Consider the following 72089-nt stretch of genomic DNA (forward strand, 5'->3'; position numbering starts at 1 on the left):
CCATTTATATAAAAGTTGGGTAAGATAATGATCTATCATGTTCTACCTGGTTGGTCATTGAGAATATTAGTTATTGGTTATTGAGAATATTAGTTAAAACCGAACAAAATTCATATTAATTTATATAAAACTCACATTGTAATTACATGCGGAAGATATAAAGGGTTAATCTGGTCGTGCATGAAAATAGGCATAAGTTTATGTAATCTATCCAATATATATATATATCTGAACCATGTCCATATCAACCCATTTTGTGTGGATGTGGATGAAGACTGACTCCAATCGATCCATATCCGGCCTGCTTTCATCCTTAGATGTGAACCTTAAATTATTTTTCTCAGCCAATAATATTATAAATCGATTTAAAACCAATAAAGCATTTGATAGATGGGTTCAATCCGGATCTGGGTTGCAAATGGATGTATACAGTTGGATATCCGGTCCGAGCCGGGCATATTGATTCTGGATTCGAATCCTTACTACAAGATCGGAATGTGAATTCAGATTTAGTAACTTGGAATTTTCAGATTCAGGTCAGTACTTAGGTCGGAACTTATTCAAAGCTGGATCAAAATCCAATAGAGCTTAATTCATATTTGTATTTTTCAGATCCAATATTACCACATGAGTTTCTTACACGGATTAAACACTACCATATTGGATCTTTTTTGGACGCGGATGCAGATTTCGATGTACATTGTACATTTTGAATTCGGATCTAACAAGACCCGACCCGTACCATTTTGCATCCAATTGCTCTCTCTCTCTCTCTCTCTCTTTGTTCCGTTGGTTGTAATTCTCTTTCCATGGCGCCTCCGAATCCCTGCTTTTTGTGTTGTTCGCGATTTGCATCTACTTTAATAATGTTGGTACCATGAATTCATGGGTAAGTCCCTTGTTTCCTTCTGGGTATTAAATATTCTTCCAAATGGGTGCGTAAATTTGTCGATTCTTATATACAGTGGTGTTCTAGGGAAAAGTTTGTGAATTTACTGCGTTTAATATTGTGTCCTTTTTTTTTATGCGATCTGAGTTTTTTTTTCAATTATTTTCATAATTGGGTATGGGGTTTGGGGGGGTGGGGGTGGGGTTCGGATTTTCAAATTGGTCATTGTTATATAATGATCAATGGATTATGTGGGTATGAAATTTATAGATGTAGATGATATGGTATGATGGTTTATTCCATAGGCTAGGACGGAGGACGTAAATTATGTGATAGAACAACTTTTTTCCTTTTTCCTGATAACCGATGAAATTGGAAAATTGTAACTCGCGAACGTGTTGCATGAAACGATGGTTTGAGGTATCTGGATCACCATTATTGATTATGCTCTTGTCATATGATGCCTGGGTGAATTTGGTCATTTTTTTTGCAGAATTTGCCATGGAATTTTCTGATGCCGTTATCTTTTCAGATTTTATTGAGGGGGATATGCTGTTTTCAATAGCTCAATGTTCTATATCGCTTCGAAACTCGGCTGTTTGATTTCAGAGCAATCCTGAATTGCATGCGTGTTTAGTAAATATCCTGCGCATTATCTCGTGCCCGTGCTTCTTTATCACAATGCACTATCCAACAAAAACAAGGTCAGCAAAAACATCTCATCAAGTGCTTGGTGATGTGAAGAAATTTCCATACATCCCTTTAACAGAAAAATAACTTTGGAACCATTCAAAGGCAATTTGCTCGAATATAAATTCATTCAAATGGTTGTTATGATCATAAATGGCGAGTTCTGAGAATAATTTTTTATTTTGTTTACATCCACTTATTCCTTTTATGCAGTCGTGTTTTATTGTGAGGTTTGGGTTGCAAAGCAGGCTTTTGTCAATGTATAGATAAATTCATCTACCGTGACAAATGAAAAAAAAGACTAGGATTCCTCGTATGTGGCTCAAGTGTGATTTCTTCTCCTTTTCCCACTACCAAGTTGTGTAGGAAGAGCAGAATAATGTCATTGAGTGACTCTTTGGCTTAGGATTAGACAACTCTAATTCTTAATGGGGCTAGGGAAGTGATGTAACTCAGGTAGAGTATCACCTTGACACGGTGGAAATTCAAGCTTAATGTAGTTCATATTAACTTGCAAACAAAATAGTATGGTTATAGCTCACTACACTTGTTGCTGCATAACACCCTTCTATGCATGCGTACTTTTCATGAGTATTCTGATTGCAACTAGTCTGCAGTAATCTTAACATGGTGATTGACTTTTGTTATGATTTATAAATTGTTGTTTGTAATCTATATGTTTCATGTATTTTTAGTTCATCTTAACTTCAAGTTTTTATTGGCAAACCATGCAGTTTCAAAGCTCATGTAATCTGCTTTGTCCTCTAAGGAACTCAGCAGCTCCATCTTTTGGATCCTCTTAGCCTAATAAAGTTTATTCATATGGGAAGACCCTTGTAAATAAAATACCCACTACATATTCTATGCTGTAACATGATGGAGGCTGTGGAAAATCATGAAATGGAGAAGAGAAAAAATGTTGAAGAAATGGAAGCAGAATCTCTTCCTCCTGTGAAACCAGTGGACAGATTTGGCTTTGTTAAGCAAGGTCAAACTACAGAAACCTTGAATAGAAGCAAGTCAACCATTGAACACGAGAGGTATGTCCTTATATCCATATTCGGTATAATCTTCATGTTGGTATGTTAGTCCTGTACTCCTGCATGTAGAATAGCCAAAACTGACTTATTTTGATAATATTCGTGATTTTCTCTCTTTCTTTATTGCATAAGCTCTACCGCTTATCATAGTATTCTGGATAAGCGTTGAACCCTTGAGGAAATAGGTAACCAACACTTTGTCATAGGGGCAGTTGAAGTACCATCAAAAGTGATAAAAGTTGTTTCAGTTCACTAGTTCAGGTTGTTAACTACTGCTCAAATACCATCATTTTAACATAACCCTATAGCAGCTAAGATCTTGAATTCAAACATGGACTATCAACCTAAGTTGCCAGACTAGGAAGCGAAAGAGGGAAACAATATGGGAAATGAAAGTGAGAAGTGAGTCATATTAAAATTTATAGGAAGCGAGAAGCGAGGAATAACAAAGAAAGTGATATAAGAATTGAATGAGAATCAAAATGGAACACAAATAAAAACTAAAATAAAAAGGACTATTCTTAAATTTTATGATTTTTTAATATAAATTTTTTTTGTCGAAATCTAAAATAGATGACTACCAATTAGAAAGCACATACGAAGTGAGTGAAAAGCGTGAGAAAAAGCACATAAAAAATGAAAAGAAACATGAGAGAACACAGAAGAACTGAAGAAGCATGTGAAAAACATAGGAGAAGTGTGGGAGAATCGAGATTCCCATCAAGTTTCAAAAGTGATGAGTATCACGCTTCCAAAGTGAGTTTTTTTGGGAAGCGTGCTTTTCACCCAAGTAAGAAGCTTCTGGTAACTATGCTATCAAAATTGTATCAAGTGAACAATTAACTAAAAACTACAGAATTCTAATATGCAAAAGTAGAGCATACAAAGGTTATGATGTATCACAAATTTTAAGTAAAACCATTTGTGGAGAAGCTCTCATGGATCAAGAAGTTCCATATCTGTCGACTAGTTCATTGAAGTACAATGTGATTTACCCGTAAACGTACTTTATACAAGTGGATGTATCCAGAATCCAGACACCCCAAATGTGTTTAGTTCAAGGTCTTACACTGTTTCTTGCCTTGCTTGCTTTGTAATTAGTTTACCACTGGATAAGTTTTCAACTTTCTTTTTTCTATTTATAACGTACTCTCAATTTTGGGCATTCACTATGCTTTGAAGTTCTTCTCAGGGAGGAAAAGAAGGTTAGAAAATGGAGGAAAATGATTGGAGTGGGTGGAAGTGATTGGAAGCGTTATGTCAAAAGAAAACCTATTGTAATTAAAAGGCGTGTAAGAAAGGGGATCCCTGATTGCTTAAGAGGTCTTGTATGGCAGTTGTTGTCAGGCAGTCGAGATCTCTTGCTAATGAATCCAGGCGTTTATGAGGTAATCATTTGTGATTTTCATTTTGTCATTGTAATTTATGTCTATGTCATAAAGGATATAAGTTGCTCAGGATTCTAACATTTTCTATCTCTTGTGATATCTACCATAAAAAGTTTATGTTGCATAGAGTTACATTTCTTATTAAGTTCTTCAGGCATGGATTGTTTGATTTAGCAGTTTCTTTATTCCTAAACCTTTTATGACACAAATTGATGTTGCATTCAATTTCCTACTTTCTATATGAAAAAATGTGTATACAATATGTGTACTTGTGGCAACACCAAGTACTTACAAGTACCTATTACCAGCAATTTGAAGTGCTAGCATGACATTTTGAAGCATCCACAACACATGCGTTTCAATGCTCAGAGTTCCAAACTATCAAGGAATTCAATCTCTAATTCAGCTTGAGGCTGCCCCTTTACAAAGCATGAAGAGAAACAGAGAATAAGATTCCCTTTAGCTAATGCCTGTTGACATCATCAATTAAGGGTCAAGGATTACACTGAACAGGATAAGCATAAATGGTCACCAATGCAATCTGTTCACTTTAAACTTGCCACTATGATATAATCAGGGATATTCCACTTATTTTGTATTATATCACTTAAATAGGTCGTTTCTGTTTTTCTTTATTCTTTTGAATTCTCATTAATTCTTCCATTTCATTATCCATAGCCATACTTCTTGTTTTCTCTTATTTCACTCTTTATTTTCTTCCAACTAGAAAAACGGCCCATCCTAACGGACAGGTCACAAATTTCAAGTACAAATTGCCACATTTGAAAAACTAATCAGATTGATAATCAAAGATGAACCATAGGTCCTTGCAGAAGTCAATTCCCTACATATTGAATGTGAAAATACATGTTTCACAAGTTTTCAATGTATCCAGTACCACAAGATCTCATATATTAACTGGATCTCGTACTCTATTGGAAGGTTAACTTAGATAAAACACACGAGTGAAATAGATTTGGATTAGGATCCAAATTTTATTTAGCACTCTCATATCTTTTGAAAACAGGTCGATACATGTAAAAGTACAAATAGATATTATTTGATTCAAATCTGACAAAAGATCAGTAATTGGAGCTCCAGTCTGAAAGTTTACATTACTGCCCATGCAAGTCCTTGGCATAGAGATTGATTATGAGCCAAACCGGTATGACTGGATTGCTTCTAATTGACTGTAGAACTGCTTGCAATTTCATGTGTGAAGACGAGAAATCTCAGCATTCCATCCATTGGAGAAGCATGCTACATATGGAATGGAAGATCATCTCAGGTGAATGAGATCTCTGCAAACAGTAAAACAAAATTTCAGCTGAAAGTGATCCAATGTGGGAAATGTGAAGTGTAGTAAAAAAGAGAAAAACAATATAAGTGTGCCTCTTATGGGCTTACAAGAACACAAGAGCATAAACACAAAGACCACTTATGGGTCAATAGGAAAATACAAGCACAAGGGCCTCTTAGGGGCCAAAAACACAAGTAAAAATAATGTCCTTTACTGGAGCAAATATGCTTGAGAAAGCATAAAAGAATAGGGACAAGCTGTCCCTTTATATAGAGTACAAGAGGCCAAGGGAGCTCCCAATGGAATCGTTGGGAGCTCCCAACAGATATAAATGTGACCATTGGGGACTCCCGACGACTCTATGGTCTAATGACCATAGAGCCCCTAGCCTATATAAAAAGGAAAAAAAATAATAAAAATGAGAAAATTACAAAAATGTCCCTAGAGGGCAGGGCCTATTACAATTAGGAAAAAAGACCAAAATGCCCTTAGAGGGAATTACCTATTACAATACAAAAAAATATAGTATATATACATATAAATGTATATGTATACTCATACATAATAAACAATATATATAACTATAACTATAACTATATATATATATATATATATTGAACACACACACACACACACACATATATATATATATATATATATATAGTTATATATATACAACTTTAACAAAAAGGACTATCCAACATCGTTTTGTTTCACAAGGAAAGAATATGATGATGACAGCTCAAAATTTTCAAATTTTTGAGTCACTACTCAGTAGCCAATATTAAGCAGCCAACTTGGAGAGACATTCAGAAACCTGCCAAATTTTGTTAGGTACACAACTGAGGTTCCTCTCAGCAGCAAGACATAAAGAAAATGATCATTGTGGACATTTTATAGGTAAAATCTTTGTTCTCAGCCTTTTTGGTGTTAGCATCCAAATATAGGAACCAGATTTAATTACACTACACTGGATCTAAAAGTTTAGATTCAGATCAGATTTGGACTTGCTGCACAATAGATTTGGGTCTACCATGATCTAGCCTGTATAAGATCCACTTGCACACTAAATGTATATCTCAATTTTAGCCAAGATTGCAATTATATTTTTGTGAATCACATACACATACAACCATACACACATGCACACATAAAAATTGAGACAGAAAGATGAAAAGAATTCTTATTACAAATTATTTTTTTTCGTATATAGATATTTAACATGAAATATAGAAGCAATGACTAAAAATTTCACCTCATAATGATACAAAGCCACACACATTGAGCTAGAAAGATGAAAGGAATATCATATTTAAAATTAATTTTCATATATAGATATTTAACATTTAGCATGCAAGGACTAAAAAATTTACCTCATAGTGGTACAAACATAATCATGCATGCGTTAGCACCAGTGGAGGATGATGAGTTGAAGACCACTGTAAGACCAACATTGCATGTTAAAGTTCTTAACTTGGCATTGAGATATCAGCTAACATCTTGGCCAGCCTCTTGGACCAGCACTTCAATTCCTTTAGAAGGAGCACTTGGGATTTCCACTGTCACCTGGAGGGGCTCTAAGGAGTAAAAAATATCCCTCATTAGCAGCCACGCCCATCGGGTTCTGATTCAAACAATGGTAGGCCAGCATTGCTGCCTTATGCATGCCTCTAACTGGATAGTCCCCTTCCAATCCTGGTCTATGATGCTAAGTAGACACCTTTCCTCTTTCAAGAGAGGCTGGGCCCAATCAGCTAGATTTTGCTCTCAGTTGAGCCAGCTCTTATCGAGTGAATCTCAGTCAGTGAGCAGTTCCAACAGAACAACATTGAAGCTGTAAACATTGCTTCTGGGTATAAGGGGACCTGGACCAGCACTTCAATTCCTTTAGAAGGAGCACTTGGGATTTCCACTGTCACCTGGAGGGGCTCTAAGGAGTAAAAAATATCCCTCATTAGCAGCCACGCCCATCGGGTTCTGATTCAAACAATGGTAGGCCAGCATTGCTGCCTTATGCATGCCTCTAACTGGATAGTCCCCTTCCAATCCTGGTCTATGATGCTAAGTAGACACCTTTCCTCTTTCAAGAGAGGCTGGGCCCAATCAGCTAGATTTTGCTCTCAGTTGAGCCAGCTCTTATCGAGTGAATCTCAGTCAGTGAGCAGTTCCAACAGAACAACATTGAAGCTGTAAACATTGCTTCTGGGTATAAGGGGACCTATACAAGATATTCTAGGAAAAGTAAACCCAAGCATTAAGATCGCATGATAGCAATTCTGAAGTTAGAGAAGTATGCTGCCATGATGTCATCAAAAAAAGTTAATGAAAACGTAAAACCATTCCATCTGACCTCACTTAGGAAGATGGACTCAGGTTAACCATGAGTTGCTAATGGCTTGTCCTGAGTTATATAAGCATCTTAGTTTGTGGGAGCTGAAAGTCAAGATTCAATGTTCAGAACTAAGGAAAACTGTTATATGGATCTTGTAACATCGTGAAGTGGTACCTGCCATCATATACACAGGAGCAGCATAACCATAGATGCCCATCACTTGAGTAGAAACATGAGATTTATCTCCAACTGGTCCATCTTTTGCAAATCCAAAGTCTGATAGCTTTGCATTGTAATCCTGAAATACCAGCATCAATTTCCTAATGTTATTGCAACTCATGAGATGAAACAACATGAGCTTCCTTGTTGAAAATTTATTTCAAAGAAAAGTAAAAGATGCAAATCATTGAGCATGTCCAGCAAGATGTTGGATGTCTTAAAATCTTGATATATAACTGATTTTTCAGCTTCATGGAGAAAAGCAAGACTTCTTGCTGCCCCCAAGGCAATCTTCATTCTGACAGCCCAGGAAAGTGGAAGCAAAATCTTGTAAGTATTACAGAAACGATCAACCTAATGCAAAAGAATTGCCCATGGAAAATTCAGCAAGTCATGCATAGATACTTATTGATATCAGGCATAAAAAGTTTACCAAAGCAACTTTGCAGCTGAAGAAATGGTATGCTATAAGGGTCATAAAGGTAGACAAACACATTCTTTACATCCTCAGTCTTACTCATGCTCTGTAATGGAAGTGACCATGCAATAGTAATGAATACTTCAACTTAAGCTGATAGCTTTTTGTTCACTTGTGGAAGATAGCTGTTAAATTGTATATAATATAGGTAATATATATATGTATATATATATGTGTGTGTGTGTGTATACATACAATGTATGTATATGTATTATATACATATATACATATGTATATATAATTATATATTTTCATTGTAAATATTTTCTTTTTTCTTTTATTTATTTTTGTTCTTTTTCATTAGTCAACATAAAGTTGACTAGTTTGACGACTAGCTAGTCCAATGACTACAAATAGAGCTATTGGACTAGCTCCAACATCTATCTTTGGCTATCTATGATGTATATAAAAAAGGGGTGAAACCCCTTATTTAATGTAATGCTTCTTGCATTTTGAGTTATCAACAAAATCTATATTTTTTATATTTTGAGCCTTCTTGTGTGTGCCCTTTGTGTGTTTTGTGAGTGTGCCATTGGTGGCCACTTTTGTGCTTGTCTATTTGGATCTTTGGTGGACGCTTTGCTCGTAATCGAAGGCTCTTGATTCATTACATGTTATCAAAGCTTTGTTTCTCTTGAACCTTTGGAGATTGATCATCACAATTTTGTGCTTGTGGGAGCAAGAGGTGACTCTTGTTCATTGGTGATTCAAATGTTCGTGCATTTGAAGATTGACTTAGTTTGTTGGTTCGGGTGCTCTTTGATTCTACCCAAAGTTTGTGGTATGGTGCTCGTGCTTTTACTTCTCTACATTTTTTCTCCTCATCTCACATCTTTTCTCTTCTCTTTATCTCTCTCTCTCACCCTTTGTAAGAATGGATGACAAAAAAAGTGTCACCATCATGCCCATGAAACTTAATGATATAGACTATGTAATATGGTCTTCAATTATGGAACACCACATTTGAAAAAAAAGGGTTGTGGGGACTAGTGAATGAATCTGATCCTGAGCCTAAACTAGTTCTCACTAAGGTAGGGAACAAGAAGAAAGTGCCACTTACGAATGACGAGAAAACTAAGGCCTTAGTTACCTATGAGAAAAAATGGAAAGAGTGGAGAATGAGACATGTCAAGATTATGTCTTTACTTGCAAGACAAAGTTAGAACCATGACCCAAAAGTATTAGATAATATTATAATGAGTTGTCCAAACTTTAGAAAGAGTTGGCTCTTCTTGAATCTATGTGGCATTGCTTCGAAGATATTGAGCTCCGCCAAAAGCAAATTGATGCGAAACATTTCTATCAATTTATAAATGGTTTAAGACTGGAATTTGAGACCACCAAATCGACCCTCCTTCATAGAGGAAAAATTTCATTTATTATTGAGACTATCGAATAGTTAAGTATGGAGGAGAATAGGTTAAAGAGGCATACTACGAAAAATGAAGATGATTCAGTTATAGCCATCTCTAGGTTGAGAAATTACTCTTGATAAAAAAAACTAGGGTACTTACTCGGATTTCGCAAAACCTTTTTTAAAAGATGCGGGATGCCTGTTTCAAGCCTCAATCATCCTCCACGAGAAGGTAAAGCAAGGGCAGGTTTTTCGATCTCCGCAGTTCGAAGCTCATTGTCGAGAAGCCCGAATATGCAATAAAGATTAACTATGTATAAGTATCTAGTCAAGAATAATAAAAACAAAAAAAAATAAAAGAATAAACTAATTGATTGATTTGAAAAATTACCTTTTTCGGACTTAGGGTCCATATAACTTTTAGGCTCCGTTTTGGTCTGGCAACACCTTCGCGTGGTTACGAGGGTTGTTGTGATGATTCCAGCAACACCTTTGCGTAGGTATGGCAGCTTCAGGGATCAGACTCTGATAGCGTTAGAGTAAGGGCAAGGTTAAGGTAAGTGTTCTCTCTAGAGCAAGCACTCAGGCAAGGGATTTGTAGATGATTAGACTATAGGGGTGAACCCCTATTTATAGGATTTCATAATGAGATTCAGGTCATGGGGTATTTAGATTTAGATCCAATCCCAATGGATTTGAGTTTATCACAAATGGGGGATAAGACTCATTCAAGAAGAGTCCTGCTTGGGATAGGAGCACCCAAGAGGAGTCCTCCCTTCTTGAAAAGCGTGCAGGGCAGATCCAAAAGGATAGGGATAAGCCAAATGATTTATCTCCACTTTTGGGGTTTTGCTTGAAATCCTGATCTTTAAGCCCTGAGAACATGTTTTCCCAAACTAGGTTAGCATTTTGGACATCTTGGAAAAATTGGGTGTTTACAAATGCCCCTCTTTGTCATTAATTGAATGTGATTCGATTTATGACAAAGAAATAGACACCCTCAAATAAGATTAACCAAGTTTTGAAACAACTGGGTTGCCGAAACCGTGATGGGTTTCATCGAACGAGGTCGGGTTAGTTTTTGAAAATAACTGGGTTGTAGAGATCGTTTGGGTCCTACCAAACAAGGTCAGACCAGTGTTTTTTGGGAGAAACTGGGTTGTGGAGACTGTGTTTGGTTCCGTCGAACAAGGTCGGGTCAGTTTTGAAAACCATTGGGTTGTGGAGACCGTTTGGGTCTCGTCGAACGAGGTTGGGCCAGTGTTTGAAAAACCACTGGATTATGGAGACCGTTTGGTTCCTACTAAATGAGGTCAAGCTAGTGTTTTGGGAGAAACTAGGTTGTGGAGACCGTGCTTAATCTCGTTGAACGAGGTTAGGCGAATTTTTGAAAACCATTGGGTTGTGGAGACCGTTTGGGTCTCACCGAACGAGGTTGGGCCAATGTTTTTGGGAGAAACTAGGTTGTGGAGACCATGCTTGATCTCACTGAATAAGGTCAGGTCAGTTTTTGAAAACCACTGGGTTGTGGAGACCGTTTGGTTCTCACCGAATGAGGTCAAGCCATTGTTTTTTCGGAGAAAGTGGGTTGTGGATACCATGCTTGGTCTCGCCGAACGAGGTCGGACCAGTTTTTTAAAACCACTGAGTATTGATCCAGGCTTTTCTTAAGAGAAAGAGTTAGTGCCTATGAAGGTTGTTGTGCAAGCTGCACCATCTCATGAAGCATGATTTATCTGTATTGCTGACTTGGTATGAACCTGCTACTGCTCTTGGCTCCCATTGACAACTTTATTAATGTAGGAGAAGATAAAATGTTGGGCATCAGGCGAGGGTAGCATAAGAGGTATGTAGCTCCCTTTCATGCTTTTTAAGCCCATTTTGACTTTTGATGCTTTTTTTTTTCTTTCAGAATTTTGCAGAAAGCTCATGAGGATGAATACAAGGAGTACTACATCTCTATCCATGCACGTTTAGAAACAAGAAAGATGATGATAGACATGCAGACTGACTAGTGAGTTCATGAACAGGGTAGAGTTGCCCCGGTAGGAGAGTCGCACTTGGACCAGGTGGTTCATGATGCAAGAGGACAGAGTTCTCAATGTACTCTTCAGTTCTGGGACTCCTATGTATGCCTATGATGCATGATGTATGCCTTTATGATATGCAATAAAATTGATGTTTTTGTGAAAAATGGGTAGCCTGGGGTGGTTGACTTGCGATAACAATGAATAATTGATCATTTAAGGTCAAAGTTTTTTGCTCTTTTTTCTCTTCCCAAAATTTAGAACCTTCCTGTCAAGTTGATTCTTGTATTTGAGATTCCTACATTTTAGACTTTCTTCTTCTCAGGTTGGTCTAAGATAGTGACACTTGGCTTCACTGAGATTTTTATCCTTTAATTCCGACTTGGCTTCAAGTGACTAGTTATAGGAACATGTGATTAAGTCTCAAAGCATTCTTGTTAGTTCTAATGGTCTCCACTAAGACTTGAACTTTAAAGAGCTAGAGCTTGATGAGAATGCGTTCAAGTACACCTCTTGCCCCTAGGTAAGTTCTCTGAAGTTTTTTGTTTTTAACTCGAAATGGGGTTTATTCTTCACTTTTGCCATCCTCTGACCTGAGACCTGGCAACTATGACTCTCCAGGCTACCCAGTCCAGGAGGGATGCCCTTAGCTATCCAACCTTTACCTCCAAAAGCCATATGATTAGAGCCTATCACAATGCCATAGGTCTAGGGGTAAGTATGTGGCTTTCTCCTAGCACACGCTTTTCTATTCCAACCTCTACCCCTAGGATAATCTCATGACCGAAGTCTGCCAGCACGCCATAGACTCAGAGTAGATGTTAGCTTAAGTGCATTATTTTTTTTTGTGCATTTTTTTCTTTTTTTTCATATTTTTCAATGTTTTCCCTATTGAGATAAAAGAAAAAGGCCCCTCAGGGGACCGACCTATTTAACACCTAATTCTTTTTCTGGAGAGTTGGTTGCTTAGGTGGGTTTTCATAAGATCTACTTTTATGCATTGATAATAATCTCTTGCCCCTATAATTCATCATTATAGACTCATGGGCTAGAATTATTAGATTAAACTATCTTGGCCTCACCATTTCACTGCCTTATTTTCTCTTAAGATTTGAATGTCCTGTGTGATAGATTCTCGCATGCAGGGATATTGAACTCCGCCAAAACCAAATCAATGTGGAGCATTTTTTTCATTTTGCTAGTGGATTATGATCGGAATTTGAATCCACTAAGTATATTCTTCTCCATCATGGAAAAGTGTCGTCAATAGAAGATACAATAGAGGAGTTGAGTGTGGAAGAAAATAGACTAAAAAGTAGAATTTTTAAGAGCGATGATGACTCAGTTCTAGCCATCTCGAAACTTGAAAACTTTGTCAAAACTTACAAACCTCCCAACTATGAAAGAGGAAATGATGATTTTGAGAAAAAGAAAATTATTTACTACTATTGCCGTGAACCTGGACATGTGAAAACTCATTGTTCAAAATTAAAGAGACCTTATGAGAAAAAGGTTGCCTCCGTCGGACCACCACAAGAATCAAGTGAAACTTCCATTGGGAGTATGTCTCTTGCACAATTGGTGGAAGCACTCGGACCACTACTCAAGGGACCATCTTTATCTACGGGAGCTGTTGTCTCTTCTGTGAGTACCTCCAATTCAGGTAAAACTCTATGGCTTCTTGACTCAGGTGCTTCTTTTCATATGACTCCGAATGTTAAAATATTATGCGAATGTCATAACTCAAATGGATCTAATGTTTTTACTGCCGATGGAACATCACTAGAAATCAAAGCAATAGAAAATTTTGAAAAAAATTCTCAAAACTGAAAAGGATTTCATATTCCACAAATTAGATGCAACAAAACAACTACGCCTTCATCCCAAAACAATTGGGGTCGGCGATATGAACCAAAAAAAGAAAATCATGCTGGGTCTTCCATATGAATCCTTCTTCTCCAATCATTTCTAACCAATGCCATGTCCTCGGTGAGGTTCAAAGCATTCATATCCTTTCCTATCATCTCCATCCATGTCTTCCTAGGCCTACCCCGACCTCTTTTAACTAATATATTTTTCCATTTCTCCATCCTTCTAACTGGAGCATCATTAGGCCTTCATCGAATATGCCCAAACCACCGTAAACGATTCTCTCTCATCTTATTTTCAATGGGTGCAACGCCTACCTTCTTACGTATCTCCTCGTTCTGAATCTTATCTTTTATTGTATTTCCATACATCCATCTAAGCAAACGCATCTCAGCTAGACTCATTTTTTGAATATGATGTCTCTTGGCAGCCCAACATTCCGTACCATATAGTAAAGCGGGCCTAATAGTCGTCCTATAAAACTTTCCCTTCAACCGTAATGACATTCTACGATCGCACAACACTCCAGTTGCACTTTTCCATTTCATCCACCCAACCTTTATCCTATGATTTACATCTCCATCAATTTCTCCATACTTTTGAATGATAGATCCCAAATATTTGAAACAATCATCCACCGGTATTTCTTGCTCACCAAGCTTCACTGCACTCCCATCACTACTTCGTTGCTTACTAAACCGACATTCCACATATTTTGTCTTACTCTTACTCAACTTAAAACCTCTTGCTTTCAATGTTTGTCTCCATAATTCTAACTTAGCATTAACCCCAGCTCTAGACTCATCAATCAAAACAATATCATCAGCAAACAACATACACCACGGCACATTTTCTTGAATTGATCTCGTAAGCTCGTCCATCACTATAGCAAATAGGAAAGAGCTTAAAGCAGATCCTTGATGTAACCCAACCGTTATAGGAAAATTGGTTGTCACCCCTCCACAAGTGCGAACATTGGTTACTACTCCTTCATACATATCTTTAATTATACTAATGTACTTGAGAGAAACACCTTTCTTCATCATTGTCCACCAGAGAACGTCCCTAGGTACTCTATCGTATGCCTTCTCCAAATCAATAAAAACCATATGCAAATCTTTGTTCTTCTCTTTATTTCTTTCAATAAGTTGTCTAAGAAGATGTATAGCTTCCATAGTTGATCTTCCAGGCATAAAACCAAATTGATTCTCCGATATCATGACAACCTTCCTCAACCTAGACTCAATCACCCTCTCCCAAAGTTTCATAGTATGACTCATGAGTTTTATACCACGATAGTTTGTGCAATCTTGTATATCACCCTTATTCTTATATAGAGGCACCAAAGTACTCTTCCTCCACTCGTTAGTCATCTTATTTGTCCGCCAAATCTTGTTAAAAAGATTTGTCAACCATTCTAAACCTTTCTCTCCCAAGCATTTCCAAGCCTCGATAGGTATACCATCTGGGCCAACTGCCCTTCTTGATTTTATTTTCTTCAAAGCCTCTGCAATTTCTTTCTTTTGAATCTTGCGCATGAAGTCACGATTCATCTCATGAAAAGGAATGGAGAAGTTTCCAAGATCCTGAGCATGACTTCCATTAAATAATTTTGACTAAAACCCTTTGCGTTTCATCTTTGATACATCTAACCATACCCAGATCCATCGATTTCCTATCTCTCGTCTTTGCAAGCCTATAAATATCCTTCTCGCCCTCTTTGGTATCCAACTTGTCATAAACCTCCTTATATACCTTATCCCTTGCGTTTCAAACTACTTTTTTAGCTTCCTTCTTTGCTATCATATACTTCTCCAAATTCTCTTTATCACGACTCTTACTTAGATTTCTATAACACTCTTTTAACCTTAATAGCTAATTTGACATCCTCGTTCCACCATGATGTATCTTTACCTAGCGGTGCACCGCCTTTAGACTCACCCAATACCTCTTTAGCCACCTTTCTCATGCCACCCGCTATCTTATTCCACATTGATTTTGAATCATCCTCGAGACACCAATCAGCTTCCTTAACTACCTGCTCTACAAACATTCCTTGTTTAGCTCCTTTCAGTGCCCACCACTTAATTCTAGGATCTATCTTATGTCTATCCCTTTTGCGACATTGTCTAATTCTAAGATCTAAAATTAAGACTCTATGTTGTGTAGCTACACTTTCTCTCGGTATAACCTTATAATCGATGCAACAACCCCTATCTCTCTTTCTAAGTAGGAAAAAATCTATCTGACTCGTATTAACCTCACTTTTAAATGTTACTAGGTGAGACTCCCTCTTCCTAAACCAAGTGTTTGCTAAGATCATATCATAGGACAAACCAAAATCTAAAATCCTTTCTCCACTTTCGTTTCTTTCTCCTATACCATAGCCTCATTGGATACTCTCAAATCCATCCCTACTAATGCCTACATATCCATTAAGGTCACCGCCGATGAAAAGCTTTTCTCCATAAGATATCCCTTGTACTACTCCGTCTAAATCTTTCCAAAATTGACGCTTAATGGAATCATCTAAACCTACTTGAGGTGCATAAACACTAATAATATTAATAATATCCGTACCTAATACTAATTTAATAAGTAAAATCCTATCACCCTTCCTACGGACCTCAACCACATTATCTATAAACTCACGACTCATAACAATCCCTACTCCATCCATATTCCTATTTATTCCTGTATACCAAATCTTATATCCCCAAGGTTCTATCACTTTTGCCTTCTCACCTACTCATTTGGTCTCTTGTAGACATAAAATATCAATCTTTCTCCTACACATAACATCTACCAACTTACCAGTTAAAGACCCTATGTTCCAAGTGGCTAACCTAATTTTATGGTCTTGGACTAACTTCTTTACCCCCACCCATCCAACAAAGTGAGGGAACCCTTGCCTATTTGACACCACACCTGGGCGCCGGTGTGACGCATCGCTTCCGGGTGACGACCTAGCAACCCTTGACCATTTATCACTGCCTCCGGGCCTATAGAGTACAACGCGTCGCTCAGTAGGGAACGCCCCCGACGAAATTCTCATATTGGTTCATATTCATAGGGTATGACTAAGTTTTTATGCTGGCTGTCATTGGCCTACCGCAACCCTCCTCCTTTATCCGGGCTTGGGACTGACAGTGTATAACTAAGGCGGAGTTTTTCACAAATTAGATATATTCCCAAATTAAATCTCAATCTCTTGTCTATTTCTCAACTATCTGACCATGGATATAACATTTCCTTCTCTCGTGGTTGTTGAGTGCAAGATCATCAGTCAGGGAGGCTGATTGGGGAAGGCCATAGAGAAGGAGGCTTATACTACATAGTTTTTTTGGAAATTCTTAAGAATACACTTTGTTGTAATATTCAGAAAATGAACTTGAATTTATGGCACAAGAGACTTGGTCATCCTAGCATATCCAAGATTCAGTTTTTTTCAAATATGGAAAACTTTTGTAATTCTGAAACATTTAAATATGAAAAATGTATTTTGGGAAAAATGAAGATGTTACCCTTTCACGAAAGAAATTTTGTCTCCTGTCAGCCTTTTGAGTTAGTGCATTCGGATGTATGGGGTCTTGCACCTATTATGTCCGAAGGGTTTTTTTCATATTATGTCATTTTTGTAGATGATTTAACAAGACATACTTGGATTTATTTTCTCAAATATAAATTCAAAGTATTTTTTCATTTTCAAATATTTTATAAACTGGTTAAGAATCAATTTAAGAATGATATCTCCATTTTTCGTACTGATTTAGGAGGAAAGTTTTTGTTAAAAGAATTTAATGATTACTTAAATTTACATGATATTTCACATCAAAGATCATGTCCGTATACCCCACAACAAAATGGCCTAGCAGAAAGAAAACATACGCATATTATATAAACAACAAAAACCCTACTCGTCACTCATTTGGGTCGAGAACCCGGGATATATCTCATTAATAGAATGCCATCATTTGTGTTAAGCAATATTTCACCTGTTGAAAAACTCTTCAAACAAATCTCAGATTATTCAAGGTTAAGGGTATTTGGTTGTAAATGTTTTGTTTTCTTCAACAAAAATGACAAGCTCTCACCTCGTACTATTCCATATGTGTTTCTTGGTTATGCAAGCAATAAAAAAAGGTTATAGATGCCTTGATCTTGAAACTAGAAAGCTATATGTGTCACGAAATGTATCCTTCTTAGAAAATAAAAGTTTTTTTGAAATTAAAAACTCTACAGAAATCAATGATTATTCCTTTCTACTAGACTTAGTTCCAGAGATTGATAAGGAAGATGTTGATCAAGAAGATCAAAATGTGATAAGTATTGAATCATCTTATCCAGAATGCATTCAATACTTTAGACGAGGCAACCTTGTGCTCTAGAAAAATATACTAAAGCACAAGATCATATAGAAACAAGAAGATCATCTAGGGTGTCAAAAGTACCTTGAAAATTTGTATCTTATGAGTCTTTTTCGCCAAAGTATCAAGCGTATATTGCCCTGTTATATTCCTACGTAGAACTTTCTAATTATGATACTGTAAAAGAACATCCCGAATGGGTTGAAGCCATATCAACAGAGTTATGTGCTTTAGAAAAGACGAATACATGGACTATTCAAGATATTCCATCAGGAAAGAAACCTATAGGATGTCGTTGGGTATACAAAGTCAAAACCAAGAGTGATGACACTCTTGAACGTTTTAAGGCTCTACTAGTTGCTAAAGGCTATTTTCAGGAATATGGAATAGACTATGAGGAAAATTTTGTACCGGTCGCTAGAATGACCACTGTAAGAACTTTGATTGCTCTTGCCTCTGTAAAGAAATGATATATCTTTCAGATGGATGTCAAGAATGCGTTTCTCAATGGTAGTCTAACTGAAGAAGTTTATATTGAAATTGGAATCTCCACCTGGTATTAAGATTCCTCAAGGAAAAACTCTTCGTTTACATAAGGCCTTATATGGACTTAAACAAGTCCCAAAGGCTTGGTATGACAAATTTTGTCAAGTTATGCTTGCTTTTGGCTTTCAATTTTGTCTTACTGACACAACTTTGTTTATTAAGAAATCTAATGCATATATTATTATTATTCTCCTTTATGTGGACGACATGATCATCACAGGAAGTGATAAACAGGGAGTTAACAATATAAAAAAAAATTTCAAAAACAATTTTGAAATGACTGACTTGGGTTTCTTAAGACTTTTTCTTAGAATCGAAGTGGCCTATTCTTCTAGAAGTTATTTACTAACTCAATCGAAATTTGCTCTTGATATTATTAACAGGTCCAAAATCACAGATAAAAAACATGTTGACACTCCTGAAGTGGTCAATGCCAAAATGAAGATTGATGATGGAAAACCATTTGAGAACCCAACATTTTACAGACAGCTTGTTAGGGGTATTGTCTTACCTTTCCATCACACGATCGGACATCGCACATGCTGTCCACACAACAAGTCAATTCCAGCATGCTCCCACTACTGTTCATATGAGAGCAATATTACGAATTATCAGATATCTTAAAAACTTCGTTTGTAGAGGACTTTTTTTGTCTGCTTCTTCTTCACTACAATTAACTGCTTATACTGATGCAGATTGGAGGGGTGATCCCAATTATCGACACTCAACTACTGGTCTTTGTATGTTTTTAGGCGAATCCTTGATTTCTTGGCGGTGCAAGAAGCAACAAAAAGTCTCTCTTTCATCAACTGAAGCTGAGTATAGAGCCATGATTACAACCACTATGAAAGTAGTATGGCTAAGAAATTGCTTCAAGACATGGGTGTTATGACCAGAGTTACCAGTCGAGGAAGCGAGAGCGGGAAGCGATACGGGAAGCGGGAGCGAGACACTTTCAAAGATTTAGGAAGCGGGGAAGCGTGGGACCACTTAGAAGAAAATTCTGAACCGTCTCGAAAGCGACCTAGGGAGCGAACCAGAAGCGACCTAAGAAGCGAATCGGAAGCGAGGGGGAAGTGAAAAAAAATAAAAAAAATGAGGAAGCGTGGGGAAGCACGCTTCCCAAAAAAGGGTGACGCTTCCCCTCACGCTTCGAAAGCGCGACGTTTCACGCTTTCGAAGCACGCTTCTCCTTTTACCTAGGCGCTTCCGATAACTCTGGTTACGACTACGGGACCATCACAGCTATACTGCGACAACAAAAGCTTTATTTACGTCGCCAGCAACCGGACATTCCATGAACGAATGAAGCATATCGAAATGGATTGTCAGTATGTACGAGAAAAATTTCTACACGGCACTATTGATCTCCCATATGTCTCCTCAGAATGTCAGTTGACCGACTTCTTTACCAAACCTCTTGCTGCTCCCTGGTTCTATTTTCTCTTAGATAAACTTTTGGTTGTCCAACCGTAAGTTTGAGGGGGAGTGTGTTAAAATTGTAATCTCATAGTTAATCTCATGTATGAGATAACTATATCATATGTAATCTTATTCTTTAGTTTAGCTTCTTAGTTTAGTTAGAATTAGGCTAGTTAGAATAACTTTTATTTTCTGTTTTTAAGACATTCAAATAGGCTTATGCCTTTATTGACTTTTCAGTCAATAAAGCATACAATACTTTTATTTTCTGTTTTTAAGACATTCAAATAAGCTTATGCCTTTATTGACTTTTCAGTCAATAAAGCATAAAGCATTTATTGGCATTTATTGGGAGACGTTGGACTCCCAACAGCTCCAATTAGAGCCGTTGGGAGCCCAACGACTCCCCCTCTTAGCTCTTTTCAGCCCTATAAATATGGGCTTTTACTTTTGTATTTGTAGGACTTTTGTGTGTGGGTTTATCCCACTTTAATGAGATATATTTTTTCTCTCTTCGTGTGTGCACTCTTTTGAATATTTCGGTTCTTGCGAGTGTGTTGAATGAACCTTTGTGTTCATTGAGAAAGATCTTTTGTGTGCTTCTTTTGAAGTTTGGTTTGGGGTTTTATTTCCTTTCATCTACCACTAACCCAAACGGGCGTCATGGAGAGTGACAGGCCTTCCAAAAACATCACAAACACAAGAAACATTAATCCTTTGTTTCTGATAGTTTTTGCTACTGTAAGCAGCAACGGAATAAGAATTCAATAAGATGACAAGTAGGCATATATAATAAAAATCCACATGATCAACAGGACAATTCTCTCACTTGTTTGCAAGTGACAATTTCTCTAATTAGATGTCAAAAACACAATGTTGTTAACATGGTGATCTAAATATATCTACAAGAGAGAACATATGAGGAATCAGCCTCCTCAGCCCCTCAATCTCTTGATTCTCTTCTTCCCTCCATACACTATCTAGACAAATGTTATATAAAAGAAATGAAGAGAAAGAAAACCATCCATCTGTGGCCTAACTGCTACAATTGTTTTTCTTTTTCTGCTTGGCAAATGGGGAAACATGGCTGCTTGGCATATTGGATGGAAGTGTTTATCACTTGTGGTCATAATTGTAGATTTGATTTGCAACAAGGCTCCAATCAGGGCTTGCTTTCTTAAGCATGCCATCAATGCGAGCAACATGTTGGCATGCCATTGATGTGCCTGACAGAACAGTAAACTGCACTGTCCAAACATGCAAAAGCGCACTATGGTTTGTCTTAGTGCCATAGGAACTTGCACGCTAACTTGGTAATGCCACATGGTAGGGCAATACACCATGTATACTTGGTGGAACAAAAAGAAAAAGAAAAACAAGACAACTTGCAGCAAAAAATAGGGCAAATCTCAGCAGCCTACAACCCATCAGGAGATGATGAGGAGAAGACGGGTTTGGGGAAGGAGAAGGGTTCCTCAGAGAGAGAGAGAGAGAGAGAGAGAGAGAGAGGCATGGTGAGGAATTTGACCAAAATGCCTAACAAAATTTAAGAAACTACACCCTTGTCCGTTTCGTGATGGGGGTAGTTTCCGTAACAGCAAAAAATTTAAAAGCAAATAGGAAAATGACCTGAAACTCAACACAAATAAATTTGTCATTTTCAAATTGTTAAAAAGGTGAAGCATATTTGTCCTCTAATATCGTTCTTTCTCCCTTTATAAGTATAGATTATATTCATAGTCAATTGGAAAATATTGTGGCAAAGTTGCTTTTTACTGAGCCTATTCATCAATTTTTCTAGGTTTATCAACCTAAAACTTGAAGAAATTCTTCAAAAGAAAAGAAGAGTTGTCCACCTTAGTTTACTTGGATGATTTCTTATCATTTTTTTCCTTTTCAGCCATGTAGTGTCAGGAAGTTTTCTTGTCACAAGATGCTTTTGTTCTTGTTTCTCCATTTTATGTTTGTGTAATTTATATTATTACAGAAGCTAGAGGCTGAAAACTTAATAAATGCCAAAGATACTATTAATATTATCTGGTTAGTATTTCTGTATGTGATAAGACTTCTTTGCTAATCGTTATGTGTTTTTCCTGGCTTTCACTGTGAAAAAGCTTTCTATATCTGCTTATTGCATTTTAAGCTTATTTTTCTTATTTGTGGATGATCTTTTTTTTTGGGTCAAATTCTTCCATCCCAGCAACTAGTTATTTATGAGAGCTCTGCGTCAGAGCTGGAGATAATTCGGGATATATCTCGAACTTTCCCTTCGCACGTGTTCTTTCATCAGAGACATGGACCAGGCCAAAGGTCTCTATACAATGTTCTAAAGGCATACTCTGTGTATGATAGAGATGTTGGCTATGTTCAGGTATGAGGTACTAAATCTCAAATTGGGATTTGCAAAATACTTGTGAGTCATTTCTTATTTTACATCATAGAATTGATTTAATTTGCGGAACTTTTTCAAATATTCAGGGCATGGGATTTTTAGCAGGCTTGCTCCTCCTCTACATGAGCGAGGAAGATGCATTTTGGCTACTTGTTGCCTTGTTGAAAGGTGCTGTGCATGCTCCAATGGAGGGGCTATATTTAGTAAGTTTACATTTGGGATCATATCTATTATGTTTATCATTGCTAGTTTCTTTTGAATCCTTGCTTGACAAATTTGTGTGTTTTGATGAAAAGTTATCAATTCTACACGATCCTTTACTGATTCAAAGAGGCGAATGCACATCCTTTGTCCAAAACATTATTAGCTATTATTGCTTGTCAATGATTTGAAGATATGCAGGTTTCCTGCTTCTTCCAGTTCAAAGTTTATTCAAATATTTGATTCAATAGTTTTTTCATCATTCATACTTTGTGGTGCTAATTATTTCATCATGTTGCTCTAATATGTGTACACTAATTATATGGTATCCTTCTTAGCGCATGACTAGCATATAACTTTTTAATGTTCCTTTTGCTAGGCATAAGCAAATGGAAATTATAATGGTATTTTATGCTGGTTAATGTCTAAGTACTTGTTAGTGGCCGCTGCATGATTGTCAAAAGCCATTCATTCTATGATCCAGTCTACTGCTGACCATGAGATGGTTTTTTTATTTATGAAAACAATACAGGCATAATAGTTGGAAAATGTTTTTTAGTCTTGGAATAGGTTTCAGAGATTTACTTTTATGCTTTCCATCGAATTTCTTCTGATAAATGGAAATTTTGTGCAATAGGAGGGCTTGCCTCTTGTACAGCAATACCTTTTTCAATTTGATCAATTGGTGAAAGAGCAGTTACCAAGACTTGGTGAACATTTTTCTCGAGAAATGATCAATCCAAGCATGTATGCAAGTCAATGGTTCATAACAGTCTTCACGTACTCATTTCCTTTTGCTTTGGCTCTCCGGATCTGGGATGTTTTCCTCCATGAGGTTATGCTCTGATTTCATTATCTTTATGAATTCTATTTAAAGTCATTTCTGTTTATTAATTTTGTGGGAGGTTTGTGTGGAAGCAGGCTACAAATTCTTGGGGCGGGGAGGTTTGAACAGGGGTTATGAGGAACCTACTGCAATTGCATATCATGTTAAAAATGCACAGTTGATTATTGATAGGCCCGGGCATCGGGTTGGGCTGGTTAATGGGATAAATCAACCCATCTCATCTTGGGCCAGATTGACCTTGGCTAAAACTAAGCTTATTTATTGTCAGGTGGGGTCTGGACTGACCTGATAGCCTGTTTAAAAACAAAAAGAAATTAATAGGGGCATATTTTTTAATGTGTTAAATAGTTCTGGTCTGGGTTTTGGCCTGAGCTGGCCCCACTCCCTACTTGTGGGTTGAACGGAGAGATCACGGGTCTTTGCCTTCAACTCAGCTGTCTGTTAATACTCAGACATAAACCTGGCGTGAGTACTATTGGACTGGTCACCCAAAATGGCCCAGTGGGGCATCCTCATCTGTATGTTCACAGTTTGCTGAACCGCAAGATGCTGATGCCATGCTTATTGGAATATTTTCTACCATTCACTGAGTTCAGGTGTCCCTGCTTCTAAGGATTTCATGTTAAGACATTTTTGTTTTGTTTCTTGCAAAACTATCAAAGGATTCTTGTACACCACCACCAGTGCTGCCATTATCTTACCAGCAGTCACTGTATTCTTATCAATTATCATAAATGAGTTTATTTCTGGTGCAGGGTGTCAAGATTATATTTCGAGTAGGATTGGCGTTGCTCAAATGTTGCCATGATGATCTGGTGAGTCCCTTGCTCTAGACATTTAAGTAACTTTGAGAACGAGTAAAATATGTTTGCCATATTCTGATTGGCCCTTTTCTTGTCATTAGATCAAATTGCCTTTTGAGCAACTCATACATGCTTTACGCAATTTCCCAGAGGATGCTTTAGATCCAGACACTCTATTGCCAATGGCATATCCGATCAAGGTTTGTCTTCTCATGCATCACTCACAACCAATGGTGTATTAAGTTGTTGGAGAATGATCACTTATATTATTTTCCTTTCAAAAATTTCTGGTTTTTTCCATTATATATTTTTTATATTATGCTCTTAATCAAGTCTAAATTCTAATAGTTATGTTGGATTCACCAATTTAAGAAGTTTATGAAAATCAAAAGGCTATTTTGGCATTCCCATTTCTCCTTTAAATTGATATGTTTCTTGAGTTGATTGGATGTCTTTTAGCATAACAGGACTAAATTTCTGCTTGCATCTGCATTCCAGGATCAAATCAGGATTTGGGCATTTCAATGTTTTACTGTTGTTGATTGTGAACTTGTACAATGTGTCAAAATTTCACCAGTAAAACAAGATGAGGCAACTGATTCAGCTTCCTAGTTGAATCGGCTGGCTCAAGTTGTTCTGACAGTTATTTCTCAGTATTAAGTGTGACAGGTCAAGGTGGATAGCTCAGAAAGATCATGAGGCAGTTTTAGTTGGTCTTTCTATCTTAGCTAGCCTTCATCTTAGGAGGATGCAAATGAACAGGTTATTGTGAATCTGCATGTCTTTCCTATTAATCTGTTAATGGTAGCAGGTAAGTAGGCGTTTGGAGGAGCTGAAGTTGGAATATGTGAAAAGATCCAAACAAGTTCCAAAACAATCTGAGGCGTCTGGAAACCAGTCTGATGGTCTTAATCTGAAGCAATCATCGGTGCGACGTGGGTGATTGTAGTTTATGTGAATTATCCATCACTATGTCCATATGAAAAGGAATGCAACAAAGAGAGATCAGTGTTTTGATCATGGAATTTGAACATGTTTGCAGCTTTAAATATGTCGCACTGGATTGATGATTGCCTGGAAAAAGGAATGGCAGTGTTACGTTGCTTATCTACCATGATTTACTAGAACAAAATGTGAAGACACCAATGTTGGTAGAATCTACTAAGAAAAAACCAACTTAGGAGAATTGCCATGATTTGGCTCTAAGGGGGAGATAAGGGTCTGGTTTATGCAGTCCACTGGCCTCTTTACAAACAAGGAAAACAGAATATGAGTGTATTGGAACTCATCTAAATACGTTGGATATTTATGTTTATGCTCTCTCTCTCTCGTGTATGTGTGTGTGTAAAATTGGTGCACCTTGGCCCCATCTCGTGTATGTGTGTTTGGTCCAGTGCTGTTAAACTAGAACCAACCTTCATTGAACCAATTCATTGAGCCTGCCCTAACTATAAGATCCTGCACTGTATGACTAACAGTTCTTTTTTTTCCTTGTGGAAATTGAACACGAGATCGCTCGAATATGATAGTGAAAGCTAACCATCCAGCTCTCTCATTCGACCCTGCCTATCATCTCAGTGATTGCTGGATGCTGAAACTTTGAAGTGGGAATTTAGGGGCTCAGAATTGAGATGTGTGAGTGCTTCCTGCTTCAATCTCTCCATTGTCCATTCTATACTGGATAGAACCAGATTGAGTGATGTATCAGGAGCAAATCCAAGTCTAACTTGAGCTGTAAAGGTCTCAGACTCTTGTTTTAGCTTGGTTAACATCCATTTCTCTGGGGATGTAAATGGTCTGGACTGGGGTCTTATGGCCATTTACTGAATACTACATTAATGGATATAGCTTAAACATTGTTGGATTTGGATGTGGATCTGGGAAAGACATTCAGATTTGATTAACATCTTTTCCTAATTGGACATGGTTTTACTTGTATTTGGGTTCCAACTTTGGCCCAATTCATCATTTTCATAGGAATCAGGCTTGAAAACTCGTCATAAATAAAGGGAAGAAAGTTAATTTTATGGTGAAATTTTCTAAGGTCATGAAATTCTTACGAGACACGGATTTTCTACAAAGGAACGTTTGTTTCATCCTGTAACAAGAAAAATGGAAATGGGTCTCTTTCCCGTGAGCATTGAAATGACCACCCGATAGGACAGTGTTTCATGTGAAAACAGGGCCACACTCCCTCCACAAAAATGGGGAAGCAATTTCTCATGGGAAGGATTTGTTTGCACAAACAACCTTTCGTGCACTAGGGCTAGGGATGTAAACGGTCTGGATTCGGATCAGATGTGGCCACTACCATATCTGACTAATCGAATGTGGGTTAAATGGATTTGAATGGTGAAAAGCTCATACCAGATCCACTTTTTTACATGTAAACGGATTCAGATCTCCATCAAATGCAGATATTTTAACCAAAAATTAAAACCATATCTGCATCCAATTATAATATGTTATGGTTTCAGCTTCCCAAATGCAATTAAACAGAATCTAACTTGGTGGGATATCGGGTAAAATCCTAATTGATTGACATCCCTATGTAGGGCGTGTAAGAGAACGTAAGAGATCAGAACTGGTATTACAAATAGGATGGATCGCGAGAGATGTAATCAGGAGCACCACAGAATGGTTTTGATGGACATCTCTAAGGAGTCAGGATAGCCAAATGCTTCTTGAATCTTGTTGAAGAAATCTAGTTCAGCTAGTAAATGCAGTTTTGGAAGGTTCATGGTCACCAAACCTTATGTATGAACAAGTCCTGTTCTTTTGCTTCCAGGGTGTATGTTTTTTTTTTCGGCGGGGAAAGCTGGGGTTAGGCAGACCCCTACCAGTTATACAACCATACCATTGGGATTCGAACGTGCAACGTCGCAACCCAAGGTTATGCACTAACTGCTCTTGCCAGACAAGCGGAGCCCCGGAGCCCCCATTGGTACTCCAAGGGTGTATTTGGATTCAAAGAATGCAGTAGAATTGGAATCCAATTCCATTACATCCCTCTTTGTGGCTTAAAGATGGCCACATCAATTTTCAAGAGTATAGTGGAATCGGATTCAAATTCCATTAAATCAATCTGGACACAAACTAAATGAATATTTTAAGGAAAATTGGCAGACAAAGAATGTAATTTTGTGGCTAGAAACCAAGCTAGGATGGCCATTCTTGGCCAGGATAGAATATGGAAGGATAAACCACTTAAATGGTTCCCAATCCCAAATTCTCATGTAATCAATTGGTTGAAAGAAAAAGGTAGGGATGCTCCTAACACCATTTTTTTGGCCCAAGAGATATTGACACTGTTGTATGGTCCATCTTCAAGCAATAGGGGGCGTTTGATTGCATGGACAGGAATGTGTAGAACAGTCATGTCTAAAGACTGTTGGCTGGGTGCAGAGGTTTCATGAACAAGCTGAGTTTTTGTCCCAAATGTTTCGCTCTTTTTTTTTTGTAATTTTTTTGGTTTGTCTTATGTGTCTCGAACACCAACGCTTCAGGAGAAAGGGTGGAACAAGGGGAGACACTTAAAAGTTGTCTCGTTGGACACATGGAACGCCGTATTCCATGCATTCCATGCATCCGCTGTTTGTGTCAGGCACGTGAGGCGCAGACAGCAAAACCCATGGATGCTGTTGTCCACACAAACACTAGTTTGCTAATAAAAATATATATTAAGATTTCTCAAAAAAAAAAAAAATTAGAAATGCTTTTTTTATTCATAGGCTTGAAAAGAAAACAAAAAACTAAACGACGTCCAACCACTTGGCCAATTTAGTATCTGGAAGGCTAACAGCAACTTGGTATGTGAAGGCCCCAAGGGGGGTTGGCGTATTGGGGTAGGGCCTTGGCTGCTAGACAGACAGTCAAGGTTCCATTCACATGGGCGTCACTCAAGCCAATGCCTATCATAGATCCTGGAGACAGTGGTCTTAGTCTCCGAGTTTTTTTACGCTGTCGGCACAACAACGGTAGGTATGACAGGCTGAGCCAGGGCGATCAGGTCTTTGTGCTGAGTGCAGTTTCTTTGGGTTATAAATTCAAAAAAAAAAAAAAACAGCAACTTGGTATGTGACAAGCGAACCGGGTATCCAAGCCAAACCCATCCATTAACATAAGGGTTCTGGTTTTCACCCGATTCCAACCGGACCAGGAAGAGGACTTGGTTGAACCCAATTGACCCAAGAAGATTGTTGGGTCCAATTGGTAGTTAGACATGGACTGGGCCTGATCATTGCTAACCTAAATATGGATCTGAGATCTCTCAACCTAGTTACATATCGTTTCCAAAAAAAAAAATTTGTTATGAAAGAAATTATTTTTCTTGCCAAATTCTCTAGAAAATATCATTGTTTTTTTTTTTGATAGTCCAAGGGAGGAAACCCTCATCACTGACCGCACATTGGCTGGCCTTGGATTGGTAAAACCCTTGAGGTCTCCCTCCTCACTGAAGAGTATGCCTAGCTTTGACCTTGCGGCAAGGGATGCTATTCATGGGTTTCGAGCTTGTTGACCTCTGTCAACTTAGCGACATTCATAAGTTGCCCTACCAGATGAGCGAAGTAATTGTAGGCAAATTTTTTTTTTATCAGTACATAATATATATATATATATATATATTACAAAATTTGTTTATACCAAGCTACTCCATAATAAAATATGATATTTTAAAATAAGTGAAAGTGTTCACACTGTATGCAGCGCTTGACAGCCATCCATTTTGGCATTTCTTGGCACGAGTGTGCTTTTCACATCGAAAAAATGTTAAAATATTCAAAAAAAGTTTTTTATTGATTAAAAATTTTAAAAAATCCGTGTTTTGGTGTCCCATTTTCAAAAAAAAATCTTCACAAAAAATAGTTTTTTATTGATTAAAAAATTAAACAATTCCGTGCCTTTGTGGTCCATTTAAAAAAAATCTTCGAACTTTTGAATTGACGCGTCCTCGAGTCGACGAATCATTGTGACGTATATTTCAACCCATGAAGAAAGTACCAGAATTTGAAACCCCAAAATCCTAGGAATCCCAATACCAGCCAAACAGAAAACACGTCGACGGAAGGCTGTTTCTTCGACTCCAAGGGATTCCTTGCCACGAATTGACTCAAATACCCTCGCAATTTACGCGGTTAAACGTGCCCTCAGCAGAAGTCGGCTCGGCACTCACTTGTTTCACGTTCAAAAAGAAGATTGGCGTAAATGTAATATCAATAAGATATATGGGCATAAGAGGAGTGTCCCTCCTCGACCACTATAAAAAGGCCTGGGGGTCTCACTTTTCTTCCCATCTTTTGCTTTCTCATCGCAGGAAAGTCTCCGGTTTCTTGGGCAATCTGAAGTTTCTTTCTCGTTTTCAGTAACCCCCCCCTCTCTCTCTAGTTTTTTTTTTCTTTCCTGTATGAATCGTTAGCTATTGAGAGTGATTTGGTTTGTTGGTAATGTTTCTGATAATGGAGGATTTCAATGCGTTGAGATGATTCTCTTTTATGTTTTAGGGGATTTAGGGTTTTTATGTGAACCTTTTCTTTTTTTGAAAATCTTGTGATTGAGGAGTTGATAGTAGAGTGTTCTTTTGAATTTCGCTGGTTCTTCTTGTGCATCCGGTTGTTGGTAGGGTTTCTCCTTGGGTTGCTTCCTTTTTCTTCTTTAACTTCGAGGTGCTCTCCGTGTGAAGATTCGTGATTCATGTAAGACGCGGGGGATCTTCGAAAGTGCTCATTTGTTGAAATTTTGGTTTACTAACTCAATCAAGTTTTACAAAATTGGTTCACGTAACGCGGCGTTTTGTTCGTTGAAATTTTCGTTTACTAATTGAATCAAATTTTATAAGATTGGTTCACGCAACTCTGATGTTATCTATTTTTGTTTGCATTTTAAGCTATTTTCTTTGACCTTGATTCGTCCTGTATTTTTTTTTCTGGTTTTAATTCTTTTATCTGTTTATGATTTTTTCATAGTGCATTCATTTAGAGAATTTGCGGGACTCTTTAGTCTGCAGTGGTTTCTTTTACTATGCGGGTGGAGGCTTATCGTAACTTCATTTAAAGGGTTTAATGGAAGTGGCATCTATGTTTACTCTTTATTCTGTGATGGCGGTATTGCAGGAAAGAGGGAATGTTTTAATGGAGGCGAAGGGCCGAAAGAAGTCCAGCAGTAGCAAGTCCTTGTACTACGAAGCTCCCCTGGTTTACAAGGTTGAGGAAATCCGGCCGTGTGGTGATATCAGGAAGTTCCGCTCTGCTGCTTACTCAAACGTAAGTTTACAATCACTTGAAAATCCATGGATTTATGTTGTAAAGAGCTATATTTGTTTCTGGAAGATGAACATAATTGCAAACTAATAAGTGATTGAATAATTAATCATATTCTGAGACTGCTATTAGTTTGCACCAATGTCGTCAGAATCCAATCGAATCAGCCTGATTTGGCTGATTCTAATTGAATCAGTCCTTGATCAATATTCTTTTTATGTTTTGGCTTTTTATGATAATTATAATATCTATTGTCTATGTGATTGTTTAGGCATTGGATGCATTTTTAGATCCTGAATGCATTTTATTTTTTATGTTTGTTTTTTATTTTTTTTTAAATGAAAAATTTAAAAGGCCGATTCAAAATAATTCAGATTAGGACCAATTTTGTGAATTGTTTCAAAAAATGAGTTGTTTCACAAACCGATTCTGACATCATTGGTTTGCACTGTAAATCTTCTTCATACTTGAACATTTTTCAAGCTCTAATCATGGCTCCTTTATTTTCTTCCTTTTTTGCATGTGCAGTTTGCAAGGAAACCATCTTGACATACTCCAAGCGTCCAACCTAGCTTAATTGTATTAATAAAATCTTTTGGCATCTGCAACTCACTAGCTCGTCGTCCTCTTCATCCTCCTCTTTTTCAACTTTTACATCATTCCTGATTTCTCAATGGGAAGCTCCTTCCCCTCATCTGCAATCGGGTTCGAGGGCTTCGAGAAGAGGCTCGAGATCTCGTTCTTCGAGTCATCTGCCTTTTCAGGTCATGAAAGAGAAGGCCTTAGGTTGCTCTCTAGGTCGGAAATTGATGAAATTTTACAACCAGCAGAGTGCACCATTGTCGCTGAACTCTACAACCAGTATGTTGATTCTTACGTGCTTTCCGAATCAAGCCTCTCTTTTAGGATAATTCTCAAAACTTGCGGCACAACAAAGCTGTTGCTTTCCATTCCAACCATCCTCAAGCTGTCCAGAGGTCTTTCCCTTGCTGTAAAGAATGTTAAGTACACCCGCGGCACTTTCAGCTTTCCTGGAGCACAGCATTTTCCTCACTGTAGCTTTGCAGAAGAAATTTCTGTCCTTGATTACCACTTCGGGATGCTTGGCTCTGGAGGAAAGGCTTATGTGATCGGCAACAATCATGGATCCAGGAAATGGCATGTTTACTATGCTGGTGCAGATTCACCTCCAACCAGTCCAGTGAATTTCCCACTGTGTACTCTAGAGATGTGCATGACTGGATTGGATAAGGCACAAGCATCTGTATTTCATAAGGCTGCAGTTGGCTCTGCTAGTGAGATGACCACAGTTTCTGGCATAAGGAAGATACTACAGGGTTCCAAAATATGCGATTACGAATTTGATCCCTGCGGATACTCCATGAATGCTATTGAAGATGCAGCAATTTCCACGATTCATGTCACCCCAGAAGATGGTTACAGTTATGCTAGTTTTGAGGCCATGGGTTATGATCCGAGCAAGGTGCCACTGCAAGAGCTAGTCGAAAGGGCGTTGGCGTGTTTCCGACCAGCTGAGTTTTCGGTCGCAGTCCACATTGAATCATTTAGCGAGGGATGTTCATGGAGGATGGCACTGGGTATGGAAGGCTATGTTCTTGAACAGTTGTGCTATGAGGAATCAGGAATTGGTGATGGCTGTGTTATTTATCAGAGTTCCTGTGTTGGCAGCGATGGGTCTCCAAGGTCCATCCTGAAATGTTGGGAAGAAGTTGAAGAAGAATGTGAGGAGGTTGACAAGTTAGTGAGTGCAGTTTGCTGAGTCTTTTTTCTTTGTTCACTGGGGTCTGTTTAGCTTTTATCTCTCTTGTGTATTGAGACGCTTGTCTAGTTTCTGGAATAAATGATGGTCGTTCTGTTTGAGTTTTTATGGCAGGAGATATAATCCTTTTTGAGTAATGCTCTGTGGATTTGATGCAGTTCTTACTTGGCCTACTTTCAGGAGTATTACCAGCTTCTAAGAAATGTATATCGAACAATTAAGGACTTACAGTTTCTTCAGGTACTAAATTCATTGTTTTGCAACGGAGTTTTTTTTTTCTTTTTGATAATCCATTCTCACCGACCGCACATTGACTGAGCTTTGGTTGGTAAAACCCTTAAGATCTTCCTTGCCCATCGGGTATCACACCCAGTTTTGATCTTAGGCCACTCATGGGTTTTGAATTTGTGACATCCCGTCAACTTGGTGGCATTCACAAGTCGTGGGCTGAGAGGTTTATTTAGGTTATCATTTAGAGAGAAATATTAAGATCAGATCAAGCAAGGTAGAAGGACCTATCTTATGTGCGTGTGTGTTGGTGTGGAGAGAGAGAGAGAGAGAGAGAGAGAGAGAGAGAGACCTATTATCCATACTCTTTTCTCCTCTCTCCTCTCAAATGTTTCCCTCTTTTGCGTTTTTTTTTTTAATATTCTTTTTGCATAATTTAATTAGACCAAGCCCAACTAGATTGCACACAGGCGAGAGTGTGGCTTGAATTCTTGATATTGATTGAAACTGCCACAAGTCCTTTTTCTCATCTCACATTTCACGCTTGTCTGTTTTAGGCAGGCTGTTTGGCTGCTATAAAAAGATCACGAAATCATCATAAAGTTTATCTATTTGTGGTATTTGTTATTTTGTGGCTGACTCGGTTGGGACCCAATTCGTTCTTAGAGAACGTTAATTTAGCGTTTTTAGATTACGTTGCAAGTTGTAACCACTATCATTTGTAATCGCCAATGATGAACTAACTTATCATGCAAGCTTCATGAGTGGGTAAATCTAGGGATGGCAGTGGGGCGGGGCAGGGGACAAGGTTTCCACCCCCGCCCCGCCTCAAAATTTTATCCTCCACCCCCGCCCCGCCGGCGGGGATGGATTTATCCTCCACCCCCGCCTCCATCCCCGTTTCATACCCTTCATCCCCGGTCCAAACGGGGATGAGGCGCGGGGCGGGGATATTTCGGGGAAAAGTGGTCGGGGCGGGGATTAGGCGGGGATCGTGGCGGGGCGGGGAAAAGTGCACGTCCACCCCCGCCCCGCCTCCGCGGCGGGGATGGATTTTATCCTCCATCCCCGTTTCATACCCTTCATCCCCGGTCCAAACGGGGCGAGGCGGGGCGGGGCCCCGCTTTCCCCCGGTCCACTGCCATCCCTAGGTAAATCAGTAAACCAACGGAGTTGGCTCACTTGGCTCACATCCTACTGGATAGCTGAAAAGGAAAAGCTTGATGTCAAGAGAGTCGTTTCCTAGCTTAAAGGGAAGACAAGCTCCCAGCTCGGCTCACATCCTACTGGATGGCCAAAGGGGAGATATTGCTGTCAACAGAGTCGTTTCCTAGCTTAAAGGGAAGACAAATTAGAACAGTTTACATCCCTAAAGAGGCGGTTCAGGCTTGGCCCATTTACTGCCAAATATTGCTTGGGTTGGGCTCATCTGGCTAGTACAAGCCAAGCCCTGTATGCGCCAAACAAGCTTGAGATCATAACAATAGGTTATTCATGTCACCCTCGTTATTCATTTAGCCCTCTATTAGCGATATAGGCACTAAGGGGTTTGAGGGTGAAGATGATAGGCACTAAGGGGACTAATATAGCCACTAAGGGGTTTGAGGGTGAGGATGATAGGGATAGATCATAACAATAGGTTATTCATTTAGCCTTATATTAGTCCACATTGAGTACTCATTATTTATGTCACCTTCTAGAAGAGCTCAATTGTGGTTAAAGTAAAATAATAAAAATATAATAAAATAAAAAAAATAGCAAAGAAAAAGAAAAAAAAGATTCCAAATGGGAGACTCTAGAGGGGCGTCACCATCTAGAGGAGCCCACTATGTATATAAGACTAAAAAAAATAGAAAAAAAGGAAAAAAGAAAGAAGAGAGAGAGAGAGAAACTCGTGGGAGAAGAAAGAGAAAGGAAAAAGGGAAGGAGAGGAGGAAAAAGATCTTCCGTTTTGAACATCCTACGATTTTTTTCATCTCCAATCGAAGGTATGCATTTTTCTATTGATTTGAACAAGGAGAAATAATCTAAACCAAATTTATGTGATGTTTTTGGTAGAAAAAAAAACAAAAATTCGAATTATATATATACTCATCGGTTCAAACCTGCCATGTGTACCTGTAGATAAATCTGTCTTACTGTACATGTGAAGAGATCTGTCAATTTTTTTTATGCGAATCTGACTCGACCGTGTTCAAGTACACTGATTCGAATCAGATCTACCAAGTGATGGAACTAGGCAGATCTGGTTCGGATCTACTGAATATATATTATGGACTTCGATTCAGATCTGTCCAGCTGTATGCACTTGTATTCAAATGTGTTTCGATGTTGTCTTATTGAATGTGTTCTTAATAGTTGTCATATTGTATGTATTTTTAAGAGACGTCATATTGAATGTTGTTTTTTTTGAACTGTCATATTGAATGTATTTTTAAGAGATGTCATATTTCATATTTCTTTACGAACTGTCATTTTGAATGTAGTTTTTTTTAAGACTGTTCAATAGATTTATTTATTTTCCAGCACTATCTATATTGATGATAAAGTGTTGTTTGAAACCATCATGTTATGTTATATCAAAGTTTTTTGTTGGACAGTGATAGATTGTCAAAACTAGTATAATATCGACACCTGATTGGTAAAAAGAAAATGTTGTTTTTGGCAGCATCAAGCTGCAAATCATGTTATGAACATTTGTTGTTGTCAACCGCATGTTGCTGCAAATTTCTGCAGCAACAACATGCTGCTGACAGCATGTTACTAACCAGCACACAACATGCTGCTGTGCTTGTAACACAGCAAATGATTGAGTTGTCGACTCACGTTAGGGTGGACAGATCTAGTTCAGATCTATCTAAGATTGTTTTGTTATGACCAACTGACAATCGGCAGTTGGAAATCATGTTTTACCATCTATTTTACCAGCTGGTGTATGGGCTGTTCCTATTGGTCGCTATACTCGAAACCATGCACCTCACTCACCTGGGTTACGAGTTTTCTCATGAGTAGGTAATCGGTGCTGCACATGGATAGATATTTTATGTGACAAAAATAACTTTTTAATTGAGTTTTACACTCTTAGCCTGTTCTTTTTTTACATGGGTGTTAGAGTTCAAGTATACAGATACGTGGGGGCTGCTGGTTTATACATGTGCATTTTTTTTTTATAATTTTTAGATCTACCAGGTTTGATTTGATTATTAGATATTTACTTTTATTACATGCTTGAATGAAAATATGTGCCAGACTTTTATGTACACAACTTTTTGCACACGAACTAGATTTCATGTTTTTACTTTGCTCAAGGTCATATGCATATGGGTTGCAGAATTATACATCCTACTCCTTATTTAGATTGGTTATGTATCTTCATGTAACTGAACATCATATTGGCATAAATGTGTACATCATGAATATGTAATTTTTGAAGTTATTTTGATGTTGCATTAACATGATTACATGCATGTTTGGGTGGTATGCATGAAATGGATCATAAAAAAAATGAATGTTGCAAGCATTTGTTCCTATGTATATGCAATTTGTTTTATATGTACATTTTTGCTGTGTGTGAATTGTGAACATATTTCAATGACTGTGTGTGTGCATGTTCACTGAAAATTTTGCTTAAGAGGCATCAATAGTCAGATGTGAACTACTGTAAGCCATGTAGGTCAGGAGCATGTGTTGTTTCAAGATTAGTGTTTATGCATTGCAAAATTTACTCTTGAAATTATTGGCTTTCTAAATTAATTGCACTGTTAAAATTGTATTGGGCCAGGTCCCGTGTTAGGTTTTGCATGTTGATTTGCAAAAACGGTTATTGTATAAAGAACTTGGCTTTTGTTAAAAAGATAAAAGAGATAAACAATGTAATTAATATTTTTCTTCCTATATACTCCTTCCATAATGTGGGAATCCTAGATGATGGTTTTGAAAAAATCGTGAGGATACTAAAACTCTGTGTGCGTTTGTGCCCTTGAACCCGATAGAATGGTTCACTTCTTGACCACGATTTTAAAGAGCTTTTAGACACTTTGTTTGGGAGTTGTGTTATAGACACAACTGTTATTATTGGTATATCAAGAAAGTGACATTAATAGATGTTGATTTCTAATGTTACGATGAATGTTATTGATTCCTGATATCGGTCGAGAAATAAGTGTAAAACCTAATAATAAAATACAAATTGTACGTAAGCTACCACTAGAAACTTAACTTAGACATCGAGAATTGTTGCGCCCGTTTTAAGTATCTGCAGGTTTAATGAAAAGTAAAACTAAACTTGTGTGCATTTAATAGGGACATGCATGCAAAAGAAAACTCTGATAATAACTTAATAATTTATTTAGGCATGTGCATTGACATCATGCATATTTATTGTTCTTCATTAGTTCATGCATTCTTACTTGTTTTTGTTTCATATGAGAAATTATTATTGCGTGATAACTACTTTTAAATGCTTGAATAGTAAATGATTTAGGAGATTGTTGTTGTTATATTTTCTCTGAATACTTGCATGAATTTTATTTATATTTTTTCTAACTTATTTAGATTTTTAAAGAGATTTGTGCAAAGAGTTTTTTATTTTTATCCAGTATTTCATATGTTTTTCACATGACCTAAGATCAGTGATGGGAATAACTGTATCAGAGAGTCTACGAGATCACGTGTCTTACTTCTATTATTCTTAAACAATGTGACTAGGATTTTATGCTTTAATTTAATTATGTTATCAAATTTTGATTATTGATTAATAAAGTGAGTTATTTTGATTGGTTGGTTCAATGTAGAGATCTTTTATGGTTTAGAATTTTATTAAGTCTGTGAGGTGCTGGATCCTTGGATTTTGGTTTTCGTAATTGTTAAAAAAAAATCACTTTTCAATGAGGATGAATTGAACATTATGTGAGTAAAAAAAAACTTTTGTTTATTAGCACACTTTTTTGTGCATGAGAAAAAACTCTTTTTTCACTGGTGCACTTTTTTTTGTGCCCCCAAAAAAACTCTTTTTTTATTGGCACACCTCTTTGATGTGCATCATTTTTTTTTTATTATACTAGAACAATGAAGCTGACACATGTATAATTCACTTTATCACTGGTGCTAAGCAAAATAGCACCAGTGAAAATGGTCTTTTACTGGCATGGTAGGGGAGACACGCCAGTCAAAGTGTAATTTTTTGTAGTGAATAGTGTAAAAATTAAGGGATTCATGCTAATGAGGGTTCTGCTCATCTGGTTAAGCTGGGTGCACTCTCTAGTGGACAAAGGTTACTTTGATGAACGTTGTGAACAAAACATGGATTTACTACCAACAGGGGCTCCGACCATCTGGTAGGAGCAATTTGTGCAGGTCACCATGTGATGTGATGGGACATTGCAAGTTCGAACCCCACTGGTATAAGAGCAGTTGAATAACTGCCTGGTGGTTTGAACAGGCTAGGTTAGCTTAAAAGTTGTTTGTAAAAGGGAGCAGGCCCTAATTCCCCAAGATCTGTTATGAAAAAAAGAACATGGGTTTACCAATTGTACTTATAGTGAACAAAAAATTGATGGTTTTTTCTCTGCTATCCAATAAAAAGATAGTGGGACACCTTCTTCTTCTCTCTCTCATGAGTGCACGCACACACACACATTACTACTTAATATTCACAAAAAATGTATTCCTTTAAATGGTTGAATGGTTACCACTGCTTGATTTAATCTTTAATTTAGTTGAGGTCGAGTGAGATAGGTGGATGGTTAGGTCACCCTATCACAAGGTTCCCGAAGGGTCATCCCCAAACTTGCCTTTAAAAAAATCCAATTCATTAAATTTTTTTGTAAAAAAAAATTGTTCATCAATATTGGAGAAAGTAAAAAATCTAAAAATATTTCAAGAAATTTAGCACCTATGTATTGCCATTTAAAACTTTTCAAGGCATGCTTTTTGAAAATCTAGACTTGGAGCAATAGTTTTAAGTGGGCATGCAAATGGACCTGTAACAACCCCAACTCATATCTTTGAAAAATGCAATTTTTTTTCTAAGAGTTGCAGAAAACTTCCCAGAGACCCGTGGTCCTTACAGTTCCAATTTCAATTGGATAACCACACACCACAAATAAACTTACATTTATTATCCATAACCAACTAACTAAATTTTTTTATTAATGAATCAATAAGAGTCTCATACTTAATGTCAAAAGTGAAATAACAACTACAGGAAATAAGAAGAACTAAAAGAAACAAAAGTAGAGCCACTCTGTCCGTAAATGAAGCAGTCTGAAGCAAATGTGACCCTCGTATCCCCTCAGAAGCGAGTCGATTTCACTGATCACCTGTGTATGGGAAAAACCAATAAAAGTAGAGGGTCAGAAATCCGAAGAATTCTGCGTATAGGTTTCCCTAATAAATCCAATAAGAAAAAGAACATAAATAAGATCCATGTAATATTTTTGAGGAATACAGTTATAACCAATTCATAAGACAATGAACCATCCATGCAAAAATAAACTAAACATTAAGCATAAGGGAACACTAAATAAGTAACATTGACCACAATTAAATCAATAAGGCAATTAAATGCAAAAGAAATCAACATCATGAAATGATCAACATATAACAACCAAGGGAATAAATAAACATGCATGATCTAATGCATAGCAAGAATATGCATAATTTATGTGCAATGCATGAACCCATTTATTATCTTTCATTTAAGCTTCCCTCTTTCCATATGCATGACCTATTAAATGCACACAACTTTTAGGTTCATCTTTTTAATTTTCATTGCCCGCGGATACACTAAACAGGTACAGTCCCCGAGGTCAAGTAGGGTTTCCAGGGTAGCTTAACACACAATTTGTATTTTATTACTGGGTTCTAAACTTAGCCCTCGACCGATATCAGGAAACAACACCATCCATCGGAATCTTGGAAAACATCATCCAAAGTCGGGGACACCATGAAAAACAGCATCCACTGGCGCCACTTTATTGGTATACCAAAACAACAACAGTTGTGTCAAAACACACCACCCCCAGGCAAAATGGCGGGCTCTCCTTGAAACCGTGGCCAAGAGAATAACCTCAATATCGGGTTCAGGGGCAACAACAATGCACACAGAATTTTTGTATCCTCATGGTTTTCCCCAAACCGCAACCTCCAAGATTCCCATAATAAATAAGGGACCTCAAGGAGAAATATGAATTACACCGTTCTTTACTTTCTTTTATCTTGTTATTAATTCATCTCTTTTACATTTGCAAATCAACGTGCAAAAAAATTAATAACATAAGCTTGCAAAACAGCATGCCAAGCTCTTCACGGGACCATAGTCCGTAGCAACAAAGAACAATGCAGTAGAAACCATAATATCACTTCTGATTTGCGAAATGCATCAAAATAACTAAAACAGAGAACAATTGGTTCTCGAGGCTCACCCAGCCTCTGATGATCCAATTGACCATCAATGCATTCATAAGCAAAAATCATCAATCACATGCCTCCATGCATTATTTTTCACATGATTTTCAATGCACATTCGTGTATGCAAATTTTTGTGCATGAAACAATAAATTTATAACCATATGCATGAGTTCGCACATATCCAAGTTAAAATGCATGCTTCCATTCAATGCTCACATTCAGGGATCGCTTTAAACATGTGACCCCCTTGGGCAACTAATGCATATGCAAATCTAGAATTCCAAATCATACACCAACTCACAAAATTTCCATGTAGTTACAATTATGCATAACAACAACAACTACGCCTTTATCCCAAAACAATTGGGGTCAGCGATATGAACAAAAAAAGAAATTCATTTTGGGTCTTCCACATGAATCCTTTTCCTCCAATCATTTCTATCCAATGCCATGTCCTCGGTGAGGTTCAAAGCATTCATATCCTTTTCTATCATCTCCATCCAAGTCTTCCTAGGCCTACCCCGACCTCTTTTAACTAATATATTTTCACATTTCTCCAACCTTCTAACTGGAGCATCATTAGGCCTTCGCCGAATATGTCCAAACCATCGTAAACGATTCTCTCGCATCTTATTTTCAATGGGTGCAACACCTACCTTCTTATGTATCTCCTCGTTCCGAATCTTATCTTTTATTGTATTTCCGCACATCCATCTAAGCATCCGCATCTCAGCTACACTCATTTTTTGAATATGATGCCTCTTGGCAGCCCAACATTCCGTACCATATAGTAAAGCGGGTCTAATAGTCGTCCTATAAAACTTTCCCTTCAACCGCAATGGCATTCTACGATCGCACAGCACTCCAGTTGCACTTTTCCATTTCATCCACCCAACCTTTATCCTATGATTTACATCTCCATCAATTTCTCCATACTTTTGAATGATGGATCCCAAATATTTGAAATAATCATTCACCGGTATTTCTTGCTCACCAAGCTTCACTACACTCCCATCACTACTTCGTTGCTTACTAAACCGACATTTCATATATTCTGTCTTACTCTTACTCAACTTAAAACCTCTTACTTCCAATGTCTGTCTCCATAATTCTAACTTAGCATTAACCCCAGCTCTAGACTCATCAATCAAAACAATATCATCAGCAAACAACATACACCACGACACATTTTCTTGAATTGATCTCGTAAGCTCATCCATCACTATAGGAAATAGGAAAGGGCTTAAAGCAAATCCTTGATGTAACCCAACCCTTATAGGAAAATTGGTTGTCACCCCTCCACAAGTGCGGACATTGGTTACTACTCCTTCATACATATCCTTAATTATACTAATGTACTTGAGAGAAACATCTTTCTTCATCATTGTCCACCAGAGAACGTCCCTAGGTACTCTATCGTATGCCTTCTCTAAATCAATAAAAACCATATGCAAATCTTTGTTTCTCTCTCTATTTCTCTCAATAAGTTGTCTAAGAAGATGTATAGCTTCTATAGTTGATCTTTCAGGCATAAAACCAAATTGATTCTCCGATATCATGACAACCTTCCTCAACCTAGACTCAATCACCCTCTCCCAAAGTTTCATAGTATGACTCATGAGTTTTATACCACGATAGTTTGTGCAATCTTGTATATCACCCTTATTCTTATATAGAGGCACCAAAGTACTCTTCCTCCACTTATTAGGCATCCTATTTGTCCACCAAATCTTGTTAAAAAGATTTGTCAACCATTCTAAACTTTTCTCTCCCAAGCATTTTCAAGCCTCGATAGGTATACCATCTGGGCCAACTGCCCTTCTTGATTTCATTTTCTTCAAAGCCTCTGCAATTTCTTTCTTTTGAATCTTGCGCATGAAGTCACGATTAATCTCATGAAAAGGAATGGAGAAGTCTCCAAGATCTTGACCATGACTATCATTAAATAGCTTATCAAAATAATCTTTCCATATCTCCTTAATCTCCTCATCTTTGACTAAAACCCTTTGCATTTCATCTTTGATACAATTATGCATAACACATTTATTAAATTAGGCACATGTATAGGGGTCAACTATATATTCCCTTGATTAAGCACATTACATCAATTCAATACCCCAACACCTTTCATTTATGACATGCATTAGAAGTTAAACACAAGTACATAACCATATTCTGGAGTTTAGCATGCATACGAAATAAAATAACTCCTACGGATGTGACATATTGATCTTCAGTTAAGCAAACACAGGGAACCAAAGACAAATGACTGATTTTAATACATGTGACAAACCAAGGATTTTTTAATGCCAAATAAACTACAGGAAGCTATAAGTGGATGATATGAACATGAGTTAACGCAAACTGTGACTTCAGTGCTGTGTCAGTTTTCAAGAAATGTTTGATAATTCTTTTTTTTCTTTTGCACCATACATAAAAGATTTAACAATGTAGTAGCTGCGTCCACCGCTATCATTTTCAATCGACTCTAACCAGAAAAAGAATTAACTCTGAGGATTTGAAGTGCAAACCAATAACTAGGTGAAATCAAGGATTGTAAATGCATGATTCTGCTCATAGAACAGTATGCAGTTATTGGAAGTTTGGTCACATGAATCCCTTCAAGGCACTCTAGAAGAACAAGGTAAGTGTAGAAGGACAAAGTAAGTGAGAAAGGGAATAAAAAGGCTGAACAACAAGAGCACTCAGATATGGAGCCCCTGGTAAGGCAAAAAACAGTAAACCCAGTTACTGAATAACTGCGATGTCATAAAAAGGATGAAAAGTAACTAGTTAAAAAGGTTTATTTTCACAGGACCATAGAGAAGCTTAAACTGTGGTTACAGATGCATATTGTAAAATTTTCTCAATTAGTCATCAAAACTACCACCAGAATTTATTACAACCGCCAGTAGATAACCTACCAAGGAATATATCTATGTGCAAGATAACACCAAATCATACAAGTCTTTATGGATCTCAGGGTTCTTATCTGTACACCCCAGAAAAAGTGACAATATGTGATATTGTTAATCATTTAAACCCATGCTTTAGGACTCCAGTAACTTAATTCCCCCCCCCCCCCCCCCCTTCAGCATCCATGTATCAGGGAACATTCAAACACAATATTCAAAACTAAAAAGAATTTCAATAGCAAATTAATAGATAGCTCACGTGCAAATAAAGAAACTGAAGGGAATGTGGAAATTCGCGACACCAAACTCTGGCTTGGCAACGAATGGGACACACCGTGCATGTTAATGTTTATCAAAAAAAAAAAAAAAAAAGGAACAACCTGTGTACCAGCTTCTGCCAATTTCGTCACGCACTCATAGTAGACACCAAAAATTGAAATCCAAGCAAGAGGGGGTCATTATGGGAAATAGATGGGTCACATAAATGAGGTTCGGTGAATAACAAATGTGGCATCCTGACATACAACAATGCCACCGTCGATCAAGACATGAAATGCACATGCATTAATAAACTGAACTTTTCCACGATTTCAGAAAAGAGTTATAACTGAAAAACAACAGGAAGAACCAACTACACCCACACTATAGAAGATATAGTTTTCCCATGGCTCAAGCATAGAAAACAAGTATCCATATATATATATATATATATATTTGGATTCCTTAAAAACAATACCTAAATCGAATTTAGGTTCTTTTTCCTATTCGAGCCAAAAGAAAACCCTTTACCGTTGCCTGACGTTAGATGGCTGTTGCAACCGCTTGCAGTAGGTCCTGCCGAAACCGATTGCTCACTGAGAAGGACGTGGGCACGATCAAGCACTCCTACCTTCCAATCGCCGGAGATGAGACCGACGACACCTCCTTGTCAATGAGAGAGAGAGAGAGAGACCGAGTGAAGAGGGCGAAACCCCCTCTCCACTCCCCTTTATCGCCCCACCTCCTCCCCTTTTGCCGAGAGGTGCGGGGTTCGGTTACGCCTGCTTTAACCGACCCCCTTCTCCCTTGATGCTCTGCAAGGCACGATTCTTGTAATCCCCCCCCTCTTTTAAAGACTGCAGCCCAATATCGGGTTTTAAAAAACCTACCGGGTTACGGATCTGGGTCGGGTCCGACCCGGGTCTAAGAGTTTTTTTTTTTACGAGAGGGTCGGGTCCGGGTCTGCGACCTGCGACTCGAGATCCAAACCCGGCCATGACTCTGGACCCACGCCTCCCACTTGATAAGGATCCAATCGTGGATCCCCTAAAAATACTCGTATAATATATATTTATATTTATATATATATTTAATCATTTATACGTATATATAGGGTATTTTACCTATATCCATAAGGATCCTATCTGGGTCTTGGATCCGGAATGTGGATCCCAAGCCCATTTATGCATTATATACATAGCTATCACTTGAATAATTCGCTTAATTAAAAATTTTGCACTTATATAAGTACATATAAGTTTATACGAGATATATATATGTAAAGACCCCTTTATGGGTCCCGGATCCGCGACTTGGATCCCAGACCAGATTTGGTTGGATGTTTTGACTTGAATTGGGTATCATTTTGAATATGAATCTTAAAAGAAAGTGCTAAAATAATTAACTTTAAACCCTTTATATTAATGTTAACAGCATTTAATTGATTGAAACAGTTAAAATGATTCTAAAAAGTGGTAGAAATTTTGAAAAACATTTATTTTTGTGTTGAACAAATATAAGAAAAGTCAAGCACAATTTAATAAAATAACAAAAACTATTTTAATAAGCATAATTTCAAAACTAAATGTGACTTTTCATTTTTGATAAATAACTGCATATTTAAAAAATATCACCGCTGTTGTGCTTTGATCACTTCAATCAAAACTTGAATGCTTTGAAGTTAATATGATAGGTTAGATTAATCCTAAAATAAATAGTTGTAGCTATATGATTAGACTTTTCTCCATTCAATTTTATAACATTTTGCGTAATTTTTTTATACAGACTCACCTTTTACCTGAAACCCTAAGTTTTTTCATTTTCTTTTTTGGCTGGCTCCAGTTGGTAAAACCCTTGAGGTCAGCTTTGACCTTATGGCGACACCCGTGGGTTTCAAACTTGTGACGTCCTGCCAGCTTGGTGACATTCACAAGTTGCCCCTACCAGATGAGCGGAGTCAAACCTAAGTTCTACTAATATTGCTCAAATAAATAACTGTTTTTTTTTTATGATGAAGAACCCTCGCTGAGAACCAGGTCACATAATGGGCACGATGAGCTATTTTGACCTACCTTTATCCTCACCTAGTTAAACTAAGTTAAATATTTTAAAATACTAAAAATATTCTTTAACTTTATCCCCAACTAGTTAAAGTTGAGCTAAATATTTTTAAATGTTCCATTAAATATATTTCTCCTGGATATGAAACCAATATATGAGAGCATCTCCTTACATGCAAGCCCAAACATTTTTTGGATCCATCTTCTTTTCTCAAAACCAATGTAAGTTCATAGCATGTAAGAAGAACAATCATGTATTCTAATTGAGCAAAAATAAAATAAAAATTCTAGAGCACTTTAAAGCATTTTCAGACATAGATGGCACTCATTTTTGGCACTATCCCTTGTTTTGGCCTAGACTAAATAAATATGTCAAATATGATCAATTCACTACTCAAGATATGTCAAACATTGCCACTTGATTTTTTTTTCATGAAGGTTTTACCTTTTTGCCGCCTAAAAATTTTAGATGCTTTGGTCAAACCACTTGTCTAAGTTGTCACTTGAAAAAATCAGGTGCCATTTAAGTTGTCACCTGAAAAAATCAGCCGTCATATAAGTTGTCTCCTGAAAAAACTAGACACTTGAATTTTCAGGCCATAAAAGGGCAAAGGTATCAAGTAATCAGTAAATTGATCATGTTTGTTATATTTTCTAGCTTGTGGTTAGTAATATTTATTTATAATAAAAGTGAGGGCTATCTACATCATTGCCCAAAACATTTCACTATTGTTTGAGAGGAGGGAGGTTAACTCATTTTTAATAGGGATGACAATGAATCAGATTTTGTTCCACATTTGACCGAATTTGACTCCCTTTAGTTGTATTTGGTAAGCCTAAACCATACTCATTATAATCATATGCAGATATGATTTTTTTTTTTGCAATCCAATCCAAGAAATATCCAAATTTGACGTTTATGTCGCTGTTATACAATCTATAATTAGGCGCCACTAGCCCTTTTTAAATCTCTCTCTCTCTAGATCTATAGAACCGCCTCCTTCCTCTCTCGAAGCCTCCTCCCTGGTCGAGCCTAAGTTACGCCATTGGATCATCGACCTCCCTCCTCCCTGCTCGGGTGATGCCGTTGGGCCCTCCTCTCTCCTCTCTCTACGATATATGCCGAACCACCGGCCTCCCTCCTCCTTGCTCGGGTGATGCCATTTGACCCTCCTCTCTCTGTGATATATGCCAAACTACTGACCTCTCTCCTCCCTGCTCGGGTGACGCCACTGGACGACCGACCTCATCCTTCCTCCTCTCTCTTTGTGATCTCTGCTAGACTGCAGGAGGCTTCCTCTTGCTCGAGTGACATTGTCAGACTACCATCCTCCTTTCTCCAGTGCTTACATATATGCATTTTGTTTTATTTTGTAGAGCTTTGAATGCATCATTTCTCTCTCAATATATAATGCTATTTGTATGAAACTACTTACTTGATTATCATCTTTTATTGTAAGCAAATCATGTAATATTGAATCTGCATAACTCATTTGGGAACCATATATCTGACTGTGCAAGCGGTTCCCAAGTATATCTCCATGTAGGTTGGTTTCACTCATCCCCTATGTCATCCCTATCGTCATACCCAATCTTGGGATGATTTCATTGATGAAGTTGTTTAGATCAAATCTGACACATTAGGTACAATCTACATGGTCCATTTAGTGAATATATCAATATTTTAATAGTCAAAATCTCACCTATGTATAGGTTGTTTTATTAATTAAAAAATCAACAGTTACTAATGTCAAATTTTGTTGATTTAAAAAAAATTATTTTTTTCTCAAAAAATGTAATCCAGTGGTTGATTCCTATGAAATTGATCATGTAGAATCCATCTCTTAGATTAGGGTTTGATCAAAGTAACTTTCATTAATGAGATCCCAATGGGGTATGATGATGGAGGATGGCATAGAAGATGAGCACTAAATTGCATCTCCCTTAAATGAGATATGCCCTAAGGATATTTAATATGACTTAATGTACATTATCTTTCTTTCATGTATGCATTTCATCTTTGCATACATATCTGACCTACCAAATTAACAATTATTTGTGCTACTAACAAATCACTCATTGCAGTGATCAATAGCAACCGCCATGGCTACCATTACAAACAATTAGTGTTGGTAAACGAGTATGAAGTTTTCAAGCTTATCTGTTTCTTATGACAAGTGAAGCTGAGTGATGCTCTCTCTCTCGTCCTCTCTAAAGTCTCTTTCTCTGCGATCTCTCTGCTAAGGTGACTTTTATCTTTTGTTTCTTGAATTATGGTTAATTGCCATTTTCTTGATGTGAATGAACTCTTCAAAATTGTGGTTTTTAAAATTCTCATAACAAAAATTTTAACTTGATAAAAATAATTTGTTCGAGGTGTGTTTGTGTTGTGAACTATATTTGAAGTGCATCTCATTTCGAAATTTGGCATTTGGAGGTTGGGGGTATATACAGAGTGTGTGCAAACATGTGTGTATATATATATATATATTGTGAGCAAATTGATCATATCTAAATTGATTGATTTGATAATATATATATATATATATATATATATATATATATATATATATATATATATATATATATATATAAAAGGATGTCAGATGATGATTGATAAATATTCTGTTGTGTTAGAAAATCACTTTATGCAAATGATTATTGGTAAGATTCATAACTTTAGTTATGTTATGAGAAAATTTTATTTAAATGTGATTCTTGTAAATATGTTATGATATTGTATCCAAATCCTTTTACATATAAAAAGTGGATTTGGTATGAACTTTTTTTGCCATTTGAATCCAAATCTAGATTTAAATATGTTTAGCCAACATCTGGTATTGGCCGCATCTAAACCGAATTCCGACAGCTTACATCTCTATTATTTAACCAATCAAGAGAAACTAACTATTATATCAGGAACTTCATAAAAGGTGGCCAGTGACATCCGCCCATCTTATTACCCCTCTTAAATCCTATGATGCATGTTGTTTTGATCAAATATGACATTATAGATGGATTCAACATGGGAGTGTCAACGGGTAGGGTTTGGTTGGGACCCAAGTAAAACCAGACTCAGACCAGATTTTTGGTTATGGTATCGGGTCTGGACCTAGGTCTAATCGGATCCTTTACACAAGTCGGATTTGGGCGATTTAAATGTCGTTCTTGGCTAAATGAATGATGTTGATCACACATATACACATATGACATATGTAGTCTGATTTGAAATCTCAAGCGGTACGAAGATAGGGATGATAGAATTTCAGGTAAAAGGCGAATAGGATCAGGAAATTACTTATTTTTTAACCAGATATGGCACTACCATATCAAATCCGGATCCATGCTCGACTGTACTACACATGTTCTACTTAAAATTTGAAATCGGATTCGGATCTATCACAATCCGGACCGTATCCCACCAGTTTGCACTTTGCCCTCTTAACGTCTCTCTCACATACTGCAAAAAGAAGAAGAAAAGAGAAGAGATGTGGGGGACGTGGTGCAGGCAGTTGCTGCAGATGCTTGCTGCGGTGGTCTTCTTCCACGCCTCAGAGTACGCCCTCTCTGTACGATTCCACGGCTGGCGCAACGTCTCCGTCTCCTGTGAGTCCCCCCGCTTTGGTTTTCTTTTTCTTTTTTCCTTCAAACTCCTCTCCGATTTTTTCTTTCCCCGTTGATGTATGCTATCATGGGAATGGAGAAATCTGTTTGGTGAATCACTAGATCATTAAAAGAAAAGAAAACGATAAAAGGGTGGTCTCGATTTTTTGAACCAAACAGGATCTTGAGCACTAGAATAGCGTTCAACGGCTTCCGACGACAAAATGGTAAGAGCATGTGTGTGTGTGTGTGTGGGTGGGTGGGTGGGGGCGGAGGGCTGGAGGTGTGAAGTTAAATGGTAACATTGGAATATCAAAGTATACACCATCTTGCTTGTATGGTACTTGTTGGAAATCCTGGTTTTGTTCCCGCTAATAATGGTCTACTCTTCATTGTATTTGGGGATAATAGGACCCTTACTAGAGGGTTATCATCTCATGGTTGTTGTTTTCATTTTGGTAGCCCATGCTTTTCTTTAGTAGCTCCAGGCTACCTCTTTCAGAATTTGGAATACTCTTGTTTTTTCAAAAGAAAAATTAATGGGGTGATTGCACCTGATTATCCAGAAAAAATGGGTGGAAGGGGAGATTCCTGGCTTGATGCATTTATCTGGGTAAGCAGGTTCGTCTGCGAACTCGATAAGGAGTTTTTTTTATGTGCCCTGTTGTCAAGAAAACTGGGATGAAGTTGGAATACTGCATTACTGCAAGATCTCAAATTATCCCGGTTTTCTGGATGTTGGGTACATCCACAAGGACTCCTAAGAGTTAGTTAATTGATTTCATCAATATTAGCTTGACATTATCTGGATAAGTGGGTGCACTCACAGACTCCATAAAATGGGGTGTTTGGAGGTGTCCATTATCAATACAAATTGGGTTGAAGTTGGAATTCTGCATTACTGGAAGATCCCAGAAAATCCAATTTTTTGCCCACTCACATACTCCATAATGGGGTGTTTGGAGGTGCCCAGTTATAAAAAAAAATTGGTTGAAGTTGGATTCTGCATTACTGGAAGATCCCAGCAAATCCAGGTTTCATCAATATTAAACTGCTTTCAACACTCCTAGAGCATTCTGGCCAAAGACAATGCTGGCCAATAATGACATTGAGTTCTGTTGTATTTGTAAGTTTGATTTGTGTTTTTTGTCCCTGAATATCAGAGAAGCGATCTTTTCCAATCGTCAAACAAACATCCTCTCCAATCCTAGAAGATGGTGGATTGTCATGTGGGAATGAATGACAATGGCCTAACTAGTCCTTTCCTATGCACATATAAATGTTGCCCCACTAGTGATAAGAAATCTCATTGAAGTCTTACCTGTTACACGTCATTTTGTTTTATTTAAGTGCTATGACACACAGATATTCCATTTTGGCCCTCTTTTCTTGTCCCCTTATATACTAGTCATATTGATAACTTCATAAAAATGGCTGTATCCCCGTATTCGCAGCTGTAACCATGTGACACAAGCTAAATGAGCTTAACGTTTTTTGCTATAAAGAAATTCAGAAGATTGTGGATTTTTAGTCCTTAACCAAATGTAACTATTGTATTGGCCCTTTATCTTGTTAATGGGGGTGCCTTATGATCAGTGAAATTTCAATGACCGTGCAGCACTTCTGATCAGCAAAGAGTATGTTCTTGCAATGACCTGTGCATTAATTGAGTATATGGCAGAGCTTATACTCTTTCCCGAACTGAAAGAACAATGGTGGCTAAGCAATATGGGCCTTGCAATAGTTGTGCTTGGGGAGCTCATACGTAAAGCTGCTGTCATAACTGCTGGGAATGCATTTACACACAACATTAGAATATATTATGAAGAAAATCATGAGTTTGTAACTCATGGAATCTATAGGTAACTTCTTGTCTTTCATACTCAAGGTATCTCTTGCAAGAGTTAGAGAATTCATCATGTATTTGTCTTTCTTTTTTATCATAATATCTTAAAACAGGTGTGCTCCTTTATTATACCCTAGAACTGAACTTTTAGCTGCATTGTGGAGAATGTAGGAGAGCTAAATGTTGTGCAAGCCATGATGGATGCCTTAATACACTGTTGATATAAAAGAGCACCACTTCTTCTATACACAATTTGTAGCTCATTCCATCAGTCTCGCACTGGAAGATATTGAAGTGGCTAATGATGTATTATAGTATAATTTTTTATATGATCATTGGGTGGGATTTCTCTGCTCTGAAGGTTGCTTCTCAGATGAATTTTTGAGAGATGCTTTTGTCTGAGCCCTTGGAGATATTGTAGCATATATGGCTCTGGTTCTATAGGTGGCTTTTCAAAATTTAAAGCTGATAATTGTTGAAAACATCAAAAACATGTAACTCAAAAATGCTCCAAAGGTGTTGCAGACTTCTTTAGTATTTAACTCATTTGATGGGAACAATTATTCGACAAAATGAGAGTCTACATAAATAAGCAAATAAAAAAAATTAAATTTTACATGTATTCACTGAGGACATGAACTGCAGTTCAACATTCTGTGCTTACAAAAGCTCATAAGCATATTGGAATAGAACACCTTGCAACTTTTAGCCAGGAAAAATACTCTTGTAGATTCAAGTCTGTCATAGGGAATTCACTATGCAATAGACCTCTGATAACTTCTGGATTAGAAGGGAAGATACTGATGATAATGACATTGAAATTATGACAGATAGATCATTTTGCTGAGTATAAAACTTGAGTAATTAGCTTGACTATGAACAGATGCATGACTGCATGCTAAGACTCAGACCAATCGCATGCTGCTTATATATTCATTGTATTGCTTTCTTTGCCTAGAATTCTTTCATAGGATAACTGACTAACAAACTTGTTTCTCTTTTGGGCAAAATCCATCACTTCTCACCTAGTGCTAAAGCTATCAATTCAATTTTATGATGTTGGTTTTGTGTACATTATGTTCATTTAGTAAACCTTCATAGGAGAATCTTGTCAATTTGAAGCTAGTTTTATATGTGCTTCCTCTTTCAGTTGACCATAAAAAAACATATTCAAGTTGATATGTACCCTAATCACACAAGTGACTGGTGATAGAACCGCCTTCTTAGTTCCTTTGTGAATGAGGGGATTAAGGGCATATCATAATCAATTCATTACTAATTGAAGCAATAAGTCATGCTTTGCATGGCCTAATTATGAGTTTATAAGCAGATTTTCTGTTTTTGCATCGAGGTTGTTAAGTTGTATGTTAGGTTGTGGTCATACCTAAGTATACTAAGGTGTAGTTATAGGTATTTCTGTTGTATTTCTTTTTATTTTATTTATCCTTGTATTCAAGGTATACCAAAGGTATACTTTTATGTATTTAGTTTTTAGTTCAGGTATATTCTAAGTTTACCTTTTAGGATTTAGGTTAAGTATACTTTAGGTTCAATTAGTTTTTTTATTTATTTTCTGGTCATTATTAAATGACTAATTTTTTTTCTGTATTTTCTATTTTTGATCACTTTTTGAATGAGCAACTAGCCATTGTGATTTGTGCTAACGGTTAGTTTGACTAGTCAAACTATCCTTTGGGATTTGCTTTAACAGCTAATTTGAATAGTCAAACTGGTCGTTGGGATTTACTTTAACAGTTAATCTAGCCGTTAGGTGTCTTCCTCTATATATTGCTCATTCCTTGGTTGTATATTGGAATGCAAACGGTTCGGATCAGAATAGCTAAATACATGGGGATTCAGATCAAAATCGAATTTGGAACAGCTAAAAATTGCAAAACCCCCATCCTCGATCCGACCCATTTGCATCCCTAGTTGTATAGTTGAGAGAGGATGTGTGTAAATGTGAGTGTGTGCATGAGTTTTTTGTAGCAAGGTTGCATTGTAAATTTTGTATGTTTTTGTCATTTATAAAATTATTTATTTTATTTTATTTCTTGGTGTTCTTGTGAATATACAAATATGTTGTTCATTGTATTTGGCTAAATGATTTATGTTTATGCATTTAATTCCTTTTGTTTCAATTTGGTTTTGTCTCGGGTTCCATGCTACTTTGTGATAGATGTGTATTGTTTATACCCACATTTCATGTTCGGTGAGCACATAGACGGCTTTTTTCTTTGCTTCCAACAATCTATATCTTTTCACTGATCTGAGTGTATTGCACTGTCAATGAAATTCTTTAAAAAGTACTTGATGAGTTACAAATCAAGTCATAGCTTAGCCATTTCCCAATTGTATTGTCTAACATGAATTGTTACACAAACTATTGAAAAAGGAGAAACTATTTTTGCTTGTTTTGAAGAACTGCTAGGTGATAATTCAACCAACATTGATATATATACATATATATATACATATATATATATATATTGTAATGTTTTCTTTTATCTAGAATGTATTTAGGATATTTTTGTAATTTTCCCTTTTTATTTTTTTGTTTGTGTTTCTTTTTCAATGTCCTTAAGGGCATTTTGGTCTTTTGTATTTCTAGCCGTTGGGAGCTCCCAACAGCTAGCTATTTTAGCCATTGGGTGCTCCCAACGGCTAGATTGGCTCCTCTTGTTATGTATAAATAGGGGACTTTTGTCCCATGCTATGTAATGCTTCTCTTAAGCATTTCTTGATAATAAAATAATTATTTTTATTTGTCTTTTCATGCCCTTTAGTGGTCTGTGACTGTGCTGCCTATTGCGCTCTTGTATTTGCCCATAAGTGGCCCTTTTGTATTGGCTTATTGGCTTTGTGTATGTGCACTCCTCTTGTAAGTATGTAATCCTTAGTGGGATTTGTGTTGTGCACACCCTTTGTTTGAGCTTTAAGGCTCTTGTGATCGTGGGATCGTTAGATTGTTGGTTCGTGTTGTGGTGGCTCGTGAGTTTGTGTGTGCATGAAGCTCGGTCCCCCCTTATTCTCCTTCTCCTCTCTTTCACATTTCTTTTTCTCCATTCTCCCTCTCTTTGTCATGGCTGACACGGAAGTGGTTAAGGTTGTTCCCATTAAATTTGATGGGAACAACTGCAACACGTGGGCCATGACGGTTAAGAGGATTTTAATTGCAAAGAATTGTGGCAATATGTTGATGGTTCCACACCGAAACCTCAACCTATTCTCACCAAATCCGTAGTAGGAGAAGATGGAGCTACCAAAGAGGAGACTCTCAAAGGAAGTGAAAGAGAAAATGCCTTGGAAGACTACAAGAAGGCACTTAAAGAATGAAAGATTGGTCATGCCAGTCCTCTCACTTTTTATGGGAAGCATAAATGGAGAGACTTGTGCCAACATTGTTGAATTTGAGAGAACCGATGAAGCTTGGGTCTATATCAAACAAACTTACACTCAAAAGGGTGTCGCACACAAGTGGGAGTTACGAGATTGGATTCATAATTGCAAGAAAGGTGATGAAATTGGTAGAGTACTATGGTACTCTTAAAAGACTATGCGATGAAAAATGCCAACTGACCTCCTTTGACATTGCACGAGGTCTTACTTGAAGTGTGCATGGAGGAAACTAGACTTGAGTCCATGAGCTAGTCCGAAGATTCCAAAAATAGTGTGTTGGTCGTTTCTAGACCTAGTGCCAACACTAACACATACAAAACTCCTCACTTTGAGAAGCCTCATTTTGGGATGCCACGCTTTAAAGGAGGGAGAAAGAAGATTATTTGTAATAGTTGTGAATAATCGGGGCATATTAAGCCCTATTGCCCGAAGCTAAAAAGGAAGGGATGAGAAAAAGGTGGTATTGGAAGGTCCTTCTTAAGAGGACAAAAAATGTAACCAATAGAGACTCCAAATTCATTGGAACCATGACTTTGCCTCAATTGCTGGATGTTCTCTGTTAAAATATGTAATCTCATATGTAATCTCATAGACATGTAATGTTTTATCTCCTTTCTAGTTAGGATTTTTTGTTTAATTAATTCTAGTTAAAATACAACTAGAATTAGCCAAACCAGTCCATCATTGGACTGATTTGGCCTTTACCTTTTTGACTAGTCAAAAAGGTACCTTTTTGACCAAGTCAAAAAGGTAAATCCAAAAAGAGCTGTTGGACTCCCCAACAGCTCTATTAGAGCCGTTGGAGAGTCCAACAACTCTCTTAAGGCTTCTCTCTACCTCTCTATAAATATGGGGCTATTCCCCTTGTAAATACTAACTCTTGTTTTGGGTTTTTATCTCAAATCAATAAAATTGTTTATTTTTCATTTTTATACCCGTTTCGGGTTGTGTGTATTCTTAAGTTCTCTTTGTGAACCTTTGTGGTTCTTATGATGTATTTGTGAGAACTTGTTGAGAGACATTTGTTGTAGCGTATTTTTCACTTTCTTACAGTTCTCCAACCGCTCCTCATTCTCATCCTCCATCATGGGTGTCATGGTCTCTACATTATCGTCTCCCGGTAAGATCTCTTGGCTACTTAGACTCCGAAACATCATTTCATATGATCCCAAATGATGCATTGCTTTCCAATTGTTGCACTAATTCAAGTAAATCCCATGTTTTTACGGCTGATAAAACTTCACTTGAAATTAAAGGAATTGAAAACCTTGAATTTTGCTTTTCTATTCCAAAATTAAACTTAAATTTGCTTTTTGTTTCTCAAATCATCGATCATGGTTGTAATGTCTCCTCATCGGACCATTATTGATTGGGGTGCAAGATCACCAGTTAGGGAGGTTGATTGGGGAAGGCCGTATAGAATGAGGCCTTTACTAATTGGATCATCTAGTCATTCCAAAGAATTTTTTTTGTTGCAACATACAAAATGTAGACATTGTTTTCTGGCACAAAAGGCTATAACATCCTAGTATATCTGTAAAACCCCATTTTTTTTTTTTTAAAAAAAAAAAAATCTGTTTGGACCCGGGCCGGGTCGGGTCCGGACCCGACCCGACCCGGGCCCCTTTTTATTTAGGGTTTTAAGAAACCCGAGCGTTCGGGCGCCGCAACTCCCCCCCCCCTTCTCCCCCTTCTCTTGCGGGAGGATTTGGGAAACCCACCAGGGGTTTCCCCTTCCGGTGCCCCCTTCGCCTTTAAGAGAGAGGTCGGAGGGCGAGGGGAGTCTCGCCTCCCTCTCGCAGCCCTCTCGAGCTTCCTCCCCCGCGCCGGTCTCCTTCCCTGCTGCGCCCGCCGCCGACGCCGGGAACCCCCCCCCCCCCCCCCCCCCCCTCAGGTACGCCGTTCTTCTCTTCTCCTCCCTCTTTTCTTCCTCACCCCCCTCCTTGTCACCTTGCCGGGAGGCCGGCAGGCTCGCTGCCGCAGGCCTCCCACTGCCTCCCTGTACCATCGGGGCCCCGATAGGTGGCTTACGCAGCCCCTGTCGTCCCCTTCTCTCGATGGGGATCGCCGGAGTGCCGGCAGAAGACCTGAGGCCCCTGCGACCCCCCTCCCTGTCACCTCGCCGGGAGGCCGGCAGGTGGCTCACAGCCACTGCCGCGTCCTCCCACCGCCTCTCTGTGTTGCCATGGCCCCGACAGGTGGCCTACGCGGCCCCTGTCATCCCCGTCTCCCTCTGCGAATCGCCGGAGTGCCGGCAGGGGACCGGTGGCCCCTGCGGCACCCCTTTTTGCTGCCACATCGTGCTGTCGGCAGGGGTTGGTCCCTGCCGACCTGTGTTTTCGGCAGGGGCTGGGCCCCCTGTCGTCTGGTGCTGTCGGCAGGGGTGGCCCTTGCCGACCTGTATTGTCGGCAGGGGCTCAGCCCCTGCCACTTCGTGCTGTCAGCAGGGGTTGGCCCCTGCCGACCTGTGCCTTCGGCAGGGGCTGGGGCCCCTGCCGTCTGGTGCTGTCGGCAGGGCTGGCCCTTGCCGACCTGGGTTGTCGGCAGGGGGCTCAGCCCCTGCCACTTCGTGCTGACGGTAGGGGTTGGCCCCTGCCGACCTGTGCTTTCGGCAGGGGGCTGGCCCCCTGCCATCCATGTGCTTCTGGCAGGGGTTGGCCCCCTGCCATCCTTATGCTTCCGGCAGGGGCTGGCCCCCTGCCATCCTTTGCTGTCGGCAGGGGCTCAGCCCCTGCCACTGTGTGTCAGCCCCTGCCACTTGGTGGCTGTCGGCAGGGGTTGGCCCCTGCCGCTACGCTATGTTTTGGCAGGGGCTTGTTCCCCCGCCGCTTGTCTGTTTTCGGCCAGCAGGGGCACACCTCTGCTGCCTCTCTTTTCCCTAGGCAGGTTTGTCTTTCTTTTGCTCCGCATTATTATTAACATAGCACTGTTGCAGACCTCGCATCGGACCCTCGCTCTGGCTCCGCGGCCCGAGCCTCGTATCATCTACACGCGTAGACGCACGCAGTTGCAAGACATCCCGAGGTAGGGGAAAGTCGCACGAATAGTGTATATGAACTAAATAAAATAAGACTTCTGAGATAGAATAATTATTTTTGCATATTTGCGTATCTGAAGAAGTATGTGTTGATCCGTGTTTTACTCTGTGTGATTCTTTTGAAATTGCATAATGTAAATTCTTTGGGTAGACTCATTCTAGAAAAAAATCAAGTAGTTTACTTGGCATGCCTGTTTACGTGTACAATTACTTAACTCATAATTGTCTATTATGCATGCTTGTTCCTTTGAAACTGCATACTTAAGATAGATTTTGTGAAGAGACTCAAAACCACTGCAATTGCCATTATAACCAAACCTTAAGGCAGGTACGGTATGAATTTTATGTAAGATCATGGAGGGTAATTGAAGGGTGAAATCTATACTTTACTGATTTTTGATATGGTAATATCGGCCTCCACAGGCCAATTGCTCAGAAAAGCAAAACATGTCATATAGGAACCAAAAGAATCATATACCATTATGTTGTCCTTCCATCGTAGTTGTACCTCTAGGAAGGTACGATCGTACTTTTGGACAAGTACGTCCCATGTGGGTTACGATGGTGGGATGATGAGGTTGTGGCAACCTCGATGAATGCTATTAGCAAAATGCTGAGATCACATAAAATGGTGACCATTTCGCCTTCACAGGCAAGATGCTCGAGTGGGTCTAATGGACCAGAGCATATAAGATGGGACGACGGTTAAGAAACCCCCGTCGTACCCATCCGATCTTCACGGTTCATCAAGGGAGAGGATGGATGGTACAAAGACTCCGATGGACAGGTTGTTAACAACCACCCCACGAGCAAATGACTCGGTTTTCCCCAGTCATCGGAGTTAGGGGAATTGGGATTACCATAAATTATCCTAGGTGGTAACTCCCAGGCACTTCTGCAGAAGTTGGATGCATCCATGGGCCACGAATGCCTTTGGGGATTTACTCTCTTGGTCACTGACCGTCCCCTTAGGAGCGGACTCAGTCAGCCATCCGGGTTAATGAAAACACCTGACATAATAAACCCCCGGATTGGTCTCGGCTGTTTCTACGTTTCGCGTCTGTGCGTACCCACAGGCCAGTTAATATCAGAACTTAAATAAGATATTCATGAATAGATATAGATGACTGAGACTTACACTGCTTCTCTTTGCACTTATTACATTTGCTAGAATAGACTACAACTGCTTTAATTGCTTAAATATCATAATTGCTTATCTCATGAATGTCCTGTTTTATTTTCATTCTACTTATCTGTTCGTGCACCTACTAGTTTGTTATGAAACTGGCCCATTTCATGGGCAGGTGAGGAGTAGGACTTCACTGGCGGCCGATGGCGTGGTGCAACGTGGATCAAGATTCATTTTCTTTCTGCTGGCGGCTTGGCTCTGGGACTTTTTGGAGTTTTTCTTAGATTTATTGAACTTTGGAATAAAAGACCCATTTTGTAATAAACTGCAGATTTTAATCGATTGCCTTATTTCTTAAATTCCTTTAAGATGTTGTACATGTGAATGATGGTTTTTCAGCTAACGTACCCAGGCTTGTTGACTTGTGTCCCTTTCTAAATGTCTTCCGCTGTTGTTTTTAAATATTAAACTTTAAATCTTTGAAAGGTTTTTCGATAAGGTTTTCGAAATCACAAGTCGAAATTTTGGGGCGTTACAACTTGGTATCAGAGCCAGGTTAGAAAGAAGTGAATCTTGACTATTGAGCATCCCATCACGCTGTAAGTAAACCTTGGATATTTCATAGCATGTTTAGACTAAATGATATTCTTGTCTTATTCGTAGTACCGTTGGATATATGGATCCAGTTACTAGTTTTAATGGTATTCGCGGTAGGAGCACGCGTAGTGTACGTGGTCGTTCCGTAAGGGGGAGGGGCAGACGTGAGATGTTCGGGGCTGGTTACTGGGCTAACCGCCCTCCTCTACCCATTTTTACGGATGAGCAAGGCTTCGCACTACCGATCGCCTACCAGATACCCTTGGCAGCAGCGTGGGCTCGAGAAAGTGATTTCGCGCCTTCACACATTCAGGTGCACCATCAGACACCACAGGAGTCATCGGGAGATTTTGTTCCCCCTGAGTTAACAGAGGAGTGTGGTTTCTGCGGAGAAACAGGCCACACCATGGATGCTTGCTTCCACAAGGCTGAGCATGACGACAAGATCGCAATTTCGACTGCCGGCGAGCAACCGCCACCTCCGGCCGACCCAGTGGGCGGTGTATCACCCACATATACACCTGCGACGGATTCTTCAGATTATAGTCTTGGCTCACCGGAATATACTCCGGCGACGCCTCTTTACGGGCAGGAGCCCTCCTACGATGAGCCACTTCCCTTCACCCCTAAGCGCAGATTCAGGCGCACAGGCAATAGAAGGGAATATCTTAGGAAGTATTCTAGTCGTCCCTAAGGGGAGGTAGCACGCACCCAGTTTTGTTGGAGTCTGTGAACTCATTTATAACTGCGGAATATAACTTTTGCTTATGTACCAGCACAGCTGGATTCTAAATATTTGACTCTCGGAATAAAGATTTATGTTATTGCCTTTGTTTCTATACTTATGCCTACTGGTACGTCTTCAGTATTTTTGATTTTTATCTTGGTTGCTTTTAAGGATGGCGGGAAACTCAAGCCACAGCAAGGCCGATGAGTTGCGTGAACAGAGGGGATTCATGATGGATACCCTCAACTCCTTAGCTGAGGCGATTCGTAACCAGGGTCGCCCCCATCAGGATCCAGGTTCCCTTGCTGGGAATGCACCAACCGCCACATATGAAAAATTTCTAAAGCTGGACCCTCCTACTTTCTTGGGCAAGGTTGATCCTGACTTAGCGGAGAGTTGGGTTAAAGAGGTGGAACGGGTGTTTCAAGTGTTGTCCGTTCCTGATGATAAGAAGACAATGTTCGGGTCCTTTCGTTTGAAGGACGACGCTCGAGAATGGTGGGACACTACGCGGGAGGTGCAGTTTCCGGGTGCTGAGGTGATTCCGTGGGAGGCCTTCCGAAGGGTTTTTCTCGGAAACTATTTCCCTCATGCGAGGGAAAAGAAGAAGGTGGAATTTCTGGAGCTGTGCCAGGGCAGCTTAAGTTTGAACGATTATATCGCCAAATTTCAACGGTTGGAGCGCTATTGTCCTCACCTATTCGAGGATGATCATGAGTGGGCCGGGAAGTTTATTCGCGGACTGAAGGAAGGACTCAGGCATAGGGTTCTCACCAGTATGCCCGCAACTTTTTCTGCGGCAGTAGCGGCAGCCACCCTACTGAACGAGGATTGGGAGCGTTCAAAAAGTGTGCAAGCCAAGAAGTCAACCGCGTCAGGTGGTGAGCAGAAGAAGACCTTTCCCGGCGGCCCAGGGCAACGACCACCTTTTCCAGAGAAGACTGAAGCAGGGAAGAAACAGTTTCCTCCAGCAAAACGCCAGCGACAACAGGGCCCTCCACCGCCCAGGCAACCGTCGAGTGATAACTGCCCCAGGTGCAAGAGGCCTCATGTGGGACAATCTTGTCCGCGGGACACTGGCGGATGCCTGTACTGTGGCAAGATGGGCCATTTCATACGCGACTGCCGGAAGAAAGCAGCAGATGACCTCAAGCGAACCGGCAACGTAGCTCATCCTCCTCGACCACCTCATCAGCAACAACAACGAGCACAACCAAGCAGTGGCAGAGAGCCGGGTCGAGTTTACGCAGCCACGGTCGATCAATTGACCAAAGGGGATCTCGTTCAAGGTACCATTCTTGTTGTTGATCAAGCAGCTTTTGCACTCTTTGATTGTGGTGCCACACATTCGTTTGTTTCAGAAAAATTCGTAAAACAATTGCATATAACGGTAAAAATGCTTGATAATGCATTAGACGTGTATAACCCCGTTGGGAAGAACACGGTTTGCACCACTTTCATACCTGAATTGGACGTAGTTGTGGCAGAGCGGCACTTGCCTGCTTGTGCTATCCTGCTGGAGATGACTGAATTTGACGTCATCCTAGGCATGGATTGGTTGCACAAGTATCATGCCAAGATCTTTTGCCGTGATGGCAAGATCGTTTTATCACCTCCAGGCTCTTCGAGAGTAGAATTCAGAATTCCCAGACCTGTTCGAGCAAGCCGGATGATCTCGGCACTTAAGGCACAGAACTTCTTGCGGAAGGGATGCACTGCCTTTTTGGTTAGTGTTATCCAGTCAGATCCAATGCTCATTCCCATCAGTGAGCTAGATGTTGTTCGCGATTACCCCGACGTTTTTCCTAAAGAGCTGTCGGGACTTCCACCGTCCCGTGAGGTAGAATTCAGTATTGAATTGCTACCAGGTACGACACCAATCTCCAAAGCACCCTACAGAATGGCGCCAGCTGAGCTTGAGGAACTGAAGAAGCAGTTGCAGGAGTTGTTGGATCAGGGATTCATTCGCCCCAGCGTTTCTCCTTGGGGAGCTCCTGTGTTCTTCGTGAAGAAGAAGGACGGGACTTTGCGATTGTGCATCGACTATCGAATGCTCAACCAGGCCACAATAAAAAACAAGTACCCATTGCCGCGTATCGAAGACTTGTTCGATCAGTTGCAGAAGGCTAAGGTTTTCTCGAAAATCGATCTTAGGTCTGGATATCATCAGCTCAGAATTAGGAATGAGGATATTCCTAAGACGGCCTTTCGGACGAGATACAGACATTACGAGTTCACAGTCATGCCGTTCGGACTGACCAATGCCCCCGCAGCTTTCATGGACTTGATGAATAGGGTGTTCAAGCCATTTTTGGACACCTTCGTGATCGTGTTCATCGACGACATCTTGGTGTACTCAGAAAGTCGAGAGCAACATCGAGAGCACCTAACCGTTGTGTTAGAAACCTTGCGAAAGGAACAGTTGTTTGCCAAGTTCTCTAAATGTGAATTCTGGCTCGGGGAAGTCATGTTTCTGGGACACGTTATTTCTAAAGACGGAGTGTCCGTGGACCCTGCAAAGGTGGAGGTTGTACTTGGTTGGCAGCAACCAAAGAACGCGCGTGATATCAGGAGTTTCCTTGGACTAGCGGGTTACTACAGAAGATTCATTCAGGATTTTTCTAAAATTGCGTTACCCCTGACAAAGTTACTGAAGAAAGAGACCAAATTCTTATGGGACGAGAAGTGCGAGGCAAGTTTTCAGTTGTTGAAGGAGCGACTTACCAGTGCTCCTATTTTGACCTTACCTTCTGGTAAGGGCGGGTTCGTGATTTATACTGATGCCTCTGGGTCAGGCCTAGGGGCCGTGCTGATGCAGAATGGGAAGGTGATCGCTTACGCTTCTCGACAACTTAAAATTCACAAGAAGAACTACCCAACTCACGATTTAGAGTTAGCTGCGGTGGTGTTCGCACTGAAGATATGGCGACATTACTTGTATGGGGAGCAGTTTGAAGCATTCACCGATCATAAGAGCCTTAAGTACCTATTTTCACAGAAGGAATTGAACATGAGACAACGGCGTTGGCTTGAATTCCTCAAGGATTACGACTTCACCCTCTCCTACCACCCAGGAAAGGCGAACGTCGTGGCTGACGCTCTCAGCCGCAAAGCACCGGAAGTTTCGATTAATGCCTTATTCGCTGGATGGAGGTTGGTCGAAGACCTAGCCTCTTGGGAACCTTTCGCAATCACTCAAGGTTCAATCGGTTTATCCCACCTTGTTGCTCAACCTGAGCTACTAGCGAGAATCATCAATGGGCAGAAGACTGATGCGCGCTACGAGAAGTTGAAGGCTCAAGCGGTATTGGCAGATACACCTTTTCGTCTGAAGGAGGATGGAAGTATATGGTTGAGGGAGCGCCTTTGGGTTCCTGATGACCCGGTTCTTCGAAATGAAATTCTTGCGGAAGCCCACAAGTCTAGGTACACAATTCACCCGGGTAGCACGAACATGTTCAAGGACCTGCAACGCAGTTATTGGTGGAACGGTATGAAGCGAGACGTGGCTGAGTATGTCTCGAAGTGTTTAACGTGTCAGCAAATCAAGATCGAGCACCAGAGACCCGGTGGGGTCATGCAGCAGATAGAGATCCCTCTATGGAAGTGGGAAGATGTTACCATGGACTTCATAGTCGGTCTACCGAGGACGCGGAGAAAGCATGACGCGATTTGGGTGATCGTCGATAGACTCACCAAGTCGGCTCACTTTCTACCTATCCGTCTCAACCAATCGTTAGATAGTCTTGCTGATCTCTATGTTAGAGAGATTGTGAGATTGCACGGTGTTCCAGTCTCGATTATCTCCGATCGTGATCCTAGATTCACTTCAAGGTTTTGGGGACAACTTCAGTTGGCGTTGGGCACAAAGTTAAAGTTTAGTACTGCGTTTCACCCTCAGACGGACGGGCAGTCGGAGCGTACGATTCAAACCTTGGAAGACATGCTTCGAGCCTGTATGATGGACTGGAAGGGAGAGTGGGATTCCCACACCAGTTTGGCGGAGTTCGCGTATAACAACAGCTATCATGCGAGCATCGGGATGGCCCCATACGAAGCTTTGTATGGGAGGCCATGTCGATCACCTGTTTACTGGGACGAGGTTGGCGAGCGAAAATTGGAGGCACCTATAGTCTTGCAGCACTATACTCAACAAGTGCAGATGATTCGAGAACGACTCCGTACCGCTCAGAGTCGGCAGAAGAGCTATGCAGATAGACGCCGACGAGAGCTTACCTTCGATATTGGTGAGATGGTTTTTGTTAAGGTATCTCCAACGAAGAGCGTATTTCGGTTCGGAAAGAAGGGAAAGCTGAGTCCTAGATACGTCGGACCGTTCGAAATCCTGGAGCGAATTGGAGAAGCAGCTTATCGCGTGGCATTACCTCCGCAGTATGCTCAGATCCATAATGTTTTTCACGTATCCATGTTGAGGAAGTATGTTCACGATCCATCGCACATCATTCATTATGATGATGTGGACATTAGAGGGGACTTGACATTCGAAGAAAGACCAGTGGAGATCATCGACCGTCGTGACCAAGTGCTTAGATCAAAGACCATTTCCTTTGTAAAGGTTCGGTGGCAACATCATGGGATTGACGAATGTACTTGGGAACCTGAGAATGATATCAGGGATAAATATCCTCACCTGTATTTTGATTCTTCAAGGTAATAGATATTTCGCGGACGAAATTCTTTTAAGAGGGGTAGGATGTAAAACCCCATTTTTTTTTAAAAAAAAAAAAATCTGTTTGGACCCGGGCCGGGTCGGGTCCGGACCCGACCCGACCCGGGCCCCTTTTTATTTAGGGTTTTAAGAAACCCGAGCGTTCGGGCGCCGCAACTCCCCCCCCCTTCTCCCCCTTCTCTTGCGGGAGGATTTGGGAAACCCACCAGGGGTTTCCCCTTCCGGTGCCCCCTTCGCCTTTAAGAGAGAGGTCGGAGGGCGAGGGGAGTCTCGCCTCCCTCTCGCAGCCCTCTCGAGCTTCCTCCCCCGCGCCGGTCTCCTTCCCTGCTGCGCCCGCCGCCGACGCCGGGAACCCCCCCCCCCCCCTCAGGTACGCCGTTCTTCTCTTCTCCTCCCTCTTTTCTTCCTCACCCCCCTCCTTGTCACCTTGCCGGGAGGCCGGCAGGCTCGCTGCCGCAGGCCTCCCACTGCCTCCCTGTACCATCGGGGCCCCGATAGGTGGCTTACGCAGCCCCTGTCGTCCCCTTCTCTCGATGGGGATCGCCGGAGTGCCGGCAGAGGACCTGAGGCCCCTGCGACCCCCCTCCCTGTCACCTCGCCGGGAGGTGGCTCACAGCCACTGCCGCGTCCTCCCACCGCCTCTCTGTGTCGCCATGGCCCCGACAGGTGGCCTACGCGGCCCCTGTCATCCCCGTCTCCCTCTGCGAATCGCCAGAGTGCCGGCAGGGGACCGGTGGCCCCTGCGGCACCCCTTTTTGCTGCCACATCGTGCTGTCGGCAGGGGTTGGCCCCTGCCGACCTGTGTTTTCGGCAGGGGCTGGGCCCCCTGCCGTCTGGTGCTGTCGGCAGGGGTGGCCCTTGCCGACCTGTATTGTCGGCAGGGGCTCAGCCCCTGCCACTTCGTGTTGTCGGCAGGGGTTGGCCCCTGCCGACCTGTGCCTTCGGCAGGGGCTGGGCCCCCTGCCGTCTGGTGCTGTCGGCAGGGCTGGCCCTTGCCGACCTGGGTTGTCGGCAGGGGGCTCAGCCCTTGCCACTTCGTGCTGACGGCAGGGGTTGGCCCCTGCCGACCTGTGCTTTCGGCAGGGGGCTGGCCCCCTGCCATCCATGTGCTTCTGGCAGGGGTTGGCCCCCTGCCATCCTTATGCTTCCGGCAGGGGCTGGCCCCCTGCCATCCTTTGCTGTCGGCAGGGGCTCAGCCCCTGCCACTGTGTGCCGTTGGCAGGGGCTCAGCCCCTGCCACTTGGTGGCTGTCGGCAGGGGTTGGCCCCTGCCGCTACGCTATGTTTTGGCAGGGGCTTGTTCCCCCGCCGCTTGTCTGTTTTCGGCCAGCAGGGGCACACCTCTGCTGCCTCTCTTTTCCCTAGGCAGGTTTGTCTTTCTTTTGCTCCGCATTATTATTAACATAGCACTGTTGCAGACCTCGCATCGGACCCTCGCTCTGGCTCCGCGGCCCGAGCCTCGTATCATCTACACGCGTAGACGCACGCAGTTGCAAGACATCCCGAGGTAGGGGAAAGTCGCACGAATAGTGTATATGAACTAAATAAAATAAGACTTCTGAGATAGAATAATTATTTTTGCATATTTGCGTATCTGAAGAAGTATGTGTTGATCCGTGTTTTACTCTGTGTGATTCTTTTGAAATTGCATAATGTAAATTCTTTGGGTAGACTCATTCTAGAAAAAAATCAAGTAGTTTACTTGGCATGCCTGTTTACGTGTACAATTACTTAACTCATAATTGTCTATTATGCATGCTTGTTCCTTTGAAACTGCATACTTAAGATAGATTTTGTGAAGAGACTCAAAACCACTGCAATTGCCATTATAACCAAACCTTAAGGCAGGTACGGTATGAATTTTATGTAAGATCATGGAGGGTAATTGAAGGGTGAAATCTATACTTTACTGATTTTTGATATGGTAATATCGGCCTCCACAGGCCAATTGCTCAGAAAAGCAAAACATGTCATATAGGAACCAAAAGAATCATATACCATTATGTTGCCCTTCCATCGTAGTTGTACCTCTAGGAAGGTACGATCGTACTTTTGGACAAGTACGTCCCATGTGGGTTACGATGGTGGGATGATGAGGTTGTGGCAACCTCGATGAATGCTATTAGCAAAATGCTGAGATCACATAAAATGGTGACCATTTCGCCTTCACAGGCAAGATGCTCGAGTGGGTCTAATGGACCAGAGCATATAAGATGGGACGACGGTTAAGAAACCCCCGTCGTACCCATCCGATCTTCACGGTTCATCAAGGGAGAGGATGGATGGTACAAAGACTCCGATGGACAGGTTGTTAACAACCACCCCACGAGCAAAAGACTCGGTTTTCCCCAGTCATCGGAGTTAGGGGAATTGGGATTACCATAAATTATCCTAGGTGGTAACTCCCAGGCACTTCTGCAGAAGTTGGATGCATCCATGGGCCACGAATGCCTTTGGGGATTTACTCTCTTGGTCACTGACCGTCCCCTTAGGAGCGGACTCAGTCAGCCATCCGGGTTAATGAAAACACCTGACATAATAAACCCCCGGATTGGTCTCGGCTGTTTCTACGTTTCGCGTCTGTGCGTACCCACAGGCCAGTTAATATCAGAACTTAAATAAGATATTCATGAATAGATATAGATGACTGAGACTTACACTGCTTCTCTTTGCACTTATTACATTTGCTAGAATAGACTACAACTGCTTTAATTGCTTAAATATCATAATTGCTTATCTCATGAATGTCCTGTTTTATTTTCATTCTACTTATCTGTTCGTGCACCTACTAGTTTGTTATGAAACTGACCCATTTCATGGGCAGGTGAGGAGTAGGACTTCACTGGCGGCCGATGGCGTGGTGCAACGTGGATCAAGATTCATTTTCTTTCTGCTGGCGGCTTGGCTCTGAGACTTTTTGGAGTTTTTCTTAGATTTATTGAACTTTGGAATAAAAGACCCATTTTGTAATAAACTGCAGATTTTAATCGATTGCCTTATTTCTTAAATTCCTTTAAGATGTTGTACATGTGAATGATGGTTTTTCAGCTAACGTACCCAGGATTGTTGACTTGTGTCCCTTTCTAAATGTCTTCCGCTGTTGTTTTTAAATATTAAACTTTAAATCTTTGAAAGGTTTTTCGATAAGGTTTTCGAAATCACAAGTCGAAATTTTGGGGCGTTACAATATCCAAACTATCTTTTGTACCTCACTTAAAGGAATTTTGTAATGAAGAAGTTTTATGTGCCGGTTGCATTCTCGGAAAAATGAAATCCTTACCGTTTGGAAAAAGAAATTTCTTTTTATCTAAACTGCTTGAATTAGTGCACTCGGACATTTAAGGTCCCACTCCTATTGTCTCTAAAGGTGGATATGCTTATTATGTCATATTTATTCTAGATATACCTAGAATTATTTTTTTAAGCACACATTTGAAGTTTTTGGTATTTTTAAAACCTTTGATAATATGATTAAAAATCCATTTAACTCTAATATATCTGTTTTTCGCTCGAATTTAGGGGGAAAATATATGTCAAATGAATTTAAAAATTATTTGGAGACTAGCAAAATTTTACATCAAAGATCGTGTCCTAATACACCCCAATAAAATTGTTTGACCGAAAGGAGGCATAAACATATTGTTGAAACTACAAGGACCCTTCTTAGCTCAAACCATGTACCAAAAGAATTTTGGGATAAAGTAGTTTCACTGTGTACCTCATTAACAAAAATTCTTCCACCAAGCTTCAAAATATTTCCCTTTTTGAAAAACTTTATAAATTTTTTCCGGATTATTTGAGATTAAGAGCAAGGTTGCTAGACTAGGAAGTGGAGGTGGGAAACAATACGGGAAGCGGAAGCGAGAAGCGATGCATTTTAAAATATATAGGAAGCGGGAAGCAAGGAATAAAAAAAAGAAATATAATAATTGAATCTGAATCATAATGAAACACAAATAAAAACTAAAATAAAAGTGTCTAATATTAAATTTCATGATTTTTTAGTGTAAGAATTAAATTTTTAACAAAATCTAAAAATGATGATTACCAATTTAGAGAAAGCACATGGAAGTAAGTGAGAAGAGTGAGAGAAAACACATAAAAAACATGAAAAGTTAAGAGAACATATAAGATGAATAAATGAAGTGTGTGGAAAGCATAGGAGAAGCGTGGGGGAATCAAGGTTCTCATCAAGTTTCGGAAGCGAGGAGTATCGCGCTTCCAAAGCGAGTTTCTGGGAAGCGAGCTTCCCACCTATCTAAGAAGCTTCCGGTAACTCTGATTAAGAGTGTTAGGATGCAAATGTTTTGTTTTAACGAATAAAAATGATAAACTGTCACTAAGAGCTATAACCTATGTCTTTCTTGGATATGGTGAAAATAAAAAAGGTTTTAAATGTTATGATCCCAGGAATGATAAGCTTTATGTTTCAAGAAAATTTTTATTTATGAAAAAAGAAAGTTTTTTTTATTATGTTGTGCCTAAGAAAGATACTGAATATTTTTTTTTGTTAGAATTATTGCCCAAAAATTGCAATGATGAATATAAATTTAATGATGTGATTGTGGATGATATTGTCGATGGAGAACCATAAGTCAATATCCAGGATGGAGAAAATAATGATAATGTTATCACCGAACCCACATTAATTCAATATAGTAGAAGAGGAATTAATAGACAACTCAGTACATTAGAAAAATACTCCGAAGTAGGAGGACAAGAACAACATAACCTTAGTTCATTTGATAGTCTCTAGACCCTTCTCATTATAGAGCTTGTCTAGCTAAAATATATTCCTATTTTGAGCCATCAAACTACAACCAAGCCAAGGATTGCCATGAGTGGATAAAAGTTATGAATATAGAATTAGAAACCCTTGATAAGCCTAAAACATGGAAAATAAAGGACGTACCTAGTGGCAAAAAAACAATAGGTTTTAAATGGGTATACAAAGTCAAAGCCAAAAGTGATGGATCATTAAAAAGGTATAAAACTATATTAGTAGCGCTAAAGGTTACTCACAGGAATATGGCATAAACTATGATGAAACATTTGCCCCAATAGCTAGAATGACTTCTATTAGGACACTCATAGTTGTAGCTATAGTAAAAGGATGGCCAATGTATCAAATGGATGTCAAGAATGTTTTCTTAAATGAAAAATTAATGAAAAAAATTTATATGGATCCACCTTCTAGATTTAAGATTTTATTTAAAAAGGTTCTTTATCTTAGAAAAGCCTTGTATGGTCTCAAACAGGCACCTAAAGCTTGGTACGATAGGTTTAGTACTATTATGATTAAACTTTGATATAAATTTTGTTACACTGACACTATTATGTTTGTTAAGACATTTGATGCAAGTATCATTGTGTTACTGCTCTATGTTGACGACATGATCATTACTGAAAGCGTTAAAAAGGGAGTTAACTATATTAAAAACATCCTTAAAGAAAATTTTGAAATGTCTGACTGATCTTGGGTTTCTTAGATTTCTTTTGGGAATTGAAGTGGTTATTCTCCTTATAGATAGTTACTAACTCAAACCAACTTTGCTTATGAGATTGACAAGTCAAGCATCACTAATAAAAAAATGGTGGACACTTCAGAAAGTATCAATGCAAAGATGAAGATAGATGATGAAAAACCTCTAGAGGATTTCACTCCTTACCGTCAAATAATTGGAGTACTTACATATTTGTCAATCACTCGACCTGACATGTCTCATGCAGGTCACACTGCAAGCCAATTTCAACATTCTCCCACCACAGTGCATATAAGTGTTGTGATGAAAATTATTAGATATTTATAAAATTCTATTTTCAAAGGACTTTTATTATCTTTATTCTCCCCTCTTAATTTGATTGCTTATTCTGATTTAGATTGGGAGGAGATCCTAATGATAGATGTTCAATCATTGGTTTTTGTGTCTTTTCAAGTGACTTGCTGGTGTGGTGGAAGTGCAAGAAGCAACAAAAAATATCATTATCATCGACATAAGTACAGTATCGTGCTATGGCTACTACGACATAAAAAAATTTGTGGTTGATAAGATTGCTTGAAGATATGGGGGTTCACTTACACTCACCCTCTAAATTGTGTTGTGATAACAAGAGCGTCATCTATATAGTTGGTAATGAAAGAACCAAATATATTGAGATGAATTGCCACTATGTTCATGAAGAATATTTGAAAAAGACCATTACTTTGTCATATGTTTTATCGGAATATCAACCCGGCGACTTCTTCACCAAGGCACTCCCTTCTCCTCGATTTCATTTCCTCGATAAACTTTCTGTGATTTCACAGTAAGTTTGAGGGAGAGTGTTAACATACATACAAATATATATAATGATTTCTTTTATCAAGAATGTATTTAGGATATTTTTGTAATTTCCCCTTTTTATTTTTTTGTTTATGTTTCTTTTTGAATGCCCTCAAGGTCATTTTGGTCTTTTGTATTTCTAGCCGTTGGGGGGCAACAGCTAGATTGACTCCTCTTGTTGTGTATAAATAGGGGACTTATGTCCCATGCTATGTAATGCTTCTCTTAAGCATTTCTTGATAATAAAATAATTATTTTTATTTGTGTTTTCCTGCAATTTGGTGGGCTGTGACTGTGTTGCCTATTGCGCTCTTGTATTTTCCCATAAGTGGCCCTTTTGTATTGCCTTACTGGCTTTGTGTTTGTGGACTCCTCTTGTAAGTGTGTAATCCTTAGTGGGATTTGTATTGTGCACACCCTTTGTATTCAATTACAAGCCTGTTGCACCATCCTGTGTGTTGGCAATGCAATAATGCTTTGAAAGAAGGAACTTGCCAGATATGTGTACAATACTGACTCACTATCACAAGAAGTATTGTACTTAATCATGTAATCCTTCTTGTTGTGGCTTATCATGGTCTGTTGGCTTGCCTAAAAGAGACAAAGCAAAGTTCTTTTGGCTTTGTTAATCAGATTTGACATCAGACTCCTTGTGTCTCCTCTGATAAATGCGGTCACCCTTGTATTAGCTGGTGTAGATTCCTCACCATTTGAAGATCTGAAAGTGTTATACATTCAATTAGTCCTTGAACCAGCAGTAATTAAACACTAGTGCTAAGAACAATGTCACAAAGTGACTACAAAGAAGGCACAAAGACATAAACAAGATGCCACTAATGGGCACAATACAATAAGCCACAAAGGGCAAATCACCAAACACTCACAATATGAGAAGAGAGAGAACTAAATATAAAGAATAATATATTGAAATGCTTAAAATAGCATTAAGGAATGGAGGGGCCAAAGACCCCTATTTATTCAACTATGGGGACCAAGGGGAGCTGCCATAGAGTCATTGGGAGCTCCCCAATGACTCTAAAGGGTGCCTTTTGCCCTTGGTCAATAAGGAAAAAGAAAAGAAAGACAAAAAGTAAATAAAACCCAAAAAATGTCCCTAGTGGACATGACTATTTACATAGGTACAAATAGACTAAATTGCCCCTAGTAGGCATTACAAAAGACAGAAATAAAAATATATATAAATATACATATGTGTGAAATCTAAATGTATATATATATATATATATATTTTTTAACACCAGCCACTATGATTCTTTGCATAAGCTTTAACTGCAACTTTTTTAGTTTGAAATGCAGTTAACCTCATAACTATGATGTATCTCTTGGAAACTGTTTTTATTTCATTGAACTTTTGCCGTTTGCATTTTATCAGTGTTTCAATGTCAGATGTATCTGTTGTTGTGCTTTGACACTGTAATACAACTTCATTATGTTTTATTTGCAGTTTTGTCAGGCTCAAGCATTTTCTGCACTCGACCTTGATAATGCAATTTTGCTTTGTTTCTGAATATTTTAGCTTTTTGATGTTTTATATGTGCAAACACATTCCTTTTCTATTGTAGGCAAATTTATGTGATTCAACCCACTTGACAGGTTTGTACGTCATCCAGGATATTCTGGCTTTTTCATCTGGGCAACTGGTACTC

At 39.3% G+C, this 72089-nt stretch overlaps 3 protein-coding genes across 7 annotated transcripts in view; all 3 read left to right on the top strand.

Moving 5' to 3' along the window:
• The first annotated feature begins 759 nt into the window (after window positions 1-759).
• Window positions 760-25480, top strand: LOC149812908 (uncharacterized). 5 transcript variants are annotated; one of them, XM_089991472.1, is made up of 10 exons: window positions 783-889; window positions 1422-1593; window positions 2314-2619; window positions 3812-4007; window positions 22122-22292; window positions 22400-22516; window positions 23152-23349; window positions 24117-24176; window positions 24266-24364; window positions 24976-25480. In XM_089991472.1, exons 3-10 carry the CDS (start codon window positions 2453-2455, stop codon window positions 25105-25107), a joined length of 1140 nt encoding a protein of 379 aa, XP_089847598.1. In that variant the 5' UTR covers window positions 783-889; window positions 1422-1593; window positions 2314-2452; the 3' UTR covers window positions 25108-25480. The 5 variants fall into 5 exon arrangements, with proteins under 5 accessions (XP_089847600.1, XP_089847598.1, XP_089847601.1 ...); XM_089991475.1 differs by having other exon boundaries at window positions 2349-2619; XM_089991473.1 differs by lacking the exon at window positions 783-889 and adding an exon at window positions 1176-1309.
• Window positions 25481-29456: 3976 nt separating this feature from the next.
• LOC149812909 (S-adenosylmethionine decarboxylase proenzyme-like) lies at window positions 29457-32449 on the top strand. The gene is made up of 3 exons (XM_089991405.1): window positions 29457-29526; window positions 30275-30424; window positions 30950-32449. Exon 3 carries the CDS (start codon window positions 31095-31097, stop codon window positions 32199-32201), a length of 1107 nt encoding a protein of 368 aa, XP_089847531.1. The 5' UTR covers window positions 29457-29526; window positions 30275-30424; window positions 30950-31094; the 3' UTR covers window positions 32202-32449.
• Window positions 32450-48543: 16094 nt separating this feature from the next.
• Window positions 48544-72089, top strand: part of LOC149812910 (putative protein-S-isoprenylcysteine O-methyltransferase) — a 25769-nt gene continuing 2223 nt past the window's right edge. The window contains exons 1-3 of the mRNA XM_089991477.1: window positions 48544-48678; window positions 50294-50537; window positions 72037-72089. The exon at window positions 72037-72089 is cut by the window's right edge and continues 76 nt beyond it. Of these exons, the coding sequence (XP_089847603.1) occupies window positions 48561-48678; window positions 50294-50537; window positions 72037-72089 (415 nt within the window). The 5' untranslated portion in view covers window positions 48544-48560. The remainder of the gene's footprint in view (window positions 48679-50293; window positions 50538-72036) is intronic.

Source organism: Nuphar pumila, chromosome 16 (assembly GCF_984573655.1).
Source record: "Nuphar pumila chromosome 16, dmNupPumi1.hap1.1, whole genome shotgun sequence".
Classification (NCBI taxonomy): domain Eukaryota; kingdom Viridiplantae; phylum Streptophyta; class Magnoliopsida; order Nymphaeales; family Nymphaeaceae; genus Nuphar; species Nuphar pumila.

Coding starts and splice junctions, on each gene's coding strand:
- LOC149812908 (XM_089991474.1), top strand. CDS start 2,453: ATGATGGAGGCTGTGGAAAATCATGAAATGGAGAAGAGAAAAAATGTT. Junction 2,620..3,811: donor TCAACCATTGAACACGAGAG/GTATGTCCTTAT, acceptor AGTTCTTCTCAG/GGAGGAAAAGAAGGTTAGAA. Junction 24,177..24,265: donor AATGTTGCCATGATGATCTG/GTGAGTCCCTTG, acceptor TCTTGTCATTAG/ATCAAATTGCCTTTTGAGCA.
- LOC149812909 (XM_089991405.1), top strand. CDS start 31,095: ATGGGAAGCTCCTTCCCCTCATCTGCAATCGGGTTCGAGGGCTTCGAG.